Consider the following 60,948-nt stretch of genomic DNA (forward strand, 5'->3'; position numbering starts at 1 on the left):
GAATTATCCTAGTGAGCTGATGACCAAAGAAACGATTGGAAGTGACAACTTGGCATAGTCTACAGTTTTGAGTTCTTTTTAGCTCATGCAGCATAATGTATTGCAATCTGGCACTTATGGTAAAATGGTAGTCTAATAAAATGTTAGCCATCATTTAAATAGCAGTTGATGTTTTACTGTCTGATGTTTTTAAACGATTGTCTCTTGGCAACAACTTAGTGAATAAATATTATCCTAATTGTATGCTGTCAACTTTTCCGTATTTTTTTTTTGCGCAAAGCACATAACCCCATTGTAACTTGCTCCATTCGTTTAGTATTATATCATAAATGGCTTTGCGCAATTTTACCAATATAATCTTTCAATGCAACAAGAACAGAGCAGAGACTTGTACACAGCGAGAGAGAACGCATCCGATTTTACACTCGGTGATGGGGTGCATGCGTACAAGCTGCTCATTCACGCAAACATCGCCCGGAGCTTAAATGAGCCTTGTTTAGTGCCATTACTTCAGTTCAGCCACAGACCACTCTGTGCGTCTCTCTGTGCGCGTCTCTCGGATACTCTGCTGCTCAACCTCACTGGACAATGCAACCTACTTTAATAATAGCATATGTTGCATGTGGAACTACAAGACACCTGTCTAGATGGAATTAACGTTGTATCTAATGCTTATCGGGAGTGGTTGAAGAAGAAGCGCTTGTTTTCCTCAGAGGAAATTCGGAGTTGATGGTTGTCTTTCTGACTATGGAATTAAGGCGGTCAATGAAAAGTTGGATTTTATAAAAACCGACTCAATGCATTGGATCCATAAAATGGAGAGAGAAAGCGTGTAACTCCGCAAGCTTAAGAAGGAGAACGTATTTGGCACCACCACACAGGGAGAGGAAATGCACAGAGGTGAGTTTTACTGGGCATCAGAGCGCTTTTGGATCGTATTAAGGACCACTGATATTATACAAGAGGCTATTAATCACTCGCATCGGCTGTGATGTAATTCATCCCGTATTCTTCTGCAATATAGACGAAACTCACCCTTACTAAATATCTCCCGTTGTATTTTCTCTTGCGCCAAGTTGTTTTATTGTGTTCTGCATGTTTGCAAGAAGCCTAAATCCCTGAATGGCATCGCCACCTGCAGGTTTACTTCTAATTTAGCTTTTTAGACTACTGCAAGCGGTCATCTTTCAAACGTGCCAATATCCTAACTTATAAGATGTGATCTTTGCACAAGGCTACACAATCCGGAAGAATGCGTTCAAATGTAGGCTACTTTTCTATTAACGCCTGAGGTCGATGTCGGTGCCATCGCGGAAATCCAATTAGCATAAAGAAAATCCAAATTGTAAAAAGAAATCGTTCAATTTAAACTAGATATTTTTTATTTTTATTTTTTTTTGCATTGGATACGTCTCAATCCACATGTGTAACACTTCTGCATCTGTGGTAAAAGGTGACAGAGCTAGAGCGGTGTTTGTCAGACCATGAGACATCCCGAACATCTCAAGTCATGTGTGATGAATACAAATGGTAAAAGCAAATAGCCTAATGTATTTAGGAGATGAAAATCGTCATGTTTTAGCTGAACGGCGGGTGGTGCTGAAGTGACAGCTCCCGCTGATTCGCGCCACATCTGGGACAAGGCCACAGCTGAGGTTTGCAGCTCATTTTAAGCCACGATATTCTGCTGTGAAATCATTGTGTTTTGTACTGTACTGTAGGCCTATTATTAAAGGGACTGACAAGTATTGTTTAACACACCTAGCCTGTAAACTGCACTGAATCTTATCACCGAGGGGGAGAAAATCATGTTGAGTTCTCTTCAGTAGGACTGGGCTATTTCAGTCGCGAAAGGCACAAAGTCTAGTTCTCTTAGAATGATCAACAAATGACTGTAGCGTTCTAACTCTGTATAGCCCTATATTTTATTTTGTAACATAATTGCAGAATCAAAATGCATCAGCAAACATCCAAAGAGAACATATCTATCCTTTTTGGGTTAATTTAACCAAGCAATGTGGTAGGCCGTCCATTTTTATTTACAATGCTCTCCCACTCATGTTCTTCCAGTAGTGTAGGCTACCTTTTCAATTCAGACTTTCAGGTCCATTCAAAGCTGTTTGAGCCAACTGTGTTCTACAATGAACGTCTGCCATAGACTGCTTTTAAGAGGTGGTTATGGTCTTTCAGTGGTCCCCCGTAGGATCCGGAAAGGGCAAATCTATGTGAATAGCTTTATAGTCAGGCTGTGCATGGAAAAGTGTGTGTGTGTGTGTGTGTGTGTGTGCGTGCGTGCAGTGTGGCCTTTTTGGCCTACAGCGTATCAAGGCTGGGAAGAGAGAGGGTGTGTGTGTGTATGTGCGCATGGATGTGTGTTTTAAATTCTGTATAGTAGAGAACATGCTGTCTGATTTCTTTTTGCAAGCCTGGGTGGCTATAGTCAATCCATGTTTCATTATGCATCAGTCAGGCTCCCGCTCATGGTTTAATGTGATATAAGCAGCGCAGTCTATTAAAATCTGTTGGGGGTAAACCTACATCGGGCTTATCTGGAGAAGACAGTAGTGTCGTGGGCTGAAATGTGCACAGGGGTACTGCGAGCAGTTTTAGCACAGATATAATACACAGTGCAGTGCTGTTGCTGCTGCCTCCGGATGCCTGTCTCTCATTATGGCATCACGCCTGTGAGCCTTATCCCATTTGTTCTGGTTCTGTCTTCATTCAGGACAGGAGGCTGAAGGGTTGGCGGATGCTCTGATAGGCGTGATGATGTGGGCCAACCAATGAGTGCTCCCTGACACACCATCAGAGGACAATATGATAGCACATACACAGATATACAGCCTTCTTTATTTAGCTGTACATGGTATGGAGGAGAGAGCTCTATAGGCATCGAGTTCGGGCTTCAGACTTTTGATTGTGATATGTCTTGGCTCCGATAAGATGCTTTTTAGATAAGCTTTCAATGGCACAACCTATGAAATACAAATACAGGGATACATCTACAAGACCCAAGGATCAATATTCTGTCAAGTATTGTTGTATATCATACACATCAATTGCAATATGCATCTTAACTGTATGTTACTGTCAATATCGTAGATCATTTCACGTGTGTGTGTGTGTGTGTGTGTGTGTGTGTGTGTGTGTGTGTGTGTGTGTGTGTGTGTGTGTGTGTGTGTGTGTGTGTGTGTGCTTGCGTGCACTGTTATGTTAGGTTATGATGGATATAAGTAGGGCTATAGTTCTTTATGATGCCCGGTATAGCTCCTGCATCACAGCTGTTCCAATAATCACACATACACCATTTAGTAACAACAACAACAAAAAAAGGTTTATAATTATCTCACCGAACAGAATAGAAGGCATGTTTCTCATTTAAACTGGTAATTACTATTTCCTATCTTAACTAGCAGATTTCAAGCTTCACATAATTGCTTTTTAATGAGGGGTGTGTGAGCTAGTGTGTTAGCTTGCCTATTATTTCAACACTTTGATTAAATTGTTTTTACCTGTTCCGCTCGTATTAGGTGGTCATTTTATGAAAAATAACGGTGCAAACCATTGACATTGGAATGTTTTTCCCTTGCAGCCTGGGTACTCCTTATTCTGATAGAAGAGGGATTTGCTCTGGCACAGAGAACTAAAGGTGCGTCTCCTGTTGTCATCTTGTCATATTATGGGGGAATAATTGGTCACGTTGTTGCACGTGACACATTTTCACTGGCAGCAGCACAATGCATTGATCTAATCCCATACATATCCCAATTCAAACATGGTCTTGATTCTCTTCACTGTCTTTTCTCAGAGTCCTTTTCTCAGAATGAAGGCAGTCCACCTCAGAATCTTAACGAATGTGGCACCTGGGTCCGCAACATCAACGGGGGAGTCTTCACGTCCCCCAACTACCCCAACACATACCCCCCTAACAAGGAGTGTGTTTACATCTTGGAAGGTACATGTCTGTTTCTGCCCGCTCAAACAAAAATGGCCTCAGCAGTGCCTTAGAATGTGGATAAAAGCTGCTTATTGGTTTGTCGCAATTTTAACAGCCTGTCAGTCACTATACGCATCTTATCAGAGTCATGTCATCCAAAAGTCCAAAACCTATTTGTTTGTGGTAAAACTCAGTCGAGTCGAAGTAGGCTGCAGGAACTGATAGTGTGATTTCGTCAGTCGGAGATAAATTGAAGACTTGGTGAAGCTCAAGGTCTCCCCCTGTGGAAACATCAACTAGCATAGCCACAGAACCTACCTTGACAATCCGAATGATTAATGTGCATGTACAATGAGCAGGGCTAAACAAGGCCAGTTCTCCAGATCATCATGACTCAAACCCAATTGTGAATGGCATCGCTCATCTCCAAAGGTCGTAGGAGGGGGATTCACTCAATACTGATCAATCAGAAATGTCCGTCAACCTGGTTTACATTTCACAATTTATGGCTTGATGACTGCATTCCAGAGACTTTTGTCTCTCAGATGATGTGACTCTTGGTTAGCGATTTGTGTATTTATTTGATTGTTTCAGTGTGTTGTTGTATTGAGTTATCAAGCTAAGCTATATTTGCTATGTATGTAGCTACTTTGAACTGAGAGCTCTTGTTTCTAGTCCTTACCAAGGGAAATATACATGTGATTTCGTGTTCTGATAACAGTACTGCCAGTTTGGCTGAATCTGTACAGTAGGCTTCCGTCATTTATTCCTGGTTCAAATAGTGGCATTGCTGCTTCCCACATACCTTCGAAGTACAGCTAATTTGTTTCGGTGTGTGTGCCGGCGGTGACATGATTTGTGTCAGTGTGGGCGAGCTAGTGACATGATTTGTCTTTACGTGTGTCTGAGCTGTGACATCGTCATTTAAATGGTGGTATCATTTGTTTCAGTTCAAAGGCGTTACCCGCTCATGTCAATTTTTCTACCGTTTGACATTTTAGCATTGCGGGCAGTCTGAATGCATATGTGATTAATCTATGAAGACAGGAATTAGCTAGCTTTTAATAAAAATGGTATGTGCAAGTGGTAGTCATGTTGATTCTGGGAGGCTACTTGAGCCAGTCATGTGGGGTGTGATTTACGTGACATGAACGTCTAAACTCAAATGTATGGTTGAAGTTTTGTGTTTTGGTTCAGAACCTGTAAGGAAACCTGCCGACATGTCAAGTCGTTTCAAGTCATGCCAAGTCCTGTGTGTATGCATCAGCACATGTGCATTAGTGTAAGGGCTGAACTTGGGCAATATGGATTGAATCGAGCACTAAGCTTGGGTACCTTTGTGTATTAATGCAGGTGTCCATAAACTGGCTGTGCATATGAGTACAAAACAGGAGTTTAGTTGTTACCAGATTTTTAAACAAGTTTGTGTGCAGACTGAGACCCTGCTGTACTGGTAAACGCAGTCCATGGAGCAAAGCCTTTTAGCAAAAACAAGACCCAACTCACCCCTCCACCTCCTCTCTCACCTCCTCCAGCTCTCCCTCGTCAAAGAATCCAGTTGGCCTTTGATAAGAACTACTACATGGAGCCCTCCTTTGAGTGCCGCTTTGATCACATCGAGGTACGGGATGGTCCGTTCGGCTTCTCGCCGATCATCGACCGCTTCTGTGGGTCGAAGAGCCCAGGCCTGGTCACCTCCACAGGCCGCTTCATGTGGATCAAGTTCACCAGCGACGAGGAGCTGGAGGGTGTTGGGTTCCGTATCAAATACACCTTTATAGCAGGTACACGTTCTCAGTTAGAGCTAGCCTAATGGGCATGTCCTCATTACATACACAATCATAGGTGTGGATAATACGGACTGAAGCACAACCACAGATTCACTGTCAAAGGCTTCATTTGACTTTTGTTACCATCCAATTGTATGTACTAAGACACTGAAATCAGCGTCTCACATCGGGTCACAGATATTTGCTCCCAATGGTCTTCCCCAGTTTATCTGGCTTCCTTTAATGGGATCTTATCACTTTTCTTTACTCATGAATTCCAGCTCTGTGAATCAAGACTTATGTGCTTTCCTGTTTCTAACTTCAGACCCAGATTTTCATCTGCACGTGGGTGGACTGTTAAACCCGATTCCAGGTAAGCGCTTCAATATTTCACCGGTTTGTCCGATCCGATTTGAAGAGCTCTGTGCTCTAAAGCTTACCGGGTGCTATCTTTCACTGACACATGCTCTCTCACAGACAGACACATCTCTTTCTTCTTTCTCACCCCCCGTCTCTCTCTCCCTCGCTCTCTCTTCCTCTAACATCTCTCTTGTTTCTTTGTTCCTGTTTTTCAATCTCTTCCCTTATGCTCACTTTTCCTTCTTCTGCAATCCTTCTCTTATCCATAACCCCCCCCCCCCCCTCCCCTGTCCTCCACCTTTCTCTCTTCTCAGATTGTCAGTTTGAGATTGGTGGCTATGATGGTGTTATCCGCTCCAGTCAGGTAGAAGAGGAGGATAAGATTAAGACTGGTGATGCTCTGGACTGTATCTGGACCATCCGCGCTCCTCCTCAGTCCAAGGTGAACATCTTGTTCCCCCGCTCCTTCCCTCCAGTGGCTAAATGGGTCATCACGTCACTCACTGCAGAGGGCCAGCCACTGAAAACACACCCATTGATTAGAACACAGGAGACTGGGAGTAAGACACACCAGTCCCCTGACCCTCTCTCTGCTGTGGAAACAAAATTAGCAGTATCTCAAATTAGCAGTAGCACAACCAGGGCAGCAGGTATTAGGCCAATAATGCAGAAATAGCAGAAAATAGAATCGGCAGTACTGGGACTGAAGCTAAAAGCAGCCACTTGACTTCTGCACTCTTACGAGTTCAAATGTGCTAAAGAGGCTGGATTGTTCCGGGCTGAATTCACAAGGTGCTCTCTAGAACGATACAGAGACAGGTTAGGTATTGACAGAATGTTAAGATTAGAGCCTATTAGGGTGCCAAGCATCAATCTTGTGCTCAAAAGATTTAGTTCTACAACTATTCATCTGATGTCAATGTTTCCCAGTGGTTGTGCGCTGTACAATTGGGCTAAGCCTACCAGGATAGGCTTAGCCCAAGTATGAGTCTATTATCCTTCAGTACCAATATCCCTTTATAAATGCTTCAATTTTCACTTAATTTGGGTTCATTTCTTTCTGAATGTCAGCTGAGTAGCCCTGGTTTTGCGTTGTAACATGGTGATTTCTGGCTGTAGATTTTCATTCGCTTCCTGGAATACCAGATGGAGCACTCCAACGAGTGCAACAAGAACTTTGTGGCAGTGTACGACGGCAGCAGTGCCATCGAAAACCTAAAGGCCAAGTTCTGCAGCACCGTGGCTAATGACGTCATGCTAACCAACGGGGTGGGAGTGGTGAGGATGTGGGCCGACGAGAAGAGCCGACTCAGCCGCTTCCAGATGCTCTTCACCTCGTTTGTCGACCGTGAGTGTTCTCCTTCTTTCGTCAAAAATCTTACTTGCCGTTATTGTGGGCCGTCTAAACCAAGAGTTAATTTGGAGATAAATAATTACGATCAGTCTGTGTACTTTATCAATTGGCAGGTCCTCTTGTCTCCTTATTTTTTTATTCTCACGATTTAGTGGTCAGTATTTTGTCCAGACACACAACAGATTTCTGAAAGGTTGGAAGAGATAGATGGGGCCAACTGCCCATTCTTCTTCTTGATTTATTCACGACATCCACATCCTCTGAATAGTAAATAACTGACTGACATTCAACTCTCATTTTAGAAATGGAAAGTTAATTAAAGTGGCATACTAAGCAGTGATATTTCCCCAGTCTTTGCTGGGTACCTCAAAGAAAACGACAAGTTATTGATATGCATGTAACAGTGTAACGCATTGGCTATAATTATGGGTCATCATTCACAATGGACAAATGGGATTTATCTTCCATTGAGGAATGGAAAAGCTGACTAATTTGTCATTATTAGTGTGTCGTTATGATCAGAAGCACTGCATAAAGCGCTGCCTTTTGCATGGCAGATGTGGTTTGTATGTCAATTACAGAACAGTTCCATGGAGGAAACAGTTGAATACTTTTATTCCAAAACACTATATCCATTTTCAGAAATGTTAGTAAATTAGCTTTTTTTTTTAACCCTTTACGCTCTTGGCCTATATGGATAGGGCTATATTTAAATGTTTCTTAGGCTTTCACAAGGAAATTCAGAGAAACCGATTTAGTAATTTTGGTGCGTATAGAAAGGAGTCCTGAGTGCATTCAGGTGCATGTTCTGCGGCAAATGTTCTTCACAATAGACAAACACGGGCTCATTCTGTTCAGAACAACCCAGAGTATGACGCCCTGTCATCTTGTAACTGGAAATCAAACATAAAGATCATGAATGTTGACACTGTATATGACATGAGTGTTATGATATGGAAATGTAAAGTGCACATTTGGACTAAGGGGTTTGCCATGTTTGTATGACATCAAAGCTGTATTTATTGTAATCCTCGACGTCTAATCTTTCAAAATACATTGTCATCTTAATGTGATCGCATTTCCCTCACTCAGACAACAAAAATGTGCAAAAGTTGCCCAATTAGCGGGAAGGATGGGGGAAACTTCTTGTCGCGTGCAGTGCTCAAGTTCAGAATGGCTGTAAGTCAAAACCCATACAGCACTGTGAGGCGCAGAGCCTGACCTCTGAAGTTAAATATAGCATGTTACTGTACAGCCACTGCATTCGAATGTAGGTGCTTATCAGTGTCCAAATCTGCCATTCTCAACCCGTAAATGGGTATGAGTGTAAAGGGCTACAGAACTTCTGAAATAAATTGGTGTGTACAAATGATACATTTGTGACCTCAATATTTTCAAAGATTGTATGTATGTATGTATGTATGTATGTATGTATGTATGTATGTATGTATGTATGTATGTATGTATGTATGTATGTATGTATGTATGTATGTATGTATGTATGTATGTATGTATGTGTATATATATATATAAGTTGGAAGTTTATGTAACAGATGTGAAATGGCTAGCTAGTTAGCGGTGGTGCACGCTAATAGCGTTTCAGTCGGTGACGTCACTCGCTCTGAGACCTTGAAGTAGTTGTTCCCCTTGCTCTGCAAGGGCCGCGGCTTTTGTGGAGCGATGGGTAACGATGCTTCATGGGTGTCAGTTGTCGATGTGTGCAGAGGGTCCCTGGTTCGAGCCCAAGTAGGGGCAAGGAGAGGGACTGAAGCTATACTGTTACATTTACATACACTTAGTTTGGAGTCATTAGAACTTGTTTTTCAACCACTCCACAAATTTCTTGTTAACAAACTATAGTTTTGGCAAGTCGGTTAGGACATCTACTTTGTGCATGACACGTAATTTTTCCAACAATTGTTTACAGACAGATTATTTCACTTATAATTCACTCTATCACAATTCCAGTGGGTCAAACACTATGTTGACTATGCCTTTAAACAGCTTGGAAAATTCCAGAAAATGATGTCATGGCTTTAGAAGCTTCTGATGGGCTAATTGACATCATTTGAGTCAATTGGAGGTGTACCTGTGGATGTATTTCAAGGCCTACCTTCAAACTCAGTGCCTCTTTGCTTGACATCATGGGAAAATCAAAAGAAATCAGCCAAGACCTCAGAATATAAATTGTAGACCTCCAAATGTGTGGTTCATCCTTGGGAGCAATTTCCAAATGCCTGAAGGTACCACGTTCATCTGTACAAACAATAGTATGCCAGTATAAACACCATGGGACCACGCAGTCATCATACTGCTCAGGAAGGAGATGCGTTCTGTCTCCAGATGAACGTACTTTGGTGCGAAAATGCAAATCAATCCCAGAACAACAGCAAAGGACCTTGTGAAGATGCTGGAGGAAACAGGTACAAAAGTATCTATATCCACAGTAAAACGAGTCCTATATCGACATAACCTGAAAGGCTGCTCAGCACTGCTCCAAAACCGCCATAAAAAAGCCAGACTACTGTTTGCATCTGCACATGGGGACAAAGATTGTATTTTTTGGAGAAATGTCCCCTGGTCTGATGAAACAAAAATAGAACTGTTTGGCCATAATGACCATCGTTATGTTTGGAGGAAAAAGGGGGATGCTTGCCAGCCGAAGAACACCATCCCAACTGTGAAGCAGTTGGCAGCATCATGTTGTGGGGGTGCTTTGCTGCAGGAGGGACTGGTGCACTTCACAAAATAGATGGCATCATGAGGCAGGAAAATTATGTGGATATATTGAAGCAACATCTCAAGACATCAGTCAGGAAGTTAAAGCTTGGTCGCAAATGGGTCTTCCAAATGGACAATGACCCCAAGCATACTTCCAAAGTTGTGTCAAAATGGCTTAAGGACAACAAAGTCAAGGAATTGGAGTGGCCATCACAAAGCCCTGACCTCAATCCTATTGAAAATTGGTGGGCAGAACTGAAACAGCATGTGCGAGCAAGGAGGCCTACAAACCTGACTCAGTTAAACCAGCTCTGTCAGGAGGAATGGGCCAAAATTCATCCAACTTATTGTGGGAAGCTTGTGGAAGGCTACCCAAAACGTTTGACCCAAGTTAAACAATTTAAAGGCAATGCTACCAAATACTAATTGAGTGTATGTAAACTTCTGACCTACTGGGAATGTGATGAAAGAAATTAAAGCTGAAATAAATAATTCTCTCTACTATTATTCTGACATTTCACATTCTTAAAATAAAGTGGTTATGCTAACTGACCTAAGACAGGGAATTTTTAGGATTAAATGTCAGGAGTTGTGAAAAACTGAGTTTAAATGTATTTGGCTAAGGTGTGTAAACTTCCGACTTCAACTGTATATAATATACATACAGTACCAGTCAAATGTCTGGACACACCTACTCATTCAAAGGTTTTTCTTTATTTTTACTTTTTTCTACATTGTAGAATAATAGTGAAGATATCAACATTCTGAAATAACACATATGGAATCATGTAGTAACCAAAAAAGTGTTAAACAAATCAAAATATATTTTAGATTCTTCAAATTAGCCACCCTTTGCCTTAATGACAGCTTTGCACACTCTTGGCATTCTCTCAACCAGCTTCACCTGGAATTCTTTTCCAACAGTCTTGAAGGAGTTCCCACATATACTGAGCACTTGTTGGCTGCTTTTTCTTCACTCTGCAGTCCAACTCATCCCAAACCGTTTCAATTTGGTTGAGGTCGGGAAATTGTGGAGGCCAGGTCATCTGATGCAGCACGACATCACACTCCTTCTTGGTAAAATAGCCCTTACATAGCCTGGAGGTGTGTTTTGGGTCATTGTCCTGTTGAAAAACAAATGATAGTCTCACTAAGTGCAAACCAGATGGGATGGCATATCACTGCAGAATGCTGTGGTAGCCATGCTGGTTAAATGTGCCTTGAATTCAAAATAAATCACAGACAGTGTCACCAGAGAAGCGCCCCCACACCATCACACTACCTCCTTCATGCTTTACGTTGGGAACCACACATGGGGAGATCATCCATTCACCTACTCTGCTTCTCAAAAAAACACATGCGGTTGGAACCAAAATTCTCCGATTTGGACTCATCAGGCCAACGGACAGATTTCCACCGGTATAATGTTCATTGCTCGTGTTGTATTTCTGATCAATTTGATGTTATTTTAATGGACAAAAAATGTGCTTTTCTTTCAAAAACAAGGACATTTCTAAGTGGCCCCAAACTTTTGAACGGTAGTGTATATCAATGCAGTAATATAAGATTTGGCCTTTGGTCAAAAGGAGTGCACTATATAGGGACTTGGGTGCCCTGTGGAAAAAGGCCTAACACTAACCTAACACAATAGCATTAGGTTATGATGGGTTTAATTTATATGTTAAATATACAGGATATGAACATTCCATTCCAGCTAAACAATGGATATATAGCGTTTTGCAACAAAACCCATTTTAATAAACATCTAAAAATCTATTAATTAAAATTCTGAGAAGAGTAATATTTTACACACACATAGTTACCCATAACCATTCATTTCTCATGAAAAAACACAAATGTGAAGAATTAATCGATATAGCACTTTGGAAATAATCTTTTCAGTTGTTCCAACTGAATAATCAGAGATATATTAATTCCTGTATTCATTTTGGATATTGTTTTTTTTATTCCCATCACTGCAGCACTTCATTACCTTTTAAATTCAACAGAGATGTTTTTTTAAGAGAGCTCTTAAAACATTCTGATGCACATTAAAAAAAGATCACATTTTTCATCATGTTTGTCTTGCATTTCAATTCATGAATTCCCAACGCCAGAGACATTCATCTTAGTAACCAGTCAAGGCACTTTTACCTGGAGCATCACCTTGGATATTTTAGTCCTTCTCAGAACACCATTGACACGCAGAGAGAGTACTGTGCATCATCATTTTCATTACCTCTGTGGTTCTGGGCTCTCTCAAGGGCAAGATGGGGAACACGAGCCGGCGCTGACACCCAGAGAGAGAACAAGCTTTTTTGAAGGCGAGAGATGTCTAATCAGTTTGGAAGTGAGCGCATAGTCAGGGGAACTCTACGCACTCAACGGGAGACGAAAGGCATGTTATGACCCCTTCATCCCGCTGTCAGAACTGCTTAGCCTCGCGGCAGTGGAGGGGAATGGTTTGGTGTTCGGCAACAGGCTCTAAACAGCGTGTATGTGTCAGGGGTGCGGTGGGACCTGGTGGGGGCTAGTGTCTACCTTGCTGTAGTACTGTCTGATGGGGTTTGAGGTGTGTGTGTGAGGGGGGGGGGGGGTGGCAAGTTGCTCAGATCTCTGATGGAGAATGGGGGGCAGGAGGAAGGGGGATGTAAATGTGTGGCGGGGGGCATCCTGTTAGGACCCACGAAACCAGCCTCGTACATCCATCTCCTGGGCCCAGCAGCCACGTTCAATTTACCAGACTTCTCGGCTGTCTCGTGACTAGCCTTGTAAGAGCTAGTTTAGTCAGGAGTCTCAGCGCGCCTGGCCATCTGTGCCTCGTGATGGCCGTCTAAATTGATTTACTGCACTCCATACGCTACGCTGTTTTTTTTCCCACTCTGCATGGTTGCTAGGAGAAGCAGCCATTCCAATTGCTGATCATGTCATGCAAGCTGTAAATGATGATGTATGGTTTCAAGTTGCAGACATCTAGCGTTTATTGCAGTAGTTTTCATCTTTAATCACTTTACCTTGTCTCTTGTTTCAGCCCCGTGCAATAGCAACACATTTTTTTGCCATAGCAACATGTGCATCAATAACTCCTTGGTGTGTAATGGGGTTCAGAACTGTGTCTACCCCTGGGATGAGAACCATTGTAAGGGTGAGTGAAAATGTAATTTCCTATTGTCTACTTTTAATCATGTAGTACTTTTATCACGTGGTAAATTGACTTGTGACAACCAAACCATGATAGTAGACTCACTGTTTTTTCCCGCCTTCACAAACAGAGAAGAAATCCAATGGCCTGTTCCATCAGATCACTAATACCCACGGCACGGTGATCGGCGTGTCCTCAGGCGTGGTTCTAGTCCTACTCATCATCTCCATCCTGGTCCAGATGAAGCAGCCCAGGAAGAAGTTGGTAGCCCGCCGGCCAGTCTTCAACAAGGCTGGCTTCCAGGAGGTCTTTGACCCTCCCCATTACGAGCTCTTCTCCCTCCGTGACAAGGAGATCTCCTCTGACCTGGCTGACCTATCAGAGGAGCTGGAGAGCTACCACAAGCTGCGCCGCTCCTCCACCGCGTCGCGCTGTGTCCACGAGCACCATTGTGGCTTGCAGGCTTCGGGGGGCAGCATGAAGCAGAGCCGCACCACCCTCAGCTCCATGGAGCTCTCCTACCACAACGACTTCTCCAAGCCCCCGCCCATGAAGACCTTTAACAGCACCTATAAGAAAAGCTGCTACGGCTACAAACAGACTCACGATTGCGCCGAGAAGGTCATTGAAGACCGCGTCATGGAGGAGATCCCCTGTGAGATCTACGTCCGCGGCGGAGCGGCCGGGCCAAGTGCTGGACCAGGAGGCTGTGGCACTCTCAGCTCCCGCAACGGGGGCCGCAATAACACCAGCATCGTCGACCCCCAGCAGCGCTCAATGTCCATGGACTTCTAGGTGAAGATGGGAGAGGGGGAAGAAAAGGAGGAGAGGAACCATACTCAAGTTTATTTTCTGGTTTTCCTTCTTTTGATCAGTTTAATAGGGAGGACTCTCGCATGCAGATTCAGCTTTTCCCCTGTATGCTCAAAATAACGGGACACTGCCACACAGAGAAACAGAGTCAGATGAAAATGACTTGACTGTTTACTGTATTTACATTCATTCACATGTCAAGCACATATATATTATGCTTCTCATAACTTATTTTCGTCTTTATTTTCGTCTATGTACTGTGTATTAAAACCAGAGTATCAAGCTTCATGTTGTTGCTTTTAACCCATTCATTTGATATTGTTTGATTTGATTAAAATGTACATTTATGATGACAATGATGTGATGCAGGTTATGATTATCACACACACATCCACACACATGCAGAGCCCCAATGAATATTCTATGTCTTGAGGGAACACAGTAAATATACATTCAGAAGTGGCAGATTTTCATGTAGGATATCTAGACAGAGGAATAGATGTGTTTTCTGTGTGCTTTTTAACATTTTGGTTCCATTTGGGGATTTTTAGTTCAGATGGGACTATGATGGTGAATCCAGAGAGTATAAAACAGGGGGGATCTATAAAGGGATTGGGATGCCCACACAAACACACCTGGTACAGGGTTGAGTTTCCATTCACTTTTTAAATGATAGAGAAAAGGGTTATTCGGGAGTTGATAACAAATTCAGAGTGATGTGAGAAAGTAGCCTAAATAGGCTAGCAACTTTTAATTCAGAAACATTGATATACCTGAATGGTGGAATAAGGACTACACATATGAGATTTTGTCTTCTGATCTGACGTTTAAAACAAACAGACAGACATACATGGGCCACCATTTATTATTTCAATCGCTGGTTGTAGGATTTCATTGTTTCATTAAAAGAGACCTTACTCACTTACCTGTATCTGCCTTTCATTTTATAAGAAAACACTAACAGTTGTTCTGCATAATAAAAAATACCAAAACCCCACAACAACTTAATTAAACAGCATGGGAATTGCAAATACTGAAAATACCCTGAAGTTAAGTTTTTGTTTTGTTGATGTGTACAAATACATAGTATTCTTAGCCATTTTAGAATAATTTAAAATTAGTCTCCAATTCATATTATGTATATTGTAATAAATTACCATAATTTACTCTGCTCAGTCCTATAAAAATGTATTTATATGATTATATTATACATAGAACCGATGTAATAAAACATTTGTTTGACTGAGTTTTGTGCAACCGGACCTTTTAAAATTCCTCTTCAATCAAAATTAACTATGTAGCATGCAGTGTATAGGATCTTATGTACATTAGTGTCTGTAGTAATCAATGTCAATTACATTTTATTTCACTTAATTTACTGCAACCCCATTGTTAGATGAGACACACAAAACACGAAGACAGACATCAGTCATGTAAGCCGAATCTCTCTCTCCACCACCCAACATCCCAACCTCTCTCTCTGCTGTCATGTTGCATTAGACAATACGAGAGTGCTTAGGGCTTCATCTGTCTTAAAAAGGCAGAGGACAGACACAGAGTGCCACAAGTACCAATGGGGTCTGAAGCTACAATGAAGCCCTCAGAAACCCACAAAAATCCTCTATGAACATAGTCTCAGAGGTTAACAGAGGGTGTTCTGGTGCTGGTAATTCTCAATCTGCCTAAATTGAAATAGACCCATAGTAATCTACATTTACATTTTAGTCATTTAGCAGACGCTCTTATCCAGAGCGACTTACAGTAGTGAATACATACATTTCATTTTCATTTCATGCATTTTTTAAATGTATTTTTTATTGTACTGGCCCCCCGTGGGAATCGAGCCCACAACCCTGGCGTTGCACACACCATGCTGGCGTTGCAAACACCATGCTCTACCAACTGAGCCACAGGGAAAGTTAGGTGAACTCAAGTGTCCTTTTGTTCCAGCCATTACAACACCTCATGGATACGATACACAGTTCATATTCCTACCAACATAGACCCAATGATATGATTCTGTAGGCCTAGATGTAAAGATATGGTAGACGGTGTCAACCAAGAGAGGACAAATGACTCCTGAAGTACATACATAAATATACAGACTGTGCAAATACTGTGTGTCTATAAGTGCATGTGCGAGCTTGTATGTGTGTGGTTGTGAGTTTGTCAAAGTTTCATCTTAGAGACATGCCACAAGAGGTCTCTTCACAGTCCCCAAGTCCAGAGGGTGCACAGTACTAAATGGAGCCATGACTACATGGAACTCTATTCTGATTTAAAAAAACAGATAAACGCATGCTTACACACACACAATAGCATACGCACTATATACACGTACACATGGATTTTGTACTGTATATATGTGGTCGTGGTGGAGTAGGGGCCTGAGGGCACAGTCTGTGAATGTATTGTAATGTTTTAAAAATTGTATAAACTGCCTTAATGTTGCTGGACCCCAAGAAGAGTAGCTGCTGCCTTGTAAAATACCCGAATCAATTGCACATGTATAATAGAGAGGATAAAATAGATGAGGTGAAAAGAACGAAGTCACTCTATAATTGAGATGCACCCTTTTCTTTTAACGCCAGGAGAAAGGTTAAAGTTGACGCAACGTATGACGTTCTCGACCGGCTCTTCTTCTTTCTCTTCTCGCTTCCCGTGCATAAGGTCCATCTCCAGCTTCATCATGGCGAACGTTGTCGATACTAAATTATATGACATTCTAGGGGTGTCCCCCACTGCCACTGAAAATGAGTTGAAAAAGGTAACGTTGATTGTATCTCTCAATTTATCGAGTCAAATTTAATCTAGGTGCTGTGGAGTTTGAATTGTTCGTAGAAACAGGAAATAGGTTATTCTGGCTAAAAGCTAGTCTGGCCTAGAAACGGTTACGTTAGCTAGTTTGACTAGCTCGCTAGCCATGTTTCTAGCCAACAAACGTTAGCGTCAATCAGCAGATACTTGTCAAATGTGTGTCCTGTACTACCATTTATCTGCCTTATTGTTTTAGCTAACTACCTCTCTTTGGCGCAAAGTCTTTTAGATGTTTGTACTTTGCGCTTACGTTAGTTTTCAGTTTCGATGATGATGGCATCTCGTATAACGAACGCCGGCTAAGAGTATATATTTTTTGTAAAAGTTAGCATGCGGTTGGTAACTATGTCTTTTAGTTTAGAGTCCGCATAATACGCAATGCTTTAAATATTAAACATTTACTGTATCAACTCGTTTGATAGCATTGGATTAGCAGTTTTGTTTACGTTTTTCCAGACTGGTGGTTGCTAACTAAGACAATGACTAGCTAATAGATAGCTAACTCTCGTGCGTCTGTCTGCTTATAAGATAAAAGACGCAACCGAGTCGCCTCGTACCAGGTTTCTATAGATAAGTTACTATATCAAGGTGATATAGTAACTTTTTGATATTTTAACGTTAACTAACTCTTCGCTAACGTAGTGTGTGCCACCAAACTAGTTAGTTGGCTAGTTGCGTCATTTAGCCGGCTAACCTACGACGTTAACTCACGTGTTTACAGATTCATTCACAGTAATGGAATTTTGTGGCCAAATCTCCAGGTCGGACATTTTGCGTTGATTTTGTTAGTGAAAATGTGGTTAATAGTTGTGATAAACATTAACTGTTTAGCCAGTAGCTAACTTTAGTCATTGTGAGAAAATAGCTAACTAGCCCGTCAACGTGCATATAGTAGCTAGCTAGCTATCTTCCGCAGTTTTTTTCACGTTCAATTTACTAGCTAGCTAATTTAGGCCAGCAAACTAACCTTAACGTAAAAAGCAACGTCAGATTCCTGTCAATAATTCATTGATGGCTACTACGGGGATTACGTAATAAGTGGAAAGGGCCATGGTTATACAACTCATTGGCTAACGTTAGCTAGCATAAATAATCGAAACCAGTGCCTTGTATGTTGTATTCATGTGCTTGCCTTTTCTTTCAGTCATACCGGAAGCTAGCAAAGGAATATCACCCCGATAAAAACCCAAATGCTGGCGACAAGGTATTGAAATGGCTTAAAGTACATTTTTGGGGGGGAGGGATACGATGTGGTGTAATGTGAGGGAAGGGTTCAATTGTTCCTTAAACTGATGAGTAGATACAAAACAAATATCTGTAAATGTCATAACACTTAATGTATACCTGTCTCCTTCAAACAGTTCAAGGAGATCAGTTTTGCGTATGAAGTGTTGACAAATCCAGAGAAGAAGGAGCTTTATGATCGCTATGGGGAGCAGGGACTGCGGGAAGGAGGTGGAGGAGGTGGGGGAATGGATGACATCTTTTCACACATCTTCGGCGGTGGACTCTTTGGCTTCATGGGCGGACAGGGGCGCAGCCGAAATGGTGGTAGACGAAGAGGAGAGGACATGGTTCACCCACTCAAGTAAGCTTAGTCTATGGATTGGTGGTGTCACAGATCTCTTGAGTGATAATCAAATATTTTTTATATTATGATTCATTGTCTGACTGTTCAAGTGGCCTGTGGTTTCTATGACCTTGCTACTATCTCCAATTATGCTCATTGGTTTTTAAGAGTTTCACTGGAAGACCTGTACAATGGAAAAACAACTAAACTGCAGCTGAGCAAGAATGTTCTTTGTGGCACTTGTAATGGGTAAGTGTTTCCACTTTCATCCTCTTGTATCTGCAACAATTTCCCCTCAATTACTTCTCTAGCCCACATGAAGCAGTGTTGATCTTGCTGTTTTTGCTTGTCAATTATTGCATCATACATGTAGGTTTGTTGGTGTGTTAGACTAAAAGTTAACTTCTCAACAGCCAGGGTGGAAAGACTGGCGCAGTTCAGAAGTGTGTGGCCTGCAGGGGGCGTGGTATGCGCATCATGATCAGACAGTTGGCTCCTGGGATGGTCCAACAGATGCAGTCTGTTTGTACTGATTGTAATGGAGAAGGTAAGTAACGGTACAGTTTAGAAACCATATACTTGCAGTACCCAGATACGCATGATTTTATTTATATTTAATAAATAAAAGAACCTTTCAACTGGGCAATTCGGTTATGGACAAGATCTTATTTACAATGACCGCTTACTGGGGAACAGTGGGTTAACTGCCTTGTTCAGGGGCAGAAAGACATATTATTTTTCCCTTGTCCGCTCGGGGATTCGATCCAGCAACCTGCCGCCCCAGGTCGCCTAGTGGTTAGAAAAAAGGCTCTGACTCATACATTTCTATTGTTATATCCACAGGTGAGGTCATCAACGAGAAAGACCGCTGTAAAAAGTGCGAGGGCAAGAAGGTTAGCAAGGAGGTGAAAATCCTGGAGGTGCATGTCGACAAAGGCATGAAGCATGGGCAGAAGATCACCTTCGGCGGGGAAGCTGACCAGGCGCCTGGGGTCGAGCCAGGAGACATTGTCCTCGTCCTGCAAGAGAAAGAGCACGAGGTAGATCAACTGCTGTGCTTTGGACACCATGGTCCCCACTCCTTAAGACTCTGTTTCATGTTGACGAAGGGCAATATTACAATGTGGAAACATATTAGTGAAGCTGCAACATTGATGTGTAAACTTGTTATTACTCAGCTATTATGTCTCGCATGTCTATGAGGAGTATAGTATAGGTGGCGAATGTTGAACGGTAGCTGGTTGAACAAAAGCCTCCAGCTGGCTGAGTTGGATCCTCCAGCACTCTTGACTGGGATCCTTTGGGAGCAGATTGAAGTGACGGCACGATGCTGCTAGGCCAATGAGAACACGATGTTTCCAGTACTGTCCTCACACCCGCTGAGCCCCTGCATGTCTGGCATAACTTGGTATTAATTATAGTCATGCGTGGCATGTTGTTCCTAATTCTGTAGTCCTAGCATTTCCACTCCATTGTGTCACCTCCAGACTCACTCACTCCTCTGAAGATGGGAGAACAGACACATGTTGATGGCACCAGCCTCTCATGTGGAAAACAGACCAGTACAGTAACCTGACAGGATGTATATGCACAGCTTCCGGGGGGGTGGGGGTGCGCCCGCTGTCTTATGTTCATTATTTATGTACCACCAGCCAGCAGTATCAGTTAGTTACATTTCTATCAGGTGTTATGTTAAATTGGCCTAAAACCACTCTGCCTGTTTTCTCATGCCAACAGACATACAAAAGAGCGGCACATGACCTGCACATGACCCATAAGATTGGCCTTGTCGAAGCACTTTGTGGATTCCAGTTTACGTTGAAACACTTAGACGGCAGACAGATTGTAGTCAAGTACGCTGCTGGCAAAGTCATTGAGCCAGGTAAGAATTTGATCTCTGTACTGGTTTTACATGTTGAAGATGATACAACAGCATGTGAATATAAATCCGTGCAGTATGTGAAAGCAATGTTTCTTTTACAGGCTCGGTCAGAGTTGTTCGAGGGGAGGGGATGCCACAGTACCGTAATCCATTTGAAAAAGGGGACCTGTATATTAAATTTGATGTGCAGTTCCCAGACAACAACTGGATCAGCCCTGATAAACTCAATGTAAGTCATGATGGACTATGAAAAGACGTGCCCATTTCTGTCACAAGCTTGAACATTACGGTACCCGTTCTATTATGGGATTGAATGACACAATTTGGTCATTCCTAACCGATTAGGATTTTGACCCAGACCATACTGGTTATGTTTAGTGTTTGATGGAGCTTTGTTATATAAAAAATAACAGCCCATGTTATACAAATCTGCTACTTCAGCTTTTAAATACCATTACTAATGATATTGTTATTTAAGAGCTGAGGTACCCCACAAGTGTCTGATATTACATTTTTTAACAAGGGCTTTGTAACGATAGCTGCATGCTGAATAGAGGGCTTTGCTAACTAGACATGGTTCTAATTTTCTGTGACCCTCCCCTCTGTCAACCCCCAGGAGCTGGAGGACTTGCTGCCAACACGTGCTGAGGCTCCCATCGTGTCTGGGGACGCAGAGGAGGTGGACCTGCAGGACTACGACGTCAGCCAGGGCTCGTCTGGAGGACGACGTGAGGCCTACAACGACAGCTCAGACGATGAGGGAGGCCACCACGGCCCTGGAGTGCAGTGTGCCCACCAGTAGCATCTGGCACAGGGGAGAATGTATGTGTTGCACCCGTCCAATCTTCCATCCCGCATCCCTCGCTCTCCTTGTGGCAACACCAGATAAGATGGAAAAGGGTCATTTCTCCTTTGATTGGTGTGTAACTTGCATTTTTTCATAGTATTTACAATTTAATTTAAACTAACCATAAAATGCAGTTTTGGCCTCAGCCTCTGGACTGTGAGGTGTGAGTTAGGGGAGGAAGATCCTGAAAGGACCCAGGACACAAACATCACATTTTTAGGTTTGTATGTATCTGTGCTTGATTTTTACCACTTGATTTCTTTTTGTAGGTTTTACTTTTCTTTTCCATATATTAAAAAATTCAAACATAAGAGATTGTGTATAATATGAAAGTGATTGTCGGTGAGCTTTATATCAGCTGCGCTTATACAGTGGTGATACAAATAGAAAACACCTGTTTCTGTCCTCAATCCTGGTGCATGTTAAGACCGCATTGGTTCCTGCACCGATTAAACATCCAACCTAATGAGCGACGCTGGGCAAAAATTACTATTTAAAAGCAGCATAACTTCTGTGAAACAAGGTTTATTAAGTTGTTAAATAAACTTTCTTCAAATCTCAAACAGCAATACTGGATGTCTGTGATTCTGTCTTGTCCTTGTCTGGGAAATTATTTCATCCGGAAGGAAATTATATTTTAGTTACCCATCAACAACAAAGGACTGAGGCGGTATCATAGAGAATGAGAGGCCTCTAGTGGCCAAAAGGCCATTTTAGCATGGGCAGCATCAATCAGGGCTTCCACCATGCTTCCTCCATTTATATATATTTTTTTAATGGTCAACTGGGTGGGGATTCCTGAGTTGTACCCTCAATGGCATTGCCCATGCTGTCAGACGAGTCATCTATGGTAGGTATGCTCTACTCTTTCCTGAACTACACTGAACAAAAATAAACGGGACTGTAAAGTGTTTTCATGAGCTGAAATAAAAGATCCCAGAATGTTTCCATTTGCACATGTTTACATCCCTGTTAGTGAGTTTCTCCTTTGTCAAGATAATCCATCCACCTGCCAGGTGTGGCATATCAAGAAGCTGATTAAACATGATTACACAGGTGCACCTTCTGACAAAAGGCCACTAAAATGTGCAGTTGTCACGTTGAGTGCTTTCAAATTGCCATCGATAAAATACAATTGGTATAACTAGCATGCTACAAGCTAGCTAGCCAGTTTACTAACTCAACCTAGCTGCCACTGTCAGCTTGGCTTACCAAACGATGGCCATTCGTGCATGTTTAACATAAGTCTATGTTAACATACTACTAACCCTCCTGCTCCAGCTCATCTAAAATGATGCAGGTGCTGTGCAGCTCTCTACCCTTACTGTGTAATGTGGTAGCTGTTTAGTCTTAGGTTGCTATTAGTTAATTTGATGAATCAGTGTTTTGCATAAAATATTTATCTTCATTCTGAGCTGAGAGAACACTGGGCCTGCTATCCAATCAAGCATGTTAGTGACCAGGAGGATAACATGGTGAAGGAGGTGCCAACCAGTGTTGTGGACCCATTCAGTCCCAACACTAAAGATGGGTCAGAGGAGTCATTGAGGCTCTGAGCACACGGAGTCCGAAGGAAGCTTTGCCTCAATACGCATGGTCTTGCGTGAGGCCTTAGCTTGATGACCATCAAGCCACAGCCCCTGCAGCTAACCCGTTCTTTAGTAAGGCCCCGGCAGCTACACCGTTGTGTGCCACCTTCACCGGCTTTTCTCATGGAGCTTCAGAGATGCTGGGCCGACCTGCGGCAAGGACGCTATCCGCCATGAGCAACATAAAACATGACCTGGACCATATGCCTAAGGCGGATGAATGCATAGCAGAGCTAATGCTCTCCCTAGATGAAGCCCTGAAAGATGATGCCCGCTGACACAGACCTCAGTGCAGGGGCACAGATGAGCTACTGTCACGGGCCTACGACACAGCGGCCCACATTGGGAACTCCTCAGTGCTCATGCTAGCACAGAACATAATGCTCCAGCTGGACCTCTGCAACAGCGTTTGCTTTTATGACCAGCGAGCTAGGCAGAATGATGTCCATCCTTGTGACTCGTCGCCAGGTCTGGCTCGCCCAAGCCCGATGACTCTAGAGGGACGCTGAGAAAGCTCCCAGTGGTCCCCGGACTGCTCTTCGGCCCCGCGGCTCATCGAACGTAGAAAACAGCTGGAGTCAGGCTACACCACTGTGGAACCCACAGCCCAGAAACCAGGCATCACAGTCGTGGCAGAGGGAGGCATCCTACCACCAGCCTAACACAGGTGCTCGCCCGTCCCAGACAGCGATGCAGCCGTCCCCCACAAACCAGCATGGGGGCAGAAACGGAATGGCCGTCCGCCGATTTACCCAGCAGCACCTGACCTACTGGGCATCCAGTATACATCTCTCCTGGGGAAGGGAGCGATCACAAGAGTTAAAGATGGCTTTTACTCAACCTATTTCCTGGTTCCGAAAAAAAAGACAGACGCTTCTGTCCAGTTCTGGATTTAAAACGTTTAAAAATTCGAGGGCACAGCGCTGACACTGAACCACGTCACGGTTCAGTGTCAGCAACTTCACACCAAAGCGTCACCTTTAATGGCATGGCTCTGATCTCCTGCACTATGAGGGCATGTATAACACCTGTGCGTGGACAGCATTCTTCTGCAACAATTTTAGTTGAATGCACTGGTGAAGGTACAAACGTTCCAACAACTGACGGGCATGCTCGTGGCGGCCTCCGCGGTGCCACCATTAGGCCTACTGTCTTCAAGGCCACTACAAGGGTGGTTCAATGACCTCCGCTCAGACCCCAAGCGGGACAGAAACGTCAAAATACGTGCTACTCTACGGCCGTGGAGGTAGAGAGCCTACCTGACCACAGGTGTCCATCTCAGATCAGTTCCGGCAAGGGCGGGAGGTAGTGACGACCGACGCTTTGCTAACAGGCTGGGGAGCAGTGTGGCAACACAGGTCTGTTCGAGGAGAGTCGTGCCCCCGTTGGAGGAACGAGCACATCAACATGCTAGAACTTCAGAGTTTACCTCGTCCTGAATCACTTTGCCGGTTCTCAAACATGGCCTGATATCAGACAATACGTCAACCATCAAGGGGGAACCGAGTCTGTACGGTCCCTGCAGGTGGCCCAACAATTCTTGATATGGGCCCTACCACATCTGGCCTCCCTACGAGCCATTCATTACCCAGGCAAGGTGACAGACTTCGAGACAGAACCCACCCCCCGGGGAATGGAGATTACACCCACAAGTAGTGAAGCTATGGCAGGGGTTTGGACTAACACATGTGGACCTGTACACCTCAGAGCAAAGTCCAAGAACCCCCTGTGCATGGACACCTTAGCCCACACATGACCTACTGTATGCGCCCCAATTTTTGTTCAGCATTTATACATAGACTTGTATATAGCTAGCACCAACAAATCAAGTTAGTTTCTCTAGTAACCCAAAACTGTCTGGTTTTCTATTAGATTTCTCCCCTGCGTACACAAAATGTCATTCAGTGTCGTAGTTAGTGGGACTGCTTCAGCGTATGATCAGCCAGTCTTAAATTGTTGAAAGCATTTGTCCTGTCATTAGGGTCAGAAAAGGAGTGGTCAGTTATTCATTATCACCCAGCAGATGTTTTCATAAAGTGAGAAATTCAGGCACATTAAGTTGGGCTGTTTGTATTTTTAACCGGTGCTAGACTTAGAATGGTAGGTGCTGGTACTGTTTATTTGGTGCAGGAGTGCTACAATACCTTAGTTAATATTCTATAAGAGGAACAGGAGCTCCAGCAGAACATTTTAGGTGCCAGTACTCAGCCCTGGTGAGCTCTTGCCCAAGTCAAGCACTGTTTGCAAGACCACTATTTGTTCATATACCCAACTTTCAAGTTTGGCCGTTGTCAATACGAAACATTCAATAGGATGCTCACAACCATCAACTTCGCGGGGTTAAATGTTGCTCACCAGCCAGTAAACATGAATATACAAATCTTTATTTATTGTAAGTAAAACATGCATAGGTGGCATTAGTGGATCAATGTTAGCTGTGTTGGTATCATTGCGCACTCAGAGGCTGATTCTCTTTGACTTTGTTGAAAAGGTAGTCCATCAGTTTCTAATTGAGAAAGATTAGTGAGAATTAATTGCAGGGGATAAATTATTAATTCCAAGATGAAAAATGAACAGAATACATTTTACCATCAACTTCTGCATCTGGAGGACAGCCATGTCATCCAGTAACCCGATGTCGACATCTTCAACAGTATCATCCGAGAGACACAATGTCTTGGGAGAAAATGTGACTGGTTTAGACTGCTTGACCCAACTTAAAACCCAACAACCTCAATATGAAAAGTTACCTCTCCATGGGATGTAGAGATCATTACATGTGGAGACAATCCAGACAGGGAGCAACACAGGTAGTCATCACTGGCTGACCGCAAAACAGATCTTGAAACAAGGAGAATTTAGGACAGAATTTGTTTGATAAACTCAGACATCCCTTCAAAAGGTTAGTTTTGAAACTGCAGTCAATGCAACTGGTATTTTGGACCCAGTCATTGCAGAATAACTGCAGTTATACTACACTGACTGCAATCTTTTTTCCCATAAGGGATTGTGATAAGTGAAGGCAAACCTGTGTTTCGTTCCAGTCAGTTGAGACTGATCACTGATTTTGGCAAGACGAGTTTTGGTTCTTTTTGTATTTGTGGTAGTGGCACACCTGCAAGAACAAATGAGCAGAATCAACCAGAAGATGGCATTTCAGCTAACACTACTGAATTAGTTCAATCGGGTGTTTGAGTGGTGGACTGGAACAACTAGCAACCACCAGTTGCTCGCCAGGAATTATAAATATATACGGAGAGTTACCGTAGGCTTCCAGTGCTTGAGCTATTGGCAAGTGATCTGGCTTTCTTGGAACCCTTCAGAAGAACAAAAATACACAATTTAGTCAATTTTCTAAGTGGAAATGCCCAGTCTGTTCCCTTTTCACACATTGGCCTAATGACACGCAAACGAAGTCGGAGCTAAACTATACCTAGCTCTGCCTAAACATCAGCACCACAGGTAACTTCCACAACACTGAATGATCCGAGACAAGGCAGGAAGGGCTTTCTACACCATCAAACGAACATAAAATTCAACATCCCAATTAGCATCGGGCAGAAAGAATATTAGAACCAGTTTCCCATCAAGGCAGTGAGGTCTGGGATCCGCTCACCAACCAAGAATTCACAAAATGCGGCACACCAAATTGAGACTCCGCATGCAGAATTCTGCAAAAAAACAGGTGTACAAACATAACACCAAATAATGCATGCAGAATTAAGTCGCTAATTATAAAAATACAGAAAAGCTCCATTAAATTCTACAACTACCTTAAAGGAAGTAACAAACCTTCCATAAAGCCATCACCGAGAGAGTGATTGACCTACAGAGTCCCCTAAACATGCTGGTCCAGGGGCTTTGTTCACAAGACCCCACAGAGTCCCAAGACAGCTACACTAATCATGAGAAAACAAAATAATTACATGACACATTGGAAAGACAGACAAATAAAACACAAACTGGAATGATAGTTGGACCTAAACAGAGTACACAGTGGTAGAATACCAGGCCACTGTGACTGAACCAAACTTAAAGAAAGCTTTAACTCAGTGAGCATAGTCTTGCTATTGAGAGGTTGCCATAGCCTATCTTCTCTTGAGAGCCAGGTTTGCCTATGTGCACACTGCCCACAACACGAGTTGGAAACTGAGCTGCACTTCCTAACCTCCTGCCAAACATATGACCATAGAGACATTTCCCTCTGATTACACAGTCCCTCAAATAACTCAAACCAATCCAGTTCTGATAAACTCCCATAGCTATTGGGTGAAATACCAGCAGCAAGATGTGACCGGTTGCCACACGAAAAGGGCAACCAGTGAAGAACACACCATTGTAAACACAACCCATGTTTATTTTCCCTTTTGTACATCATTATAACACTGTACATAGATATGATATTTTAAATGTATTCCTTTGAAACTTGAGTAGTGTTTACTGTATTTTTAATTGTTTATTATCCATTTCATGCTTTGGCAATGTAAAACATGTTTCCCATGCCAATAAAGCCCTTTGAATTGATAGCTACCTTTGATGATTCTGTTGTAGCCTTCCTTTTATGAGCCGATGCACCTTCACTCACTTTGACTACAGAAATAAGAAAATTGTATCATTAATGACAAGTTTATATCCTTTTTAACTAGAGGAAATAAATCATTACCTTTACTAAGCTTCCTAGTGAGAGGCTGGTGAATCTCAGGTGATTCGGTCTGGGGAAAAAAAATAAATAAAAAAAAGTTGGATGCTCACATTTCTACAGTAAACCACAAGGAAGCAGCATTAACCCATTTACAGCCTGTCTGAATCCATGTTTAGTCCTACCTTTATGGCGATGGTGACTTCACCTGCCGAAATGTCATCCGCTAGGAAAGGACAGGGGGAAACAACCGAAATAAAAAGTTAACATGCGTTCATTTATTCAAACTAATATTAAAAATATAATTGAAAATCACACCATTAATTAAATCTATTATCAATGTTTTTTGAAGCGCAGGTGGCATTTTCATCAATTCCACTTTAAAAACCCGATCTACTGTTGCAAGAGTCTGCTCCAATTTAGCCTCCATCTCATTTATACGGTCCTGTGCTGTAAAGGGAGAACATAGTGAATTCAGTTCATTTGAGGAACATGGAAAACAGACAGTGGGGATGGGCCTACTATGAAATTAGTACCTTCTTTCTCAAACTGTTGAATAAAAAGCAACCCTTGCTTTTGGCGTATCTCCTTGCTAATTTGACTATCTGTGTGTCCTTCTGCCTGATTGCTGACTTTCCTTATCCTTCTTGGTGCCATGGTTCCATCAGTGTGCCTTCTTTCTCTGCCGCCACATCCCCTGAACGCTGATTTATAACCTTAAGGACACCAGGTGCTCCTGACCAGTCAATTGACCTTAAATTAACCCTAGAATCCACCTGAGGCCACTAATAATGCAACTCACTAACCATTAGTGCTGGGCTAGGAAAAAACTGTGCACCCTTGTCCTGCGGGTCAATCCAATATTAATTTAAAAGATAGCCAAGTTTAAGATCTATCAACAGTTCAGCACTCAGTACTGGAAAGCTGGTGTTCTCTTTGGTGGAAGTGTGACATGCAGTTATTTAATGACTGGTGGAGAGTGAATTGTCCTCCTGTATTAGATGGTAGACTGTTTATTGTTGAACTGTGTCATTGTAGTTTCTGATGTTTGGGTAAATGGCTAAACATTAGATTCAATAGTTTCCCCAAGCACAATCATTAAATTCATGTTGCATGAAACTGAATCTCTGGATTCATCTTCAGAGACCATTTATGCGTTTACACAGGCAGCCAAATTCTGATCTTTTTTCCACTAATTGGTCTTTTCACCAATCACATCAGCTCTTTTTACAGATAAAAATACCAGTATTGGGCTGTCTGTGTAAATGCGGCCTTAGTTTCAGACAAAAAAAAATATTTTTTAATCATCTCTCAAAATGGATCTCAAAAGTATTTATTGTACAAAACAGAAATAAAAATAAGAAATGCAAATCTGGAATTATGAAAAGAAATTATGCATATCCAAAACAAGCAAAAACAGGGGTTAACAGTCTTATTTCAGTTAGAAACTACAGTTGAAGTCGGAAGTTTACATACACTTAGGTTGGAGTCATTAAAACTCGTTTTTCAACCACTCCACAAATTTCTTGTTAACAAACTATAGTTTTGGCAAGTCGGTTAGGACATCTTTGTGCAAGACACGAGTAATTTTTCCAACAATTGTTTACAGATTTCATTTATAATTCACTGTATCACAATTCCAGTGGGTCAGAAATTACATACACTAAGTTGATTGTGCCTTTAAACAGCTTGGAAAATTCCAGAAAACTATGTCGTGGCTTTAGAAGCTTCTGATGCTAATTGACATCATTTGAGTCAATTGGAGGTGTACCTGTGGATGTATTTCAAGGCCTACCTTCAAACTCAGTGCCTCTTTGCTTGACGTCATGGGAAAATCAAAAGAAATCAGCCAAGACCTCAGAAAAAAAATTGTAGACCTCCACAAGTCTGGTTCATCCTTGGGAGAAATTTCCAAATGCCTGAAGGTACCACGTTCATCTGTACAAACAATAGACGCAAGTATAAACACCATAGGACCACGCAGCCGTCATACCGCTCAGGAAGGAGACGCATTCTGTCTCCTAGAGATGAAGGTACTTTGGTGCAAAAAGTGCAAATCAATCCCAGAACAACAGCAAAGGACCTTGTGAAGATGCTGGAGGAAACAGGTACAAAAGTATCTATATCCACAGTAAAATGAGTCCTATATCGACATAACCTGAATGGCTGCTTAGCATAACCTGAATGGCTGCTCCAAAACCGCCATAAAAAAGCCAGACTACGGTTTGCAACTGCACATGGGGACAAAGATCGTACTTTTCTTTTCAGGAGGGACTGGTGCACTTCACAAAATAGATGGCATCATGAGGCGGGAGAATTATGTGGATATATTGAAGCAACATCTCAAGACATCAGTCAGGAAGTTAAAGCTTGGTCGCAAATGGGTCGTCCAAATGGACAATGACCCCAAGCATACTTCCAAAGTTGTGGCAAAATGGCTTAAGGACAACAAAGTAAAGGTATTGGAATGGCCATCACAAAGCCCTGACCTCAATCCTATAGAAAACGTGTGGGCAGAAGTGAAAAAGTGTGTGCGAGCAAGGAGGCCTACAAACCTGACTCCATAACACTAGCTCTGTCAGGAGGAATGGGCCAAAATGTAAACAATTTAAAGGCAATGCTACCAAATACTAATTGAGTGTATGTAAACTTCTGACCCACTGGGAATGTGATGAAATAAATAAAAGCTGAAATAAATCACTACTATTATTCTGACATTTCACATTCTTAAAATGTGGTGATCCTAACTGACCTAAAACAGGGAATTTTTACTAGGATTAAATGTCAGGAATTGTGAAAAACTGAGTTTAAATGTATTTGGCTAAGCTGTATGTAAACTTCCGACTTCAACTGTATGTTAATATTTATTAGCACATTGATGTTGAACCCAAAACCTTTTCCAGTTAACTTTCAGCTCATGAAGAATGATGAATACAAACCAGGCAAACAAATGAAAACTAACATTTTGCAGAAAATGTGCATTTTTAAAACATTTCATTCATAAAAAAAATAATTTGCTGACATTCTCAAAAGCCACTCAATGTAAATTACAGCTTGTCGCCATGAAGGCACCTCATTGCAGTCAAATGGTTAAAAACAATTCATGTTTTGAGGTCAGTCAAGAGTTTCATACATTGAATGGCTGCCGAGGTTACGTCACTGCTTGACCACTTCATTCAGCATTAAACTGCATACAAAAAATAGAAATGAGATGATATGGTGTCAGAGAATAAAAGTAGCCTGAATTCATTGGTTTAACTGAAGATTTTAGACTGCCTTGTGGGTCATCTCCCACCTAAAAAAGGAAATTGTAAAGTGTTTCAGTTTGCAGAAAGGTAGATACGGGCAGAAGGATCCCACAAACATTTTACAAACAAAAACAAAGTGCATTCAACCCACCAGCTGAGATGTAAACGTACTCCCTTTCTCGTTCTCAGTTGATGCAAATGTGAATGATAGCCGTAAAGCCACTGTCAGTAAAAAGCGTAAACAATCTATGCAATAAATAGCCTAATATGGGGACAAGGCCGATATACATAATTACCAGAACCTACATTTCCCTTGGTTTGACCTTAACTAATTGAACAGTAGCACACAAAACAATTGCATTTCCTTCCATAACAGGTACATAATACTGTAACTAGGCACCCGAGAGTACAGACATTCACCCTCCAAAAAAAAACCTATCCAAGTGCAACAGACACCTCAGATCAGTGTCATGCTAGACAGGTACTGTATGGGTAAACATGTGCCCAACAGGAAGCTATGCAGGCTCAAAGTTGTATGTCTTGGACTGATAGGATGTTATGTTAGAAATGGTTAAGAGAATCCCTCCCCACTATTTTTTGGACCAGAAAGAGCTGATGTAGCAGCACTCATTGTCCCGGAGTCCATGACCTACATAAACAACCTCTGTTCCCCAGTTCCATTTGGCACATTGAAAAAGGTACAGCTGGTTCTAAGATAATATTTGCACTTACAGTGCCCCATTGTGTAGATCTCTCACACAAAATGCCTCTTAAGGAGACAGAAAAGCCTCAAGACAGATAGAAAATACAAAACAGTGTAAATAACTTACCGGGCACAAAAATAAGTAAATGGAGTGGTAGAGAAAATGTCATCAGAACATTGTGTCCCATTTCCCAGTGCGTCCTCTATAATAGAGCACCTTTGAGTACATCACAAAGTACATTGCTTTAGTGTTAAAGGGGCAATCAGCAGTAGTAGCAATAAAACATCCTCACTGCCAGTTTCAATAAAAATCTGAGGGATGGGATTGGAGAATTGTAAACAAATTCATAGCCAGAGCTATGGATGCAAGGACTATTCATCCATGATATCAACATTACAGTTTTAACCATGTTAACTTCTCTCGGGTAGGGGGCAGTATTTTGACGTCCGGATGAAAGGCATGCCCGTAGTAAACTGCCTGCTACTCAGGCTCAGAAGGTAGGATATGCATATTATTAGTATATTTGGATAGAAAACACTCTGAAGTTTCTAAAACTGTTTGAATGTCGTCTGTGAGTATAACAGAACTCATATGGCAGGCAAGAATCTGAGAAAAATCCAACCAGAAAGTGTGGAACTCTGAGGTTTGTAGTTTTTCAAGTGATTGCCTTTACAGTATACAGTGACTTAGGGTTCATTTTGCACTTCCTAAGGCTTCCACTAGATGTTAACAGTCTTTAGAACATTGTTTAATGCTTCTACTGTGAATAGGGAGAGAATAAGAGCTCCTGGAAGTAGACGACTGAGAAAATGACATGAGCTTAGTGGCGCACACTCACATGAGAGTTAGCTGTGTTCCTTTTCTTTTTTGAAGACATTGGAATTGTCCGGTTGGAATATTACTGAAGATTTATGATAAAAACATCCTAAATATTGATGCTATACATCGTTTGACATGTTTCTACGAACGTAAATGGAACTTTTTTTGACTTTTCGTCGTGACATTTTGCGCGCGCTTCCTGCATTTGGAGTAGTGGACTAAACGCGTGAACAAAAAGGAGGTATTTGGACATAAAGTCCATGGACTTTATCGAACAAAACAAACATTTATTCTGGAACTGGGATTCCTGGGAGTGCATTCCAATGAAGATCATCAAAGGTAAGTGAATATTTATAATGTAATTTTTGTCATTTCTGTTGACTACAAAATGGCGGGTATCTGTATGGCTTGTTTTGATATCTGAGCGCTGTACTCAGATTATTGCAAAATTTGCTTTCGCCATAAAGCTTTTTTGAAATCTGACACAGCGGTTGCATTAAGGAGAAGTGTATCTATAATTCTTTGAATAACTGTTGAATATTTTATCAACGTTTATGATGAGTATTTCTGTAAATTGATGTGCTCATTCACCGGAAGTTTTGGGAGGCAAAACATTTCTGAACATTACACGCCAATGTAAAATGGGGTTTTTGGATATAAATATGAACTTTATCGAGCAAAACTACATGTATTGTGTAACATGAAGTCCTATGAGTGCCATCTGATGATCATCAAAGGTTAGTGATTCATTTTAGCTGTATTTCTGGTTTTTGTGACGCCTCTCCTTGCTTGGAAAATGGCTGTGGTTTTTCTTGTCTTGGCGCTGTCCTAACATAATCTAATGTTATGCTTTCGCCGTAAAGCCTTTTTGAAATCGGACAATGTGGTTGGATTAACGAGAAGTGTATCTTTAAAATGGGACATAATAGTTGTATGTTTGAGAAATTTGAATTATGAGATTTTTGTTGTTTTGAATTTGCCGCCCTGCTATTTCACTGGCTGTTGAATAGTGTGTCCCACATACCCCAGAGAGGTTAAGGCTTTATAGTGTTTGTTTACATTTACAAAGCTTATATTTTGGGTTCTGATCGGGTACGACAGCTGATGAGGCATGCCCAAGTTGTATTCTTCAAGAATCAATGGGTACATCGATTTACAATTTCATTTACAAGTCCTAAAATGTTAGTGGCAACTGCAGATTGCCCCTTTAACATCTCTGTACAGACGGCATCGTTTCTCCCCACACTTTTACCTCGTCTGACAAAGGCACAATGTCTCTAAAACACAAGTACTGTTCCTAAAATCAGATAAAACTTCAAGCAATCATAGGTTACACTAGTAGAGTAAAAAAAGGGTTACTTTTTTACTTTAGATTAGCGTTAGTCGATACCTCCGTAAACCCTGTTTTTGTTACGCGTGTTAAACATTCTCAAACTGGGACTATCTGAACTGTTCTAGTGAGTCCCGTGTGTCATCCTCTGGACTCTCATCTCTTTGGTTCCTCCAATGACGCGTACTCCTTCAGAAACTTGATGTGGAAATCCCGGAGCTTCTCCAGGAGCACCTTCAGCTTCTCTGTCGTGGGCAGAATGGTCATTCTAGGAGGAAATCATATGTAAAAACAATTTAGCAGGTAATCTCGGTTACGCAGAAGTAAAAATCTCACGAATGTTGTTACGCGTAAATCTGTCCATGAGAGATTCCTTAGCGGGCAAAAGACAGACAGGAAATCTTTTTAGTTTACTTATGCAAGCGAGATGTCACTGCCTGACCAATTTGAGCCTGGTAGACGTGGCACTGTAATGGTTAGGTTACAATGCTTCAATGTAACTCACTAGCTACTGGCACAATCTGATTTGAATCCAACTGGTGAATCAGGACAAACAAAACACTGTCGTCACAGACAATCTTCCTGAAAGGCTCCTCTAAATTCTTATGTCTCTGTAAATGTACGACGGTCAGCAATGTTTCTGCTAGTTGAACAGTTACCTGAAGTGATAGGTCCCTTCCCTCTGGCCGAAGCCACTGCCCGGAACGAGGCAGATGCCAGTCTCCTCAAGTAGTCTCAGACAGTACATCATGTCAGGAGACATTCCCAGGGACTGCAGAAGAGAGACACCGTTTACAAACCTATTTTTCTACTTTCGGGTGTGGAGGCACACAATTATATACCAATGCCAATTTGTGGTCGGCTGCACAGTACCTACGCCATGCAAGTTTAATGAGTGAGTTGAGAAGTGACAAATTCACTAATGGGAGTAGAAAGGAATGACATTTCAGCAGGTATCTAGATGGGTGTTAGGTGAACAGACCTTAGCCTCCTCCACAGCTCGTGGGGGGATGAAGATGCGTGGGAAGGCGTACATGGCTCCCTGCACCGGGTTACATTTGATCCCAGGCACCGTGTTGAGGGTCTGTTCAGTCATCTGGGCCTTCTCAGCCAGAGCTCCAAGCACAGTGCTCTTCTCCTGAAAGACAACAAGCACACACAACAGAGGTCAGACATGGGTCTTGGATGACAATCGAAACTGAACACTAACAAATTAACCCTAGAGCATTGCCTGCCCCCCCCCCCCCCCCCAGAACATTGAGTGACAGACCTTGTGGAACTGGAGGTAGGAGGGTTCATGTGGCAGAGGAGGGTTGACGATGACATCCATGGCAGCCTGTCCAGAGACAGGGGGACACAGCCTCACAGAGAGCAGCTTCACCAGCTGGGCCTTGACCTCCAGGTCGAGGTTGAGAACCTCCATATATCCCCCTCTGAACCCACATCTGCAGGGGAGGAGGACAGAGGAGAGGGGAGCGTTAGTGTTGGGTACACAGTCACACGCAATAGAACCAAACGGGACTTTATCCTACATCTAAACCATTGCAAGGACAATATGATGAGCCAGTCAGTCTGCATTCCAAGGGCGTCGTTTCTCTGTGGGCCTGGTAGTCCGCGTTGTGATTTTAGCCAACCCGTCTGATGTTTACACAAGCATGTCAACACAAATCAGAGGAGTTGGCTAAAGCAGAGCGCGGATCTGTCGCGCTAAGGCAACACGGCGTACTAACGCAAAGGCTAACATTTTATAGTGTTCTTGTAGATCAAATACATGAGACTAAGGGGCTATAAGAGCTGGACAGCCTGTTATGGATACATAGGAAAGGGTAATGTACAGTGGGGGAAAAAAGTATTTGATCCCCTGCTGATTTTGTACGTTTGCCCACTTACAAAGAAATTATCAGTCTATCATTTTAATGGTAGGTTTATATGAACAGTGAGAGACAGAATAACAACAACAAAAAATCCAGAAAAACGCATGTCAAAAATGTTATAAAATTGATTAGCATTTTAATGAGGGAAATAAGTATTTGACCCCTCTACAAAACATGACTTAGTACTTGGTGGCAAAACCCTTGTTGGCTATCACAGAGGTCAGACGTTTCTTGTAGTTGGCCACCAAGTTTGCACACATCTCAGGAGGGATTTTGTCCCACTCCTCTTTGCAGATCTTCTCCAAGTCATTAAGGTTTCGAGGCTGACGTTTGGCAACTCGAACCTTCAGCTCCCTCCACAGATTTTCTATGGGATTAAGGTCTGGAGACTGGCTAGGCCACTCCAGGACCTTAATGTCCTTCTTCTTGAGCCACTCCTTTGTTGCCTTGGCCGTGTGTTTTGGGTCATTGTCATGCTGGAATACCCATCCACGACCCATTTTCAATGCCCTGGCTGAGGGAAGGAGGTTCTCACCCAAGATTTGACAGTACATGGCCCCGTCAAATGATGAGGTGAAGTTGTCCTGTCCCCTTAGCAGAAAAACACCCCCAAAGCATAATGTTTCCACCTCTATGTTTGACGGTGGAGATGGTGTTCTTGGGGTCATAGGCAGCATTCCTCCTCCTCCAAACACGGCGAGTTGAGTTGATGCCAAAGAGCTCCATTTTGGTCTCATCTGACCACAACACTTTCACCCAGTTGTCCTCTGAATCATTCAGATGTTCATTGGCAAACTTCATACGGGCATGTATATGCATTCTTGAGCAGGGGGACCGTACGGGCGCTGCAGGATTTCAGTCCTTCACGGCGTAGTGTGTTACCAATTGTTTTCTTGGTGACTATGGTCCCAGCTGCCTTGAGATCATTGACAAAATCCTCCCGTGTAGTTCTGGTCTGATTCCTCACCGTTCTCATGCTCATTGCAACTCCACGAGGTGAGATCTTGCATGGAGCCCCAGGCCGAGGGAGATTGACAGTTCTTTTGTGTTTCTTCCATTTGCGAATAATCGCACCAAATGTTGTCACCTTCTCACCAAGCTGCTTGGCGATGGTCTTGTAGCCCATTCCAGCCTTGTGTAGGTCTACAATCTTGTCCCTGACATCCTTGGAGAGCTCTTTGGTCTTGGCCATGGTGGAGAGTTTGGAATCTGATTGATTGATTGCTTCTGTGGACAGGTGTCTTTTATACAGGTAACAAGCTGCGGTTAGGAGCACACCCTTTAAGAGTGTGCTCCTAATCTCAGCTCGTTACCTGTATAAAAGACACCTGGGAGCCAGAAATCTTTCTGATTGAGAGGGGGTCAAATACACTGCTCAAAAAAATAAAGGGAACACTTAAACAACACAATGTAACTCCAAGTCAATCACACTTCTGTGAAATCAAACTGTCCACTTAGGAAGCAACACTGATTGACAATAAATGTCACATGCTGTTGTGCAAATGGAATAGACAAAAGGTGGAAATTATAGGCAATTAGCAAGACACCCCCAATAAAGGAGTGGTTCGGCAGGTGGTGACCACAGACCACTTCTCAGTTCTTATGCTTCCTGGCTGATGTTTTGGTGAATTTTGAATGCTGGCAGTGCTTTCACTCTAGTGGTAGCATGAGACGGAGTCTACAACCCACACAAGTGGCTCAGGTAGTGCAGCTCATCCTGGATGGCACATCAATGCAATGCCTGTGGCAAGAAGGTTTGCTGTGTCTGTCAGCGTAGTGTCCAGAGCATGGAGGCGCTACCAGGAGACAGGCCAGTACACCAGGAGACGTGGAGGAGGCCGTAGGAGGGCCTTTGTGCAAGGAGGAGCAGGAGGAGCACTGCCAGAGCCCCGCAAAATGACCTCCAGCAGGCCACAAATGTGCATGTGTCTGCTCAAACGGTCAGAAACAGACTCCATGAGGGTGGTATGAGGGCCCGACGTCCACAGGTGGGGGTTGTGCTTACAGCCCAACACCGTGCAGGACGTTTGGCATTTGCCAGAGAACACCAAGATTGGCAAATTCGCCAATGGCGCCCTGTGCTCTTCACAGATGAAGCAGGTTCACACTGAGCACGTGGCAGACGTGACAGAGTCTGGAGACGCCGTGGAGAACGTTCTGCTGCCTGCAACATCCTCCAGCATGACCGGTTTGGCGGTGGGTCAGTCATGGTGTGGGGTGGCATTTCTTTGGGGGGCCGCACAGCCCTCCATGTGCTCGCCAGAGGTAGCCTGACTGCCATTAGGTACCGAGATGAGATCCTCAGACCCCTTGTGAGACCATATGCTGGTGCGGTTGGCCCTGGGTTCCTCCTAATGCAAGACAATGCTAGACCTCATGTGGCTGAAGTGTGTCAGCAGTTCCTGCAAGAGGAAGGCATTGATGCTATGGACTGGCCCGCCCGTTCCCCAAACCTGAATCCAATTGAGCACATCTGGGACATCATGTCTTGCTCCATCCACCAATGCCACGTTGCACCACAGACTGTCCAGGAGTTGGTGGATGCTTCAGTCCAGGTCTGGGAGGAGATCCCTCAGGAGACCATCCGCCACCTCATCAGTAGCATGCCCAGGCGTTGTAGGGAGGTCATACAGGCACGTGGAGGCCACACACACTACTGAGCCTCATTTTGACTTGTTTTAAGGACATTACATCAAAGTTGGATCAGCCTGTAGTGTTGTTTTCCACTTTAATTTTGAGTGTGACTCCAAATCCAGACCTCCATGGGTTGATAAATTGGATTTCCATTGATTCTTTTTGTGTGATTTTGTTGTCAGCACATTCAACTATGTAAAGAAAAAAGTATTTAATAAGATTATTTCATTCATTCAGATCTAGGATGTGTTATTTTAGTGTTCCCTTTATTTTTTGGAGCAGTATACTTATTTCCCTCATTAAAATGCAAATCAATTTATAACATTTTTGACATGTGTTTTTCTCGATATATATTTGTTGTTATTCTGTCTCTCACTGTTCAAATAAACCTACCATTAAAATTATAGACTGATCATTTCTTTGTCAGTGGGCAAACGTACAAAATCAGCAGGGGATCAAATACCTTTTCCCCCCACTGTACGTCATTGACTACTTATGAGGATCAGACAGAGAATTCAGAGTGAGCACAGACAGCGTGTGGTGTTTTAAGGGTACTTTGAGGGAAATAGTGACCCTGTGCGAGGGGCACGTGGATGTGAATACTCACTCTCCTGAGTATCCTTTGGAGGTGGAGTGAAATGAGGCCAGCTCGACCGTGTTGAAGTACTCTGGGCCCATCTCGTAGAGCACCTTTTTAAAGGAGTGGAACTGAAGGTCTGGGGAGTACACGTTGTCCTGATACACCTGGACACACACATAGGAGGATTACATCAATGGAGAATTGATACTTCTCATAGGACTGGAAAAGTGGAGAAATAGTCAGTGCCCGTTCAGTTCAATACACTATGGTAGCAAATAATTACCTCATCGGACATAACGAACAGATTCTCCTCGTAGGCAAAGTGGAGGACTTCCTCGATGCACTTCCTACTCTGCACTTGACCTGAATATTGCCAGAGAGAAAGAAAGGAGAGAAGGGGAGAGGGAGAGCGGTCACCACAGGTGCTGAAATTGAGAACATGAGCAACCCTACATGGGCCTTCCATCTGTTCAGGGGACACCATGATTACAAAAGACAGAATGTACTGTATGATGGAGGCAGCTGGAAACCAGAGGACCACAGTATTGCCTCACGGACGGTTACTAGCCTGGCGGACACGATTCACGTGGTACACAGCGAGGGAGAACTGTGACACACTGGTGTGGACAGGAGGCCGTTGTTAGTACAGTATTCACACAGAAGTTGGCTTGGGCTTTAATTGTGTGGCTGTTAAATGTGACTGTTTGAGTGAGAAAGGGGAGAACCAATCAGTAAGAAAAAAAAACACAGCCTCCTTCAATAACAACACATCTTGCCTACAACATCATGGAGCCTTTCCAGACTCTGAAGTCAGGAAGACTTAGGTGTCCGGCAGACTATTAAGTTACAGCTTTACCGAGTTAAGTTACAGCTATTTAAGAGGGAGTCAGATTCCTTTACCCTAATGTCAGCTGGTGAAGACAGATCCTGTTTCCTATGCAAGCTATAAACACCCATCAGCTACCCTACATGAGAGTAGAGGGGGTTCCACATATAATATCTTACACAACATGACATCATGACCCTTGGCCTAGTTGCTTTTTTCAATGGTTGTACAGTATCAACATAGCTACCTCTTAAAAGATAATCATCATGCTTACTGCCTTATGGGACATGGGAAACATTTGCAACATATAGACGTGAGATGCTCATGCTTGGATATGTTGGATACTGGTCTTGGATGTGGTGGATACTGGTCTTGGATGTGGTGGATACTGGTCTTGGATGTGGTGGATACTGGTCTTGGATGTGGTGGATACTGGTCTTGGATGTGGTGGATACTGGTCTTGGATGTGGTGGATACTGGTATTAGATGTGGTGGATACTGGTATTAGATGTGTGTGATACTGGTATTAGATGTGTGTGATACTGGTATTAGATGTGGTGGATACTGGTATTAGATGTGGTGGATACTGGTATTAGATGTGGTGGATACTGGTATTAGATGTGGTGGATACTGGTATTAGATGTGGTGGATACTGGTATTAGATGTGGTGGATACTGGTATTAGATGTGTTGAACACTGGACAGCCACATTACATAAGGAGCCTAATCTCATTGTTCTGGCTGGTGAGACCCACCAGTAGGGTTGCCTGGATTGATGATGCAGATGACTCTGGGGTGACAGTGCTCCTTGGCAGCCTGGTAGGCTCTGTGGAGCTCGTTGATATCCAGGGCCCAGCAGTTGTCCTCGTCCAGGTAGTAATTGATCTGAACGGCCTCCAACTCAGAGATGGCTGCAGAGTACAGGGGGTACTGAGGGATGGGGATCATCACACCACTCCTGGACCGGCCCTGGCCCGACACCAGCATTTTCAAGATGCTCTACGGTCAGATGAGAATATTGTTTCACAACAACAACTAGTAGGAAAGCATCCAGAATTAAAACGATATTGGTTATAAGAGAAATAACTCACTGTCAAAAACATGAAAATACCTAATAAATCCAATGAACTTTCAGTGAAAGCTCAGACTAAACAAATACCAACCAACTCTCTCTTGTTTGTAAGAGGATTATTGAGAACTAAAGACTTACCACGATGCCATCACTAGCTCCGGTGGTAAGGTAAATATTGTCCCAGTCGGCAGGCACACCCTTATCCCGTTGCTCTATGTAGACAGCAACGTCCTGCCGAATACAGTCCACTCCCTGGCTGGCACTGTACGACCCTGGAGTTGAAACACACACAATATGCTATCAACTCTGGATTGTGTTTTCATGTTCTGTTTCAGGAAATAAATGAGAGCTTAGATAACTTCCAACTTGCATACACTTTCTAGCTCCACCGTACAATGCAGTTTTAAATAAACTATTAGCCATATCTTGCAGCAAAGGTATGTCACAGAAATAATGTTTCAAAAGCATATTGTTGTAACCAAAACACTGCTAAGTTCTGCATTTCTCAGGCCACAGCATCATTAGAGCTTAACCTAGCATCCTGTTATTTGTCAGTGAGACAATTCTGAACCCATCAACAGTACACAGAAGGCCAAAGCTCCTACTTGGTCAGCATTTAAAGCTATATTATTAGGCTATATTCCAACACAGGAATGTGAGTGCAGTGCACTCGGACAGGCATACAGTACACACCCAAGCTCTGTCCCCCGCAGCCCTGTAGGATGCGACGGGCACGTTGTTTGGCATCCTCTGGGAAACTAGGGCTGCTCAACAGCTCTGGGAATGAGCAGAGAGCCACCACCTGAACATACAGACAGGAGGTGTTCATGTTAACTTCAACCCCATCAAGACACAAGACACCTTCACAATTTAATATGCCAATTTATTTGACGTATTATGTAAATAGCATTATATAAGCATCCCACCCATGTGAACCAGCAGGAGAAAAAAAACGTTTAAAAAAGAAAAAAACTCTGCATTGTTGGGAAAGGGCTCCCAAGTAAGAATTTCACGGTAAGGTTATATTCGGCGCATGTGACAAATAAAAATGTATTTGACCAATTCTGTTGGACCAAACCTCAAATGCAAATAGCGAGTTGAATCCGCTCGTCAGAGAAGAAGGAGTGATCGCTCATCTTTGTTGTTGTGAGTGGCAGGGGAAGGGGCTTGGTGTGTGTGTATATTGGAAGGTGCACAGCTTACAAGTCATTGCACACAGCACAGAAGGAGCAAATGAGACGAGACCAAAAAGACAACATGAGAATAAGCAGACATTAACGCTCATTAAAAAAATGAAAATAAATAGATTATTGAGATATAGGCATTTGGAAGATTACGCAAAAACAAATTCAAATGAATTCAATATCACCCAGCCCTAGGTGATTGTTAGAACAATGCGGAACACAAGACTGGACATAATTTTTCCCCCATCTCTGGAATGTGCACTTTCACTAGGAGAGACCAACAGAACACCCCACACTCTGCCCATGCCCAGTTAGCCAATCCAATACAAATTTGCTGGGTGGAATACAACAGTAAGTCGTTTTTAAGAGGCATTTCTCCTAAAATACCAGATAGAGATAGATAACACATTTTGTGCTGCTGTTAAGAGATGACTGTATTATTAAGTATTAATAAAGGTGATCCCATTTCCAACCTCTCCATGAGCCGAGGACGTTCCTCTCATGTTTCAGAGTGCAAATAGTAGCCTAAACAAACGATGTGTAGATATGCAGCCTCATCAGCCAAACTGATTCCCAGCCAAGGATGACTGATTTAGTAACTGGGAATAAACAGATAGCCGTCCTGCCAGAATACTATTTGAAGTCTATTTCACCTTGTTGTGGTTACGGTGGTAGGACAGGTGATATAAATATGACTTCGCAAGACCACACTTTTCCTGACACATCCCTGCCCCTCACCTGACGGAGAAAGGTGATTGGCTTCTGCCCCATGGCATGTGAATCTCCAATGTTGGCTTTGATGACCTCAGTGAAGGGATGTTTCTGACCCTGGAGGGAAAAAAGGTACATTTAGATACATGTTGAGAGAAAATTTGAATTTTGTAAATATCACTGCACATATGAAGAACTATACTGAACAAAAATATAAAATGCAACAATTTCAAAGATTTTGCTGAGTTACAGTTCATATAAGGAAATCAGAAAATTGAAATAAATTCATTAGGCCCTAATCTATGGATTTCACATGACTGGGCAAGAGCGCAGCCCACCCACTTGGGAGCCAGGCCGACACACTGGGGAGCCAGGCCCAGCCAATCAGACCCGTGGCAGGTCTCAGACGATCCTAAAGGTTAAAAAGCCCGATGTGGAGGTCCTGGGCTGGCATGGTTACACGTGGTATGCGGTTGAGACTGGTTTGACGTACTGACAAATTCTCTAAAATTACGTTGGAAAGTCAGTTGTACAACTGAAATGTGTCTCCCGCATTTAACCCCTCTGAATCAGAGAGGTGTGGGGGGCTGCCTTAATCGACATCCAGGTCTTCGGCGCCTGGGGAACAGTAGGTTAACTGCCTTGCTCAGGGGCAGAACGAGAGATTTTTACCTTGACAGCTCAGGGATTCGATCTAGCAACCTTTCGGTTACTGGCCCAACGCTCTAACCACTAGGCGGAGGCAGCTTATGGTAGAAAAATAAACATTCAATTCTCTGGCAACAGCTCTGGTGGACATTCCTGCAGTCAGCATGCCAAATGCATGCTCCCTCAAAACTTGAGACATCTGTGGCATTGTGTTGTGTGACAAAACTGCACATTTTTAGAATGGCCTTATTGTACCCAGCACAGGGTGCACCTGTGTAATGGTCATGCTGTTTAATCAGCTTCTTGTCAGGTGGATGGATTATCTTGACAATGGATAAAATGCTCACTAACAGGGATGTAAACAAATTTGTGCACACAATTTGAGAGAAATAAGCTTTTGATGCCAATTGAACATTTCTGGGTTCATTATTTCCGCTCATGAAACATAGGACCGGCACTTTAAATTTTTGTTCAGTGTAGAACAGATCTAAGTAGGCTATTCTTTCCATCAGTGTAACTATTGAGGCAGATTTAGGCCTACAAGACAGACGAGTATATTAGATGAGTTGTTCCAGCAAGTGATGCGATCAAATAATTACTCCCGTCAAGGTTGGGGTCAAAGAGCAAATACATTGCATGATTATGCATACTGGGGTATATGTATATCATTGATTGACACCATCCATTACATGATGTATTATCCTAACCCAAGTGCTGTAGGCCTACCATTTCATTTTAATGTCCTTGTGGTGGCCCAATATCTAAATCATATTGTTGACAAGAGTATGCAGGGGACATGACAAAGCGACCAACCCTATTGTGGTCTTGTATCTGTGAGGGTGGTACGAGGATCACGTGCTCCTACCGACCCCAAGGAAGGCACCTGTTTCAGGGCTATTATTAGTTGAACTGCCAGTGCCCGAGGCACACATCAATCAACTTATCCAACATGACAGAAAAACAAGTGAGTGTAAAACTAAAGTGAAAGAAGAGTAGTGTGAATAGATATTTGAAGACTGACCTTCGTTCAAGTGGAGTGTGGGCTATAGGTCAGTCACAGCATTAGTCTGAATGAATGAATTCCAGTCCATTGACCTTGTAGTTCATAGAACTACAAGTAAATACAAGGATCTCTGTGCTGTAGCTCATCTCCGTCATGAAAGTAAACTTGCCTAGACTTCCCCACACAACAGTCTGGATCACAAGTTCTTCCCTGATATTAATATAAAGGCATCGCTAAACAGCACAATGTGTACATGAATAGCAGTTGAGCCACTGATTGAAGGGTAAGTTACCAGTATCTTTGGTTGAGCTTTCACTAGCTAAGCTCATCATTGCCTGGGAATCAGATGGTGCCTTCTGGGATTCTTCAGTGTTTGATTTGGATTTTTTTTTTTAAAGCACTTGCACAGTTGAGCTATATTTGTTGCAGGTTCATGGTAACAATTGAATAACACGAGAAAATAGAAGCCGCGCCCACTGCTCTTGCTAGTATCATTGTTCTTTATTAAGCTTTATGTATAAGCCTCAAGGCCTTGTCAGAGCTTTTTGTTGTTGTTGAGTGTTTGATTCTGGAAATGGTCCTCTCAGGTCGAAATGTTGAATATAATGAAATATGTTTACCCTACTGGTTGTCTGCGTGGTTGGTTCTTTTGCAAGTAGGAATTTCAGCCAATACATCCACAGGAAAGTATTATTAGACCAACTTTTCAAAGCACTGAGTGGAGTTCAGAATGATATCACCTGAAGCAGGCGTAAAACCATGTAAACATGCGCACTCTACATGTTTGGCAAATACGCATGCAAGTATGTACATCATGTGAGTTATCTGAACGCACTACCAGTGCAATGAAAAGTTGTTAATTCTTTCCTGTGGATAGTCTGAAAGTCCTACCCGCAAATGGACCAACCACGCAGACAACGGGAAGAGTAACGTCAAATGTAATTTTATTCAACATTCAGACTTGTAGAGGACCGACCGTTGCCAGAATCAAACAAAGACAAATCCCAGACGGTAGATTTTGAAATTCACTGACTGTTGGTCCCCCTGTCAAAACTCATCACTGCCACGTCCACGAGGGACCGCCATGGTTGAGCAAATCACGAGACAGGATTGGCTCCTTAGCACACACCTGACGTTACAAAGGGATGGATACGTCGCGACTGGAGGAGAATGATGCAACATTGTATCAGCACTGAGCGAAGACGCTACACCTGTCCTTCGAGATAAACTAGCTAGCCAGCTAACGTTACTTCTCCATTTCCCCAACTGTCATACACTCATTTAGTTGATCCTATAAAGCATAAGAGCACATATCCATGACTTAGCTAGCTAGCTTGTTTGCTGAGGAGAATGTGCCAACGTTACGGCTACGTAAATAGCTAGTTGCCGGTAAACGCTGGTTCGCATGAGCTAGCAAGCTCACCCATTTATTTGTTTTCCCTTCGCTATGTAGTTAGAATGGTGGGCAATGTGTTTTCACCTGCTGCAAGCCTCTCTCGATGTCCCCAGCCTTCGTGACAATGGGTCCTCTCACAGCGTACTCCACCGCTTTCACCTGCGGATTGAGGGTGTCCATGGTCAGAGTCTTTTCTCGCATCTTGCCGTTCTCTCTCAAAATCACGGTTGCCTCAGCTGTACTGAATCTCTTCAGGCCATACTGTTCAACGGGTCCTTGTGTTTTGAGTCGTAAGGACTGTACTAAACATGCGGTCTCCCGAGCCTTTGTCCGCACAAGGGCTGGAGACTGGTCAAAAACACCAGCAATCAATGATCTATTTGCCAAGTGTTGAAGTCGATGCATGATTTCAGCAGGGTAGTTAGAACCACGACGAGGGAAATGAATGCCAGCTGAACATGAAGAACGGCAATATGAGGGGGATAACTGGGCACGAAATCTGTCTTCTCCAGCAGGGGGCGATGTTTCGTATTTTCCGCTCACCAAGCGAGGAGTTTTAGTATAAAGGTCAAAGAGAGCGTGTCGAATTTGGTCTACAAAAAATGGAATTGCTTAATTGCTATGTGAGGCTTATTTCATCTAACATTTGTTTCGTAATTGTTAGGTTGTTAATAAGTAGGACACGTGACATCCTGGCAAAAACAAACGCTGTTCTTCGGACATGTATCTTCCCTCTCATTGGCTAGAATGGCCCCACCTGATCTTGCCTCCTCCTGACTGCCTTCCATTTTTTAAGACGTGTATTTCAATTGTTAGAGTAATATCACCCAAACGGGTTACATTTCTGTCTGCCACGTTCAGAAAGTTTGAATTTTCCCCGGTTAGGTTGAATTGCCATTGCCCACACATTCAATACTGGAGTGCTAGGACTGGACAGCCACTGCAACCCTGACGTTAAATGAATTGCTCTAATCAAAAGTGAGGACTGCCTGTCAATATGATACCAAGTCTGGGTCATGTCAAAATGTGAATATATGTCAAAAAGTATTTGAGTTGGGTTTGTTTTTTATTTGGAGTTTGCACTTTTGGGACCATTCCATTGTTGCCAATTGTACCAAGAACACTAAATAAAATTAAGCTAAAGTATTTCTAAGTGTTAGACATGTATTTTGATCCCCTGGGTTTGTTTGATACATTGCCAAATGTTATTCAAATAATTAATGTTTTGTTTGATTCTGACCATACACACTTCTTTCTAAAATAAAACGTACCCCACTCATTCACTTGGCTACTCAATCCAACCAAAGGACACTCAGCACATGGGATGGGAGGTTAGCTGATTGGACAAAAAGCAGATAGTGCCATCTATTGGATACATGGTTGCACTGTGTACTTACTGTCATAATAACCTCGGGCCATATTCAATCAAATCCAGTTGCCGGTATGGGGATTCAGGGCAAAGTAAAAAACAGAATGGCTTTGGCTGAAAAATGCACAAGCAAATAATGTGAAATAAAAGAGTGCCTCAAATAAAGGTAATTTTGCATCTGAATGAATTTCTTCAAATAAAGGAAATACAATTCTCAAAATAAGGATACATGTTAGACAGTCATTATAATATTGTCTAATAATACTGTCAAATTTTCAGATACACTGCAGAAAAGGTTAAAGAGTTCTACATTCCTCATGAATCCCTACTTTGCGTATGATTGTTGTTATACAGTCTCGAACAAAGCACTAAAATTGTGGACATTTTCCTTACAAACCAGAATGCTAAGTAAAATGACATTTGAACTTAATCTACTGGTTGTTAGTGCGGTTGGTTCTTCAGCTGTTTGAAATTTGTGACAAAATATCCACAGGAAAGATTTGTTTACCAAACTTTTTAGAGTGCCGGTACTAAAAGTTGAAATTTCTATCACCTGGCATATGAGCAAAACCATGTAAACATATGGTTGGATACTGCCGTCTTGTGGACATGCCTTCGGTCATGAGCAAACACATCTTGATTTCCACACACATAGACCTGTGTTTTGAAGTCGGTTTAATAATACTTTCCTATGAATGTTCTGTCTTAAATTTCAACCAGCTGAAGCACCAACGCCACAGACAATTGGCAGAGTATGTTCAAATATGATTTTATTCAACATTCGTGACAGACAAGGGATGTTTAGGCTTTTTTCTATGTAAATGTGCGTGCCGTTGCCTACACAATTGTAGGCGTCGACCACCTTTAGTGACTACAGTTTCCCTTGCTATGCATGGAGGCCCATTGATCAGTCAGACATGTTGGTTCTCAGTGCCAGATTGCTGTCCTCAGTGGTTACTCGGGGCTGGATCAGATTGAAAGATTTTACTCTGAACTTTTACTCATGAGTGGTTCACTCTGGTGAGACATCAACACTAACAACATTTATAACGTGTTGAGTATACTGAACTCAAATCCAGGAAACATCAACTAGGCATATTGTCAGACAACATTATAAAACTTTAAGAATTTCAAATACCTTAAAGACTGTATGCTGCTCAGTTATATAAACCTTTAGGCAGGGGTGGACTTAGTGATTTGGAGGCCCCCAGGCAGAGGCTAATCTGAGGCCCCACCCCTGCTCCTCCTATGTGTGCATGCACAATCATTTTTTATGGGTTTCATAGTAAAGACATGTAATTTAACTGTAAACATGTATCACCTTTTTAATGTGCCATGAACACATTCATGTCACTTCAAAAAGTAGGTTACTTTCGCACGTTCACTCAAAATAATTCCTGCATCCGAACAGTGCACTGTGCACCCGCCAACTTTCCTTCAATTCGCAATTGGTTGAAACCGAGTCCCGACACTTGTGGGGGTTGTAGAGCAGAGCAGAGAACAATATCGTGTTTGTGAGAGTCTCATGTTCCCATAGAGGTGTGTAGCCCGAACTATTCAGACGCTAGAGATGTTTTTGTGAGAAGGACGATTTTCAGGATGTCATCTGTTCTGACAAACAGCGCTGTAGCTCTGCCACCTTCCACCGCAGATGGGAAGGCCGAAATTATTTAAATATTTGTTTTACTATTATTATGCCAAGCTCATGAGGCCCCTTAATAATGTGAGGTCTGAGGCATTTGCCTCTTCTTGCTAATGGTAAATCTGCCAGTGCCTTTAGGGTAGCACTTTATAATAACTCAACATAATAAAGCATGAATAATGGATTAGCCATTTTGCGTGGCCTCATGTAAAGTGTGAGCTATTTATACTTAATAAATACTTTATAATTGTTTTGAGTGACCAGTGGCATTTCTCAAGAGAAGATGGACATGCCATTGGTAGACATTCCAGCAGTACCTGAAGCACCTTAAGGTCTCAAAATAGCCAAGAACATATCAATGGGAAAAGAATAAGCATACAACACAGGATGTTAAAGGAAATATATTGAACATATAAAGTATAAATGGCAGTTGTTTTTAAATGTGTTAGGTTACTAACATTTACAAAAACGGGAGTAATGATTAATAAATGATGAATAAACTATTTATTAATCCATTATTAATAATCCTCCCTGCAGGCGGTCACTGAGTCCGAGGTGCTAAATGAGTTCCTTAAACTTGACCCCCCAAAAAACATATGGGCCAGATGGTTTAGACCCTTTCTTCTTTAAGGTTGCTGACCCTATCATCGCCAAGCCTATCTCTGACCTTTTCAACCTGTCTTTCCTCTCTGGAGAGGTTCCCATTGCTTGGAAGCCAGCCACGGTTCGTCCTTTATTTAAAGGGAGAGTTCAAGCAGATCCTAACTGTTATAGGACGATTTCTATTTTGCCCTGTTTATCAAAAGTGTTGGAAAAACTTGTCAATAATCAACTGACTGGCTTTCTTGATGTCTATCTGTCACGTCCTGACCAGTAAAGGGGTTATTTGTTATTATAGTTTGGTCAGGACGTGGCAAGGGGTATTTGTTTTATATGGTTCGGGGTGTGTGTGTATGTAGAGGGGTGTTTGGTTTATGTTTCCGGGGTTTTTGTCATTGTTCTATGTTAGTGTATTTCTATGTTCTGTCTAGTCATTTCTATTTCTATGTTTAGGTAATTGGGGTTGGGGCCTTCAATTGGAGGCAGCTGTCTATCGTTGCCTCTGATTGAAGGTCCTATAAATAGGAATGCGTTTGTCATGGGATTTGTGAGAGGTTGTTCTTTGCATAGCTGTGTGTTGCCTGCAAGACTGTTTGTCGGCCGGTCGTTTTTCTTGTTTTGTTTATAAGTGTTCTAATAAAGTTAATTTGAGCACTCAACCTGCTGCGCCTTGGTCCATCCACTACCACGACCGTTACACTATCGTATTCTCTATGGTATGCAATCTGGTTTTCACTCAGGTTATGGATGTGTCACTGCAATCTTAAACATCCCCAATGATGTCACCATTGACCTTGATTCTAAGCAATGTTGTGCTGCTATTTTTTTGACTTGGTCAAAGCTTTTGATACGATAGACTATTCCATTCTTGTGGGCCGGCTAAGGAGTATTGGTGTCTCTGAGGGGTCTTTGGCCTGGTTTACTAACTACCTCTCTCAAAGAGTGCAGTATATAAAGTCAGAACGTCTGTTGTCTCAGCCACTGCCTGTCACCAAGGGTGTACCCCAAGGCTCAATCCTAGTCCCCACACTCTTCTCAATTTACATCAGCAACATAGTTCAGGCAGTAGGAAGCTCTCTCATCCATTTATATGCAGATGATAGTCTTTTACTCAGCTGGCCCCTCCCCAGATTGTGTGTTAAACGCTCTACAACAAAGCTTTCTTAGTGTCCAACAAGCTTTCTCTGCCCTTAACCTTGTTCTGAACACCTCCAAAACAGAGGTCATGTGGTTTGGTAAGAAGAATGCCCCTCTCCCCACAGGTGTGATTACTACGTCTGAGGGTTCAGAGCTTGAGGTAGTCACCTCATACAAGTACTTGGGAGTATGGCTAGACGGTACACTGTCCTTCTCTTAGCACATATCAAAGCTGCAGGCTAAATGTAAATCTAGACTTGGTTTCCTCTATCGTAATCGCTCCCCTTTCACCCCAGCTGCCAAACTAACCCTGATTCAGATGACCATCCTACCCATATAGATTGGCAGGTAAGGTTGCTCTCGAGCGGCTAGATGTTCTTTACCATTCGGCCATCAGATTTGCCACCAATGCTCCTTATAGGACACATCATTGCACTCTATACTGCACTTTATACTCTTATGTAAACTGGTCATCTCTGTATCACCGTCGCAAGACGCACAGGTTGATGCTTATTTCTAAAACCACTCCCCCCTATCTACTGCAGCCCTCATCCTCTACAAAATGACAGCTGTTTCTTTACCTTTCTCGTCATGAATATTTATTAGGCAGGGGCTGATGAGGCATAAATAGCTGTTGGGGAGGGGGGGGGGGGGGGGGGAGCACAAGAGCCTGCCCATTGCAGCATGAAGGAAGTGAGAGTGAGGAAATTTGTGGAATGTGTGTCAGAGATGTGAGTACAAATTCTAATCTGACAACAACTAAAAAACTGTCAAACAAGAGAGGAGAAATTCTCTCTCTCAGGCAGTAGTGGATCCAATTACTATTTCTATGACTATTTCAAAGTCTATGTAAAGTTGCATTTTTATTTATTTACTATAATTTATTTCCTCTATTTCCTATAAGTGCTTCCTGCAATATCGGAAGACGATGAAGAGGAAATGGAAAGTGAAGAAAATGATATAGGAGACAGATTTTGGCATGCCTACTTAGCTTGGTCGCACAAAAAACTGTTGAGCTACAGGAAGCTTACATTTGTTTCCAAGCAATATTAATGCGGGAATTGTACACCTTGTACACCATAACTCATCATCACTGTACACTGTGATACTTCAGTTGAAATGACTTCAAATCAGAGACATGTTTTGTCTTAGTCACCATTATTACCGCTGTATCTCACTGATCGTAATACAGAGAAAACTTGCTGGCAGCCTGTGGTGCCTTGTATGGGGGATGGTAGCCATGTGTACCATTAAGCTTCTTTGCTTTTCAGACACATTTTTTTTATATTGCCATGTATCTTTAATGTACATCATACAGGCACATAGATCATAATAGCATGGACTGACACACAATACATGCAATGTAGGCCTACCACAATAAGTACAACATTTTGTTAAACATTGGATGTCTATTGTATCAATAAAATCATAAGCCACTGAAAACAAATGTGGTTGATAGAATACAATATGTGTTCATATGTGCCCTAATCAAATAAAAGTAGGCCTAGCATTCACAGTAATTTAATTTCAGATGGCTATAGTCATTTGATTTATGTAATTAAATATGGTTTAACAAATAGTCCACGAATGTTCCAACCAATGATGTATATAAACCCTGGATCGCAAATGCTATGTAATGGATGTTGAGAGGCATGGAAGCCACAGGTTGGCCATATTGGTACTCCCCAGCAGGAGCAGCCCTCCATAGGAATGATTGTAAATGTTTCAAGGACAAAATTACATGTACTGAAGTATTTTTGTTGTTGTACTGGGGACAGTAACATTAGTAATCTAAATTATCTAATTATTTAAGGAATTTTTTTAAGTATATTTGCTCATTTTTTTATGCTTAGCTCACATAATATAATTTAAAATATTATTTAAAATATTCCATTTTGGCAATCACCCACCGTTGTACAAATATTTTGGGAGCTATAGAAATGCATTAATTAATGCCTACATTCGTTTTTGCCACATTTATACTATTACAGACACCTTAATTAATGCATTTCTATAGCTCCCAAAATATTTGTACAACGGTGGGTGATTGCCAAAATGGAGGCATGGTGGCTTCAACACAGCTCCTCCTTCTGGTCATCTAGTCACTAGTGTATGTATAAATCGTTGGTTCCAACTGAGCACTGTTTTCCGACTCTGTGAGAGAGTAACGCATGCTCAGTAGAGAGGATAAAAATGCAAGCATTATGCTGAACATTTTATAGTCTACTGTATGTAGCCTACTGTTTTTTAGGCTGAGTTGCGCGCATGCCCCATGTCATAGTAAAGGAAAAGCATAATGAAGTCTCTCTCTCATTGACCTCAGTGCGCATGGTCATTGCTTTTGTATCATTTATGTCCGTCTGAGCAAGATCAGCTGCACTTCATGTATTGCAGAAATAAGTTTTACGGCGTTGAAGTAGGCTTTTTTCAAAGGAGTCATCGGATAAGGAAACAGAATATGTCGGTAAATAAAGTTAAGAAAGTAAAAATGGCTACCAAATCATGTCCTGAGTGCGACCAACAGGTGAGAAAATGTATAGATATTGTTCATTTTGGTATATTTTGACTTAGTGATCATGTTGTTTTTCCTCACAAGCATGGGATTTAAAGCCACTGTGGGCTGCTGAAGTCCCTTATGGTAGCCTATGAATTCAGATCTGGATCAACATAGTATAATCTAATGCAAATAATCAGGCTAATCATTTAAATTAGTATATGCATTAGATCTCAAACACTATGTTACAATGTACATCAAATGCAGCTAGTAATTGCTGACAACGACACGTTGATTCGATTAACGAGTCGGAATGTTATCGCTCGCCAAATGTAGCTAGACGTTTCCTTATTTTTGATACACTGTAATACTGTAACCTGACTGAAACTGGTTTATCATCCTGATCTGACTTTGCCAATCATAGACTCTAGCCTTAGAACAATACCGTACGTTGAAATGTCGTTACATGTAGCTGCATTGCTGATATTTCATATATTGTCAAATTAACATATTACACAAATACATCGTATTTTATACCAAATGGCGACATTTGGATCTAGCATTTAGATCGTTTCTTGATGTTATTTCTGTAAACTGCATTGATTAATTGACTTATTTTCACAACTAACGTGTTGACGAAATGTAGGCTACCAGTCTACATTCAATTTGAAAACGCTTTATTCATTAGAATGTTTTAATGTCACCGCTGTTGTCGGCACGTGTCCAAAATATGTGATGCGAGTTTCAGCAAGATTGCGCCAAGGACTTTTTCATGAATTACAAAGGACAGTCTTCTAATATCTCAAAATGTTTGGGCAGTATAGTTATGATGGAGGTTAACACTGGCTACGCCCTTGTTTAACTATAACAAACAAAAAATACTAAACAAGTTTATATAGCTTCAGCAATGTAGCCTATGCTTAATAAAGGACTTCATCAAAACACAGTTGCTACAATTTTGAGGAATATTTGATATTAACCATGTTTGATCCTGTTTATTTTTTAGATCCCAGTTGCTTGCAAGTCTTGTCCCTGTGGCTATGTATTCATTAGTCGAAAGCTTCTAAATGCCAAACTGAATGAGAGATCACCACCAGCAATAGGTAAATTCACATAATTCAGGAGCCTAAAAATAGTTTCTTTGATGTTCTCTTCACACACTCAGTGTTACAATGTTTATTAACCTAGGTATTTTTGCTTATTATTATAATACATTCACATGAGATTGGGAATAAAGTAACCAGAATGTAATTGTATTAATACATGACTAAACTCAGCTAATGAATTGTATTCGTCTTGGTCATTATTGAATTGTCCGTTTTGTAATGAATTGTATTCATCTTGGTCATTATTGATTTGCCACCCCCCAGTTCTCAGTTGGATCAGAGTATAATTTTTGAGTGGTGCAGTGGTGGCTGGCTTAAATCGCTATTTGCTTGAGTGAGTAGCCTACTGCAAGAAGTGGGGGGATGGGATATTTAATTCCTGACTGAAAAGCTTGTTCCCTTCAGTTCTCTCTTGTAGGCTTCTGCAGTAGCATAAGCCGGCCTGTACCGCTCTCTGTGAAAAGTTAGATCTTACATTTAGCGGTAGAGTTAGATCATGTTGTCTTTCATGACATTTTACATTTTCAGAATACAGATATCTAACAGGATTTGATTAAACCATTTCCAAAAGGTGATCAGGAAAATAAAGTAGAATACAGAATTGTTATATAACCCATGGAATGCCAGCTCATGCTGCTTTGATCCTGTCAAATATGGAAAGTGTGAGGATTAGATAGATAGAGGGCACAGAAGTAAATAGCATAGTCAGTGTGCATGTCATCAATGTGCTACTGCCCATAGCCTTAAATAGCTTAGTACTACTTTATTACCTGATAATAAACACATTTATGCCATGTTTTTTTCATCCTTAGAGAATGAGAACCAAACGTGAATCAATACAATGCTGCTGTTTTTGATTTTTAAAGATGGAGTGAGTGGAATGCTAAATGTAGGCTCGCACTTAAAAAATAAAAATCTGGGTAGGGGTGAAATCATCTGTATAGGCTAACACAGTGCCTGAAGTTATGAATGGAATGTTAAACACAACATGCCTTTGTGAGCACTTTGGTTTTATTATACACTTAGAATTAGACAGTTTAGGGAGTTGAATTACTCACATCTTCTCTCGATTTATGATACAACATCATTAGTTTCACGTGATACCGAATGAACTTTGAGGTATTGTAGTTAATAAGTATCTTGAAGGCAGTCCATTTGAAGAGGAAGGTGTCTTGAATTTCAGCTCTGTGATTTTTAATGATGGGTTTTGGTTTCCACCTCTCCTTAAATAGTTAATCATTTTCCTCTCCTCTGTGTAATTTTAGTACTTTTTTTTGTAACTTTGAAACAGACACTAATAAAACATGATTATTGTTGAATATGAAGACTAAGGTTGCACTGAGAACCTTTTTTTCTGGATAAAAGTGCAGAGAGTTTTTTGCTCACTCAGGATTCATTAGTGGAACATATTTATATAAGACCGTGTTATTTTTCGATGGCCTTTTTTTAAATATCAGCTGTTCTTGACTATGAAAATTTAGCGTTGGAAAAGGTATGATGTTTATGTTATAGTATGGAATGCAATAGCTTTGTCAGACTGTTGATTATGTTACAATTTTATGAAAATATTGTCAGTCTGAAGAGGAAGTGTGTTCCTGTTTGGGCAAGCTGTTTCTAAGGCTAGAATTTCTGGGATATTCTGAAGTTGTGTGTATTCTCACAGCTGAAACGTGGTTGATGTAGAAAATATATTTTCAGGCCTTGTCCAGACTTTGAAACACTCTATTGAATTTAATAGCAACACTATTGCTATGCAATTATTACAGAGTTACTAAAAAACTATGCAATGATATGTTAATACAATATTGTTAGTAGTGGGTTGCTACACAGTTATAAAGCGTTACCCTTATGGGCACCAAATATTTGTCTATTTGTATCACAATTTTATCTGCCGCTTTCAATCCGTGCTTATTTTTAAACCTAAATACTCCCAAGTGCACACTCACTACCTACACCACTGAGGAAGCAGCAATTGTGGTAATTAAAGATTCTGTAGTGGAAGGTTTTTTAAAAAGCCACTAGACAGAAACTCCCAGTGAAATATAGGCCTACTTCCTGCTCTGGTAATAAGATCACTCCACTGATTCAATGACTTAAAGTGGTTTTGAGGCAACAGCACACCTAGGATGCTAGATATGGAATGGAATCACAGGAGTTATTCTGTTGTTATTTTAAGGCAGTATTGTTGGTGTGTTGGAGGAGGGGGGTTGGGAAGAGAAAAATTTGAGGCTAAGATGTTTGATACCATATGCCCTTCCCATACATTTCAACAGGAGTCATTGGCATAAGACAATTTGTCCTTAGGATGTATGATGCATTTGACACTGTGACATATTTGAAGGCCATATCTTATTATACATTCATATTCCATTTCCATATTGCATATTTTTAGGGCTAATACAATTGTAAAAACTTATTTTTCTGGTCTTTTCAGACAAGTTGGATGCAAAGAGGAGGAGAACTGAAAGAATTCGCAGAGAGAAGATCAACTCTCCATCAACCAATGACATGGAGAACAGAAGGCGATGCCGCTCTAACAGCCAATCGGATCAGATCCGGAGAGGGCGGGGCAGGCCAAAGACAGTTGGGCTGAAGAAGCAGGAGGAGGAGAAAGGTAATACAAGAATAAAAAGCCTCTATCAGTGACACTCAATGACATGGTGCAGTTATAAGATATTAAGCGTTTCCAAGATACTTTCTAAGCTTTATTATTCATTGTTTTGTGCTGACACTTTTAGTCATGTTTCAGTATTTTCCAGTCACAGGAGTTAAGGCTGGTGATTAGTGCAGTATTGGGACAGAGCTGGGGGATTTGTGTTTGGATGAATGATTTACAGAGAGGGTTGCTCTCTTCTCTCACTCATGAATTAATCATGGTGTCCCTGACTTTGCCTGTGCTTTAGCGGCTGATCTATGAGGAGAAATAACATTATGCATGTTCATCCTCTGTTGAAGACAGAAATTATGTTAATATATTGCACAAGGTTATTGTTGTCACATGCAAATGATGTATGTTTGTCAATGGTTTTTCTCTATTAACCAGGTATGTTGTTAATTCATTTTTGTTTGTGTTTTCTTTTACCAGAAAAAATTGAGAAAGAAGTTGATATCTATGCCAACCTCTCAGATGAGAAAGCATTTGTGTTTTCGGTGGCATTGGCCGAGATCAACCGAAAGATCCTGGGCCAAAGACTGATCCTATAGACAGACCAGATAGTTGCTGTGAGGGATTGACATGTGAAACCTAAGATTGTTACTGTGGAGAGACCCATGGACCACCACAGTGTGTCTAACAGGGTATGAACTCTGACCCAAAGAACTCCCTGTCGGATTGGTCGAAGCCTTGGGAAAATGGAGATGTTGGGGAACATGGAGAAGCAGGCAACTGTTCTGCTCAAGAGGAAATGTTGGAACCAACTTTTATCTTTAGAGAGTAGATTATGGAATTGGAGTGGGTAGGACATCTGAATATTTATCTTTTAATCAAATTTTATATTATATATATTAGATGATATGGTATAGGTATAGGATTCATCACCTTGTCAAACAAGAAAGCTGTCAGTAACAAATGCAAAACATTGATAATTAAAAAAGGGCATAAATGTGTTGAAGTATGGAGGGCCATCCAAGCATTGTAACTGGCTTCTATAACGTTATTGGCTTGTACTGCTAGTAAACACTGTTTATTTAAGTCTAGATGCCATTGGAACATAATGTTCAATATATTTTGTATCATGCTTAGGGCTTTGGGAGAAGGCCTTGTACATTTGTATTTATAATGCTTGTGTACCATCTTAATTTAAGTGCATATTATTTTATCTTTTGTTTCATTATTGGTGACTTGATATTAAATATGTAATATTTGACACCTGTCATTTAAATGTCAAAGGCAAATCCTCTTTAATGTGACTTCTTTTGTCATTAAAATATATTAATCACAACCACCGCTGTCAGATTTTGGGCCTTAATGTGCAAATGTTAGTTTTTATTTAAGAGTGTGTTGTACTTTGTTGATTTACTGCACATACACTATAGTACTAGTGAATGGTGTGTATTACCCACCCTCTCATGTCTATACGTTACCCTGCAGCAGGCAGTGAGGGATGGGCTGGGCCCTTGAGACACCTGTTTGTAACCTGCCCATTTCTCCTGGAGACAGCTGCTGCTGCCGTTTCTCCAGCTCTGCTCTGCCTCCCTCCACAGGGAAAGGCCCTGCCATTAACGGTTCATCCGTCTGGAACACATCCCAGTTTCCATAGAACTCTCAACAGATTTCAACCTCACAGGGTAATCCTGTTGGAGATGTTTTCAACTGCCTGGCCTCTTCTTTGTTCACCAAACTGTATTGTATACATGTATGAATGTACAGAAACATGCTTACATCATATCCTGGTTATTCATACAATGAGTGAAACCTGAGAGGAAACACTGCTGGCATTTGAAAATGCAATGCAGGGCAGTTAACGATGAGCTGTAATGAGACTTTCTTCTTGGTTAGGAAAAGGGTTCTGTGTGCTGTATTATTGACACCTCAGTCCTTGTGAGAAACTGTGGCCATTCAGTGAACTAGAAAGAGGCAGTGCTCAGCATGCCCCTATGTGAAATACATCTGAGTTAAAACAAAAGACAGTGCAGTTCCTATAAGGGGAAAAGTAATTAATTAGAATCTAAGTGAAGTAATGCAAAGGTTATTTGAGAGTTGGATTAAAGAACTTTGACCCTTAAATTGACAGAACCCAGATGGAGATTCATAAGTGTAGGGCATTGGCAGTATATGGCTGTAAATTATCCAGGATGCATTTTTTTTATGTCATGGGGATTATGTAGATTGGCTGCCTAAAACATTGTATTAATTCCCCCCAAATAGTCAGAGGAGACATATACACAATGAAGAAGGGATTCAGGGTGAACCCGGGATTTTCTTTCTTCTCAAAGCCATCATTTACATAAAATACTTGAGTAAAGCCTGTCTGTTGCAATGCAATACCACAGGAGATGGGTGTCTACTTCCACATTGGGCCTCTGAGTCGAATGCATTCAAACACTGAATAATGCACATCCATCCTCTATCTACAAGCACATTTGAAAACAAAAAGGCATGATGATATTAGTCAACTACTGCTCCAAATACTGAAACTCAATCTTAATGATCTTCTCTGAGAAAATGACTATTTTCTGTGAAATGTAGAACATGATATAAGAATCGATTGTTAATGGAAATCACTCAGGCAGTCAGACCTTATTTGGATCTTTTAAGGGCAGAAGGATAAAGGACGCTACCTGATGAGCACATTTCAGAAATGACGCACTGTTCTGTGAGAAAGTTCCATGATGACAGTAAGACTGTTTGCAGATGGATCATTACAGCATATGGCTGGTAGTGGAGCTGAAATGAACACGCTGAGGCCAGGCTGGGCAGGGCTGTTAACGATGAAACGCCTGGCCCAGCCTGAATACCATGCCCTATTACCACATGCCCAAGGAACACTGAGATCCCTGGCTTTATATCTAACAGGAAATAGTGAAGTGAGCAATATTGAGCACCCAGGCCCATAGACAGAAAGACGGAGAGAGAGAAGAGGGGTGTAGGGAGAGGGAGAGAGAGACATGTGCACACTAAAAGTCAGTTATTCTTACTTAAACAAAGTTGCTGTTTGTTCAGTGTGGAGTGTTCCCCCAAGTCACATGACTCGCATGTGGTCTCATTAACCAGGGAGAGAGTTCTTTGTTCAGATCTTGGCACATGTAACCTGGCTACTTTCCAATGTAACATGAGATACTGTATATTATTAGCTTTAAATTCTTCAGGAATTTGAGGACAATTTTATTATAATAAAAATGATTAAACATACAGTAGCTAATAATCCTTCTAACATTATTATTTTTAAATCGAATCTGTTCGGTTTATTAACTGCACAATATGATAGCTTGCATATAATCCATGCTTGTCAGGCGTGTTTGAGTAAGTTGCCTACTGGTAAACAAATGTCAAACTGTGAACCACCCTCCTCATGTCCTATAGACCAACATTTAAATGTTTTCCCTTTCTCTCCTATAGACCCTACTCCCTTCATAACATGTGCAATTACTGCATGTAAATGTATATTTGAGTGCCTTTACACAGCTGCCACTCTCTGTTGTTATTATCTATGCATAGTCACTTTAATAACTCTACCTACATGTAAATATTACCTCAACTAACCGGTGCCCCTGTACATTGACTCTGTACCGGTACACCCCTGTATATAGTCGCGCTATAGTTATTTTACTGCTGCTTTTAAATTACTTGTTCCTTTTATTCCTTATTCCTTTTTTTTTAAAACCGCATTGTTGGTTAGGGGCTCGTAAGTAAGCATTTCACTGTAAGGCCTGTTGTATTCGGCACATGCGACTAATACAATTATGATTTGATTTGAATGTGCGATACAGAATACATGGATTGTGTAAAGTGCACACTTTATCATCACGTTTGTAAACATCAACACACAGTCAAAATAATGACATTATTCAACAAGAAGCCATTTGACAGGAAGAACATGATATTTGCCGCCTAATGGGAAAAGAAGCCTTGTCAAATAAGATAAGAAAGAACCTCTAGACTGACTACAAGGGTTATGTGCTAGCGTTCAGATAGCCAACTGCTACGGTGATATAGAGAGACCAGATTCACTGCCTGTCATTTGAGAAAAGGATTCATGCTGAAAGCCAAATCATTTGATTCATTCAAATGACAATTCAAAGCAGAACACATGTGAGTTGAATTGTGCATGGTCCTTTTCTTTGGCATTGAAATGTTAATATGCTATGTAGTCTCTCTTTCAACCACTGGAGGGCAATCCAGTGACATTATAATCAAGTGCTTAGTTGACATCATTTACAGTAAGTGTTCATTTTTGTGAAATGGTGATCTCTCAGTCTCCTCTGCTATGACATCATATATGCCAGAAAGAATTTAATTAAATGTCTTCAAATGAACAAACCTCACATGAAAAGTGGTTTATATAATTATAAGCCACTCTACTTCAAGGAACATTAGTCAGTCCAACTATTTTTAGTGAAACGGATTGATGGATGAAGAGAACATGAGAGGAATCTTCCGCCTTCGTTGCTTGTTTCCTTCTCTGACTCTGGA

At 41.8% G+C, this 60,948-nt stretch overlaps 5 protein-coding genes across 5 annotated transcripts; 3 read left to right on the forward strand and 2 right to left on the reverse strand.

The window, feature by feature from the left end:
• The first annotated feature begins 399 nt into the window (after positions 1 to 399).
• Positions 400 to 15,021, forward strand: neto2a (neuropilin (NRP) and tolloid (TLL)-like 2a). The gene is made up of 9 exons (XM_014126508.3): positions 400 to 900; positions 3,593 to 3,649; positions 3,809 to 3,955; positions 5,473 to 5,721; positions 6,032 to 6,079; positions 6,381 to 6,508; positions 7,186 to 7,414; positions 13,173 to 13,286; positions 13,414 to 15,021. Exons 1-9 carry the CDS (start codon positions 891 to 893, stop codon positions 14,076 to 14,078), a joined length of 1,647 nt encoding a protein of 548 aa, XP_013981983.1. The 5' UTR covers positions 400 to 890; the 3' UTR covers positions 14,079 to 15,021.
• A 1,656-nt stretch (positions 15,022 to 16,677) lies between these two features.
• LOC106561997 (dnaJ homolog subfamily A member 2) lies at positions 16,678 to 21,781 on the forward strand. The gene is made up of 9 exons (XM_014126509.3): positions 16,678 to 16,863; positions 18,058 to 18,117; positions 18,275 to 18,501; positions 18,652 to 18,732; positions 18,897 to 19,030; positions 19,327 to 19,523; positions 20,221 to 20,365; positions 20,467 to 20,594; positions 20,982 to 21,781. Exons 1-9 carry the CDS (start codon positions 16,714 to 16,716, stop codon positions 21,165 to 21,167), a joined length of 1,308 nt encoding a protein of 435 aa, XP_013981984.2. The 5' UTR covers positions 16,678 to 16,713; the 3' UTR covers positions 21,168 to 21,781.
• A 3,382-nt stretch (positions 21,782 to 25,163) lies between these two features.
• On the reverse strand, positions 25,164 to 28,160 carry LOC106562035 (borealin-2). Its single transcript, XM_014126556.3, has 10 exons — positions 27,977 to 28,160; positions 27,759 to 27,890; positions 27,626 to 27,666; positions 27,465 to 27,513; positions 27,333 to 27,391; positions 26,066 to 26,118; positions 25,830 to 25,916; positions 25,552 to 25,642; positions 25,391 to 25,477; positions 25,164 to 25,307 (listed from the first exon to the last, which is right to left on the reverse strand). Exons 1-10 carry the CDS (start codon positions 28,095 to 28,097, stop codon positions 25,248 to 25,250), a joined length of 780 nt encoding a protein of 259 aa, XP_013982031.1. The 5' UTR covers positions 28,098 to 28,160; the 3' UTR covers positions 25,164 to 25,247.
• Positions 28,161 to 30,285: 2,125 nt separating this feature from the next.
• On the reverse strand, positions 30,286 to 46,120 carry gpt2 (glutamic pyruvate transaminase (alanine aminotransferase) 2). The gene is made up of 11 exons (XM_014126510.3): positions 45,553 to 46,120; positions 42,449 to 42,538; positions 41,220 to 41,328; positions 40,665 to 40,798; positions 40,210 to 40,453; positions 38,913 to 38,992; positions 38,657 to 38,793; positions 34,812 to 34,986; positions 34,524 to 34,679; positions 34,201 to 34,313; positions 30,286 to 33,809 (listed from the first exon to the last, which is right to left on the reverse strand). The coding sequence occupies exons 1-11, from the start codon at positions 45,871 to 45,873 to the stop codon at positions 33,698 to 33,700; spliced, it is 1,671 nt and encodes a 556-aa protein (XP_013981985.2). The 5' UTR covers positions 45,874 to 46,120; the 3' UTR covers positions 30,286 to 33,697.
• A 6,263-nt stretch (positions 46,121 to 52,383) lies between these two features.
• Positions 52,384 to 57,372, forward strand: hdip1 (HDAC and MIER1 interacting protein 1). Its single transcript, XM_014126511.3, has 4 exons — positions 52,384 to 52,740; positions 53,717 to 53,813; positions 56,251 to 56,430; positions 56,902 to 57,372. The coding sequence occupies exons 1-4, from the start codon at positions 52,600 to 52,602 to the stop codon at positions 57,018 to 57,020; spliced, it is 537 nt and encodes a 178-aa protein (XP_013981986.1). The 5' UTR covers positions 52,384 to 52,599; the 3' UTR covers positions 57,021 to 57,372.
• The last annotated feature ends 3,576 nt before the right edge of the window (positions 57,373 to 60,948 follow it).

This window comes from Salmo salar, chromosome 11 (genome assembly GCF_965601325.2).
Source record: "Salmo salar chromosome 11, fSalSal1, whole genome shotgun sequence".
NCBI lineage: Eukaryota > Metazoa > Chordata > Actinopteri > Salmoniformes > Salmonidae > Salmo > Salmo salar.

Coding starts and splice junctions, on each gene's coding strand:
- neto2a (XM_014126508.3), top strand. Junction 3,650..3,808: donor TCTGGCACAGAGAACTAAAG/GTGCGTCTCCTG, acceptor GTCTTTTCTCAG/AGTCCTTTTCTCAGAATGAA. Junction 3,956..5,472: donor GTGTGTTTACATCTTGGAAG/GTACATGTCTGT, acceptor CACCTCCTCCAG/CTCTCCCTCGTCAAAGAATC.
- LOC106561997 (XM_014126509.3), top strand. CDS start 16,714: ATGACGTTCTCGACCGGCTCTTCTTCTTTCTCTTCTCGCTTCCCGTGC. Junction 18,118..18,274: donor ACCCAAATGCTGGCGACAAG/GTATTGAAATGG, acceptor TCCTTCAAACAG/TTCAAGGAGATCAGTTTTGC. Junction 19,031..19,326: donor TACTGATTGTAATGGAGAAG/GTAAGTAACGGT, acceptor TTATATCCACAG/GTGAGGTCATCAACGAGAAA.
- LOC106562035 (XM_014126556.3), bottom strand. CDS start 28,097: ATGGCACCAAGAAGGATAAGGAAAGTCAGCAATCAGGCAGAAGGACAC. Junction 27,514..27,625: donor AAGTCACCATCGCCATAAAG/GTAGGACTAAAC, acceptor TTTTTTCCCCAG/ACCGAATCACCTGAGATTCA. Junction 27,392..27,464: donor CACTAGGAAGCTTAGTAAAG/GTAATGATTTAT, acceptor TTATTTCTGTAG/TCAAAGTGAGTGAAGGTGCA.
- gpt2 (XM_014126510.3), bottom strand. CDS start 45,873: ATGCATCGACTTCAACACTTGGCAAATAGATCATTGATTGCTGGTGTT. Junction 42,539..45,552: donor TCGAGAGAGGCTTGCAGCAG/GTGAAAACACAT, acceptor TTTTCCCTCCAG/GGTCAGAAACATCCCTTCAC. Junction 34,680..34,811: donor CCTACCTCCAGTTCCACAAG/GTCTGTCACTCA, acceptor GTTGTCTTTCAG/GAGAAGAGCACTGTGCTTGG.
- hdip1 (XM_014126511.3), top strand. CDS start 52,600: ATGTATTGCAGAAATAAGTTTTACGGCGTTGAAGTAGGCTTTTTTCAA. Junction 53,814..56,250: donor GAGATCACCACCAGCAATAG/GTAAATTCACAT, acceptor TGGTCTTTTCAG/ACAAGTTGGATGCAAAGAGG. Junction 56,431..56,901: donor GAAGCAGGAGGAGGAGAAAG/GTAATACAAGAA, acceptor TTCTTTTACCAG/AAAAAATTGAGAAAGAAGTT.